The 67,471-nt window shown below is 43.0% G+C and overlaps 1 long non-coding RNA gene across 2 annotated transcripts; it reads right to left on the bottom strand.

Annotated features, from left to right (window-relative positions):
* Nucleotides 1-1,055: 1,055 nt before the first annotated feature.
* On the bottom strand, nucleotides 1,056-34,638 carry LOC122465779. Of its 2 annotated transcripts, XR_006290823.1 has the most exons (5): nucleotides 34,517-34,627; nucleotides 33,880-34,019; nucleotides 8,020-8,131; nucleotides 2,957-3,010; nucleotides 1,056-1,616 (listed from the first exon to the last, which is right to left on the bottom strand). It is a non-coding gene; the product is annotated as an uncharacterized LOC122465779 (long non-coding RNA). The 2 variants fall into 2 exon arrangements; XR_006290824.1 differs by lacking the exon at nucleotides 33,880-34,019 and having other exon boundaries at nucleotides 34,517-34,638.
* Between the last annotated feature and the right edge of the window lie 32,833 nt (nucleotides 34,639-67,471).

Genomic DNA, 67,471 nt, shown 5'->3' on the forward strand with positions numbered 1-67,471 from the left:
TATTCAACATGGGGGCATACCATGGATTTATACAGAGGCAATATGATATTTTCTTTCTTATTATTTATCCCTTTCCTAATGATTCCCAACATTCTGTTTGCTTTTTTGACTACAGGTGCACACTGAATGAATGTTTTCAGAGAACTATCCAGAATGACTCCAAGATCTCTTTCTTGAGTGGTAACAGTTAATTTAGACCCCATCATTTTATATGTATAGTTGGGATCATGTTTTCCAATGTGCATTACTTTACATTTATCAACATTGAGTTTCATCTGCCATTTTGTTGCCGAGTCACCCAGTTTTGTGAGGTCACTTTGCAATGCTTCACCGTCTGCTTTGGACGTAACTATCTTGAGTAGTTTTGTATCATCTGCAAATTTTACCACCTCACTGTTTATCCACTTATCCAGATCATTTATGAATACGTTATGATTTCTCTAAACCCCCTAATCCTACGGTTACTAGTTTTTGATGCTTCTAAACAAAATTTAAGGTAAAACTGAATACACACCCTTTACATGTTAGTCACAAGAACATTTGGTTCCAATTTTGCCTGGGCTTTGTTTAGGTGCATGAGAGAAACAGAAGGTGAAGGGACTCTGGTAGTGGAAAAACTCTGCAGGGCTTGTGCCTGCATTCTGCTATCCAGGATTTTATATTGGCACCCATCACTGTACAGTAGTATCAGGGCCTGTGCAAATGAGGAAGGGCACAGGAGGTGAGCTAGGACAACCTTCTCCCCTGCATTAGACTGGGAAGTTGGCCGGGGCAGAGGGATGCATAGGTTGCACCATCTTTAAGAATGGTATGAAGGCTTTAGCCCCTTGGAGCTGAAAAACTGGGGCTTAATGTCAATGTCAACATTTCACCTTTGAGCTCTTTGTGTAATTCAGGTTCTGCAATGAAGCCCCTACTTAGTGCCTTCACTCAAACCTCCATGCTACAATTATGGGTCAAGTCTCCTAAGGCAATTAAGGGCGTATTATCCCAGACATTCCAACACAAGTGAGAGAAACAAAATCAAGGAAAGGAACTTTCATTTGTTTAACCATGTTCATTTATTTTAACACTTAATATCAAAAAGGATTGACTGAAACCAGGTGACTGGTCACATTTGTAAGTCAACACAATATGCATGAGAGAGAGAGAGAGAGCGAGCGTGCGCGAGAATACTCCCAGGGTCTCTAGTCATGCAAACTCATCTAACCTTACAGATAAAGTGGAGTCAATACTTATAGATGAAACCTCCAAGAAAAATCCATGCTGCAGGGCATAATTCAATTGAAGGCCAACCAAGTCAGTATTGAACCAATGCCTTCATGTGGTTGAAAACAGAGCTATGGTTCTCATTGCAATTTTTATGCAAACCTATTTTGATTATTAAATCATGCATTTCTAAAGTATCTATTCCTGTAGAGCCTGGCATAAATTCCAGCTCCAGTCCACCTTTGAGTTCTCTTCAGCTATGATATTCTTCACTTCCTCTCGACTCCTGTCATACGTTAGTGGCACAGGATGCCGTCATCTCTCTCTGTTGCAAAGTGGATTTCAGCGGTCGGTGATTGAGTGCTGGGTGAGCAACCCAGAGATGCAGAATATTGATGGATGGTCTGCTGTAAAGACAATATAATTTTGATTAGAGAGAGATCTTCAGCCCATTCACACATTGAAGTCAATGTAAGGTGATCAAGATTTGGCCCCTGGAGACAGATATATGGGGCCTGATTCGGATCACATATCACCATAATCAAGAGTTACACCAGCGTAAGACAAGCACTCAAACATCAGGCCCTTGCAATTTATCAAGGTTTTGGGGATGCTTCAATGGTCAAAAGCACTTGTGACAGGGGACACTTATCTCCTGTGAGCGCCTCCATTCGCTTAGGTGCAAACCTGCACTCTCTCTCTGCTCCTGGCTTCTCCTTTCAGCTATTAACCTCATCAGGTGGGTCTTCAGTAGCCCAGCCCTCCAGCTAAGTCACACAAAGTCTAACACATGAAGGGACCGCTTCCGGGGTAAAATATCCAACAGGGCCTATCTGTGTGCCCTTCTTAAAGTCTTTACCCCTGTCTCTGGGCTCAGTCCTCAGCCCCTTCTGGACTAGCTTTATGTCCATGCCTGCCCTGTTATAAAGGAGTGCCCCCAGGGCTTTCTCTAGGGAGACTCCTTGCCTAATCGGTTCTTATTGCCTCTGCTCTCCAGCCAGGTCACTCCAAGTTCAGAACCCTACCCGAGGTAACAAAGTTCAACCAATGCTTGGCCCTCTTCAGGGTCTTCAGCCCCATCCTAGAGCCCTTGAAACTCCAGTTCTATGCTTGGCTTCTACAAGAAACTTGTCCCCTTCTGGGGACTTTGGCAACTCTGCCTGTGGCTGGTGGGGGGAGCCAGGCCCATCCCCAACCCAGGGACCCTACAAATAGCAGCCACATGCTGCCTCCTTTAACTCCGCTGCTGCTGCTATTCCCTGAGCCACTTACCACATAGCACCTTCCTCTTCACCCTGGGTGAACCTCAGGGTTCTCGGTCTGTTCCCTGCTTAGGCCTGGGAGAGACCCTGCTCCTTTTCTCCATTGAAGTCAATGGCAAAGCTCCCACCAATGTCCCTGGGACCAGGATTTCACCCTGAGTTTATTGCACAAGTGGTTCACTCAAGCAACACAGCCTGTTTTTCAAAAAGCTGGTCGGGTCAGCATTTTGTGTTTATGGCGACGTTCTGTATAGATTTACTTTAGTTGCAAACTCCAACTGTTTCTTATAAACAAGCTCGGACTTCATGATAGCACTTCCGGCCAAGTGAGCATCTTCTGGGAACACGCAGCATTTAATAAACAGTAGGTAAACACTCACTTGGGTTTGTATCCAAAGTAAACACGAACAAATGCATGTGCAATAATGATCAGAAGGCTGCTGCAGCCATTCCTTGGCAGTTATATTTTCATGCTGCATATTTACCTGTGTAATCAGGCCTTGTCTTCCACCTTCCACATCATTATACTGATGAAGAACCTTTAATAAAATGGGGACACGGTCACAGTGCATGGTGTAGCTGCACAACTTTTTATACTGTGTATCTGGCAAGCCATACAGACGACAGGAGAGGAAAGAACAGGACTTCCCTGAAAGTCAGGCTACAGTGTACATTAATACCTTTCCCAAAGAGGAGGAAAAACATGTACTTTTGGGACTGACTGATCTGAGAACAGGGATGTATGTTACAGAATATGTAACTGTCCTGTCATTCTGTTTTCTGTGGACTGGACCTAGTAGAATCCCTGCTTAGGGGCATATTTGAGGTAGCTGCCATCCTGTGCACCATCTCTGGGACAGACTGTTACAAAGTGAGTCACCATGCACCCTCTCTTTTATGAAGCCTCTTTGTTCTTTGTTTTCCTTCATCTAGACTGAGAAATCACACTTTGCTCACTGAGCGGGACAGACTAGAGGCAAGTATTAGAAAACACAGCATTAGCCATTTAAAAATGACCAAAAGTCACTATGTCCAATAAATCAATATTATTCCTGAATAATTTACTCATCGGTAAATCTCCTCTTAAGAATCAGAGACCCGGATTGAGATTTTCAAAGCAAAATGTCTCAAAGCTGGACATTTAGGCATATATCTTCCATTAATTTTAACAGCAGATAAGTGTCTGAATCCCTTAGACTGCTTGGAAAATTTCAACCCTGGTTTCTTTCTCAGTTCTCTCTAGGCTACATCCTTTTTTTCAAGTCATTGTTGATATAGAGGCATTATGAACATTTCATTCAGGTTAATGTTAGCATGCTCTTCGGTCTAACTCACCTATTGTAGTTTACAGTGTTGTAGCTGTGCTGGTCTGGGATATTACAGAAATAAGGTGTGTGAGGTACAGTGTTCCCTTTAATTTTTCCCACCCATGTGCGGAATGAATTTTTTTATGTGCACCAATATGGGGGTGATGTATGACACATCACCTTCATTATGGTGCACATAACAAAATTCATGTGGTGGGGGTGGGGCCGAGGGGTTCTCAGTGTGGGAGAGGATTCAGGGCTAGGGCAGAGGGTGGGGGTGCAGGAGTGTGAGGGCTCTGGCTGGGGGTGCAGGCTCTGGGGTGGGGCCAGGGAGGAGGGGCTCAGGGCTGGGGCAGAGGGTTGGGGCCAGGGATGAGGGGTTTGGGGTACAGGAGGGTGCTCAGGGGCTGTGGCGGAGAAAGAACTCCCCTCAGCTCTCTCTCCCCGCAGCAGCACCTTGGCTGGGGGCGGGGCTGGGGATGCGGGAGAAGTGCCCCTTCCCTGGGCTGCTCCAGCCGTGCCTGGGGCTGGGCCGCGGCAGTTCCAGGCCGCAACAGAGAGGAAGCCGGTGGAGGGGCACCCTGTACGCAGCGGATCCGGGCCACTCTGGCTGTGCCAAGTTGGTGGTCAGGCTAGGTTGGGGCTGGACAAGGGGCGCCGCTTGTCCAGCCACTACCTGGCCACGACATGTCCCCAGACAGGTTCCCCGAGCGCCTGCGTGGCACTAAATAGGCTGCTGCGTGGCCGCACAGCTTCCAGGGAGCTTAGGAGAGATAATATCTTATATTGCACCAACTTCTGTTAGCAAAAGAGCTCTGTGAAAGCTTGAAAGCTTGTCTCTTTCACCAACAGAAGTTTGTCTCAAAAAAAATATTACCTCACCCACCTTGTCTCACTTATTGTAGCACACTTATTCTAGATAATGATGACGGCAATTATTCATTACTAGAGCTTTGCAAAGTTTTTGGTCCAAAAATGAAGATTTGGGGGGCACTGAAACGTTTAGTGAATTCACGTTGGTTTCACCAAATGTTTTGTTTAAAAACACAATTTAAAAAAAACTTTTGTTTCAACATTTTAAAACAAAAGGTTTCAATTTTTTGGTTTGAAAGAATTTTCATTTCAAAATATCCTTTCATTTTTTTAACAATTCAAAAATCTATAAAAATGTTTGAAATCAAAATGGAACATTTCAGTTTTGTCAATTTTTTTTTTTTTTTTTTTTTTACTTAAAACAATTTTTTTCTTCAACTTTTCAATTTGCTGAAAGTTTTGAAATTTTTCATTTTCTGTCTAGCCTGAAATCATTTTTACTTCAACTTTTCAAAATTGCCAGGGAACCAAAAAATCTCTTATTCTACTCGGCACATTGGCTTTTCCATTCTCCAGTCTGCTCATGGTTATGAATTGCTTGGTACATATTTACTTGGACTTAGTCACTGCATACTAATAGACAGGCTGCATTTCTGTAAAAACATTCATTCCTTCCATCTCCAGAGAAAATCACAAAATATAGACCTCAAACATAAGTCGACTTTTTTGGCTTGAAAGCTTGTATGCTGCAAATTAGCTTCTGATCTAATAAAGAGTGTCACATTCTATGCTGGCTTTATCCATAAAATTGTTAAGTCTTGTCAATTACTGAGCTGCCTTTCATTTATTGCACTGCTTCCCAGCCAGCATTGTTAAAGTACCATAAATTCACCGAAAAAATCCCAGTTCTACAGAGAGGTTATAATGGTCTCAACATGCATACAAAAAACTTGACAATCATTAAGGAGCTCCATCATGCTGACTACAATTACTTCCTTTTTGTTCTGTGTTTATACAGCACCTAGCACAATGGGGTCCAGGTCCAAGAATTTGGGCTCCTAGGTGTTACCAAAATACATGTAATTCAGAATATGTCTATATAAAAAGTATTGAAAGCCCTCATAGCCCCTTTTTATTGCTAACTGGTTTTCTTGTTACATTTTTGTACTTAAGCTGTACATCGTATTTTGGTGCTGGACTGCAGGGTATTTAGATAGGAGCCCCAAACAAAATTTTAGACCTGAATAGCCTGATTCTAAAAGACACAAAGATAGTTGTAAGAGAAATGGATGGCATTGTGGGTGGAGTGGAACTGATATGACAAGAGATTCACTAATCAAGATTTAAGTACCAGCAATAATTTTAAAGAGTGCTTCTTATGTGTGCACATCTGAAATATGCTACAGGAGTTAAAGAGTATTCTTAATAATAATTTTGGGGACTAGAAGTCAGAGGCTAAACAAAATCTGCTGAAAAATAAAGGGGCTGCTGTTTGTTAAACAAAAGAGGTACAAAACAGCCACTGGATTTACTACTGTTGCTTTCCCCTCCTGTGTTTTAACCTGTAGGGCCAGGGCCTCTAAGGAGAGCTTAATTCCATATGAAACAGACACAACTCTGTCCTGCCTTTATGAACCGAAAATCACGAGTACAGTATTATCTCTGCACAGGTCAGAAACAAAAAGGAGATATACAATAAGCCAGCAGGAGTCAAGCAACATGTGAAGTAAGGAAACATCTGAAGCAGGAAAAAAGGCTTCCCCTTCATAAAGACTGTGTACACTGTTTAATCTAATGGTGTTTACAAATGCTGGAAATATGCCCACGCTGAGCCCTGCAGTTCAAGTTGAAGCTTTCGTAATTTTCATGACAGGAGACTAAATTAAACCCCAGCAGACTTACCCTAATTCAGCATTGTCAACTCTCATCCTTGTATTGTGAGTGTCATGATATTTGGTGTTTTTCCTTAAAGCTTCTGGAACTGTGATTACATGAAAATCTCAGCTTTCATTTTTTAAAAAGTATGGTGAGAAAAGTGTGGAGACATAACCCATGTGCACCCTAAAGGCTCGAAAACCAAAAGGAAAATAAAAGAACCCAAAAAGTGTATTATTTAAAAAAAAAACCTCCTGATTTTTAAGCCAATCTCTTGCTTTTGGGGGGAGCCTGTCTCCTGAATCTTGAATACTTGAGGCTGATAATGTTGCTAGTTCTGAATTCTAACATTCCTACATGACAGAAAAGGGAGGGAATTTCTGGATCCAAACTTCCTGTAACTTCTGGAGGTGTTCAGATCCAGGGGTTTGGTTCATGCCCATATGTAAAAGCTGGCAACTGGTCTTAAAGGTTAGCTTTAACTTTGTCTTTGGACAAAGATGGAAATCTTGCCAGAATAGGCTCCCTTATTAAGCTGGAAAGACCATAAAAGAGCCTCTCTCTTGGCACTTCAGCATCTCCTCTCCCTGATCCAGCTAGAATGTGGAAATGCAGATGTGTGGGGAAAGTGAACAATATTTAAAAAATGCACAAACAAAAACCCTAGAATGTTGTGAACTTCAAAAGAGCGTTTAGGTCTAATTTAGGGCAAACATTTGGGGTGAATTGTTTTCTTTTATCAGAATTAATTTAGCTGTTCTTAGGTTCATGGGCATAGTAGTTGATTATAACAGAGGCAAACAGCAAGAAGAGCCTCTGTAGGAAATCTTTCTGAAAGGGCATTAACATTAGCTTGCAGCTGGAATAGAATTAGATGAGGAAGACCAAAGGCATAGTTAAAGCTAACCTTAAGGCTCCTTGCCAGTTTTGCAGCAGCTGAGCATGTCTGAAGAGGAGACAGAGAACAATGGAGAGTCATTACAGATAGGAAATGTTGTGACGAAAGAGAGACCTTGCGATAAGCATAAAATGTGTCCAATAGATACTTAGACCAAATAAAAATCTCACGCTCACAGAAAGTTCCTGGGCTTAAAAAGTTCTGTCTGTTCAGATATTAAAAGCTTAACTTGCTTCTTTCTAAGACGGGCCCAAGCCAAAAACCCGATCCAAAACAATTCTGAACTCTGAGATAATTTGGATCCACTGTCCACGATTTTTGAATATTTGGGGTTGGCAGTGCTGCAGCAGACCAATAATAATCTTTAATCAAAAGAACAAAACCCCATCCATGTTAGCTGATTTCTAAGAAATGTTTCTTGAACATGGTAGAGGCAAATTAAAGATTTTGTTTCACGTGCTAATATAGTGGCCTCCACAACCACCAGTCCAACCTAAACTTGTACCAAAATTGCAATCATCTAATCACTGGAGCAGGATTCAGCAGATGTTTCTGTTTCTGCTAGCAAAACGGTATGATGGGATTTTCCTCTACACAATGGCAGCACATCAAATTCCCTACACCAAGTGCTATTTAGGGGAATGAGAAAGCTCACCAGCTCATCCTGACTGTGCTGGTGTTACAGCTGATTTTCAAGAAATCCCCCTAAGTACAGTACTGTTTGTTAGTCAACTGTCTTCTCTTAAACTGCATGCAGAAGTTTATAGCTGAAAAACACACAACAAATGCTGATTAGCCGGAAATAATCCATCTACGCCAAGTTTACCAGAAGGAAGATTTCATAGTTGGCTATTTTTAAAGAATTAGACGCATATAACCTCTTGTTTTAAATCTGCTGCCTATTCATTTTGTTTGGTGACCCCTTGTTATGAGAAGGAGTACATAACACTTCCTTATTTACTTTCTCCACACCAGTCAGGATTTTATAGACTTCTATAATATCCCCCCTTAGACGTCTCTTTTCCCAACTGAAAAGTCCCAGTCTTATTAACCTCTTCTCACATGGAAGCTGTTCCATACCCCTAATCATTTTTGTTGCCATCTTTGGGCTTTTTTCAATTCTATATATCTTTTTTGAGATGGGATGACCATATCTTCATGCAGTATTCAACATGGGGGCATACCATGGATTTATACAGAGGCAATATGATATTTTCTTTCTTATTATTTATCCCTTTCCTAATGATTTCCAACATTCTGTTCGCTTTTTTTTGACTACAGGTGCACACTGAATGAATGTTTTCAGAGAACTATCCACAATGACTCCAAGATCTCTTTCTTGAGTGGTAACAGTTAATTTAGACCCCATCATTTTATATGTATGGTTGGGATCATGTTTTCCCATGTGCATTACTTTACATTTATCAACATTGAGTTTCATCTGCCATTTTGTTGCCGAGTCACCCAGTTTTGTGAGGTCCCTTTGTAATGCTTCACTGTCTGCTTTGGACGTAACTATTTTGAGTAGTTTTGTATCATGGGCAAATTTTACCACCTCACTGTTTATCCACTTATCCAGATCATTTATGAATACGTTGAATAGTACTGGTCCCAGCATAGACCCTTGAGGGACACCACTATTTACCTCTCTCCATTTTCTGTGGTGGCTGAGAAAAAGTCAAAGAGAAGGTTACAGGTTTGTTATTTCTCTGTTTACTTCCTGTTCCCGAAATAAGCAGGGACAGACAAAGCAGAAACATGAGTGAAAGTGATGCAGTTTCAAAGTTGGAGCTGTACAGACTGAGGCAGCAGAAAAAGAGAAAGATCACCATCAAATCTTGGAGCTAATAGAGTTGGAGATGAAGAAAAAAGAAAAGAAAATGTCAGAAGCAAGCTGATGAGTTAGCACATCAGCAGGCCCTCAACCTGAAAACCCAGGAAAGAAAGAGAGCGAAAGCACCAATTGGACTTGCTAGAAAAGCAGAACGAGAAACCTCCCACACCATTGATTCCCACTGCTCCAAAAATCTACAAATGGGAACAATTGTGTCCTGCATACTTGTAGGATCATATTAAAGAAGTTCTGTATTAAAATAAAAAATGAGTTTGATTCCCCATAGTTTAAATTCCAGGGTATTACTAATTAAGAGGTCTCTTGGTTTTTGGTACTGTTTCTCTCCCTCTGTGTGTGAAACTTGCAAGCTGCTAATTGTGTTAGTACATTCTAAGACAGAGTCTGTTCTCAAACCAATTCTTTGTAACAACAACTACTCACACAGAGAGAGACTCAAAGCAATACTCTGTAACAATAGAAACAGCACCCAGAGACTCCCCGCCCTTTCGTTGTATTCATCTCGCTTTGTTAACAATTGTGATTAAAATAGAGATAGAGGATGTATGTGGATGGATGCTTGGTGTGGATAATAACTGAATGATCAGGGAGGTGCCAGCCTAAGAATCCAGTGTCCATCGGCTGAAGAAGGCGTCAAGTGGAAATAACCAGAGGACCCCCCGGAGGGCAGACTGGAATCCACCCAACAGCCTCAAGAATGGGAGAACCAAAGAACAAGATAACATCTGGCAGCATGGAGCCGTCAGGAATGTGCCATCTGCTGATTGATTCAGCAACAGCATAATGAAGCAATTCCCATAGACTGGCATAGGAAGAAATTCCTATAAAAATGGACTCTAGAAAGTGAGAATTTTGGGGTCTGATTCTGCAAACCAACTTCCAGGAGCATCAGATGTGCATCTGACAAGGCCCTGCTCCCTCCTCATGTCCAGGCCACCTGGCCAGTGGCTTGGCATGAGCAACTCTAAGGCTGGTAACTATGATAACAACCTTGCAGAACCTGTGTGTGTGTATGAATGAATGTGTGAATAAATATGACATTGAATGGAATGTTATAGCTATAACTAACTGCTTACTATGATTCTTTCTGTATTCACAATAAATGTGGTATTTTGCCTTTTCCCCTTTAATAAGATCCTGCTGGTTTTTATTTTATTGGTATAACATACTAAGGACAGACTATGTGGCAGACTATTTCACTACTTTTGAGAGGCTGTGTGTGATTCAGATTCCTGATCACAAGAGAATTCCCACTTTGGTTGCAAATTTAACTGGTAAATTTCTGGATATATTCAATAAAATGCCAATTGGGGATGCTTTAGATTATTCTAAATTCAAAGAAACAGTTTTAAATGATTTCACATTATATGTTTCAGGGGTAGAGTAAAATTTAGGAATCTTACAAGGGGTATGAATAATGGGGAATATGTGAACAAAATGAAAGATTTGATGGGAAAAATGGGTAGGGGGAAAAGGGGTTTCAAGTTTTGAAGAAATGTTTGACCCTGTTGCTCAGGAGCATTTCCTAAGCATATGTAAAGATGACGTGAAACAGCTTCTATGGGACAAAAATGTGAAAACCATGGATGACATGGTGTCTCTGGCTGATGCCTTTGAGCAGACCCAGGCATCGACTGAGACTAAATCACAGAAAGAGGGTTTAAGCCTGGTTGGAAGCAGGGCTCCAGTTTTACCCCTTGGAAGAAAGAGGGTGACTGGGAGGCTGGACACTCACTTCCCCCAAACCATTCCTCTCATCCCATCCCAAATCTCCTGCGAAAACAGAAGAGCCCAAAAGGTGTTATCACTGTAATTCCACTGATCACCTGAGGAACAAATTCCCTGTGCTTGGAAGAAACAAGCAACAAATAGCCCATGTGAATTCTGCTGTCCTCAACACAGAAACCTCTCAGGTACCTGTCACTTATCACTTGGTTTTGTGAGATTAGCCTCTGCAGAACCAGATATGGAGCACAGTAAGGTTGTCAGGGTTAATGGCAGGGAATGCTTAGGATGGAAGGATACAGGAGCTCCAATTTCTCTGGTTAAGCAGAGTGTGGCCGCAGATGCCAACATATTACCTGATCAAATGGCAGAAATTGTAGATGTGGGCAGAACCACATTCCCTATGCCACTAGCTTGAATTCATGTGGTGTGGGAAGATTTGGAAAGTGTTTTGACTATGGGGGTGATAGAACACCTAGTTGACATGAAGAAAAGGAGTACTAGTGGCACCTTAGAGACTAACCAATTTATTTGAGCATAAGCTTTCGTGAGCTACAGCTCACTTCATCGGATGCATACTGTGGAAAGTGTAGAAGATCTTTTTATACACACAAAGCATGAAAAAATACCTCCCCCCACCCCACTCTCCTGCTGGTAATAGCTTATCTAAAGTGATCACTCTCCTTACAATGTGTGTGATAATCAAGGTGGGCCATTTCCAGCACAAATCCAGGGTTTAACAAGAACGTCTGAGGCATAAAAATGCCTCATAAAAATGTTGGCATACTGTGGGGCCATGCGGGTACCCATAGCAGTGCCGCTGATTTGAAGGTATACATTGTCCCCAAATGTAAAATAGTTATGGGTAAGGAAAAAGTCACAAAGTTCAGCCACCAGGTTAGCCGTGACATTATTGGGGATAGTGTTCTTGACGGCTTGTAGTCCATCTTTGTGTGGAATGTTGGTGTAGAGGGCTTCTACATCCATAGTGGCCAGGATGGTGTTATCAGGAAGATCACCGATGGATTGTAGTTTTCTCAGGAAGTCAGTGGTGTCTCGAAGGTAGCTGGGAGTGCTGGTAGCGTAGGGCCTGAGGAGGGAGTCTACATAGCCAGACAATCCTGCTGTCAGGGTGCCAATGCCTGAGATGATGGGGCGCCCAGGATTTCCAGATTTATGGATCTTGGGTAGTAGATAGAATATCCCAGGTCGGGGTTCCAGGGGTGTGTCTGTGCAGATTTGATCTTGTGCTTTTTCAGGGAGTTTCTTGAGCAAATGCTGTAGTTTCTTTTGGTAACTCTCAGTGGGATCAGAGGGTAATGGCTTGTAGAAAGTGGTGGCTGAACTTTGTGACTTTGTCCTTACCCATAACTATTTTACATTTGGGGACAATGTATACCTTCAAATCAGCGGCACTGCTATGGGTACCCGCATGGCCCCACAGTATGCCAAAATTTTTATGGCTGACTTAGAACAACGCTTCCTCAGCTCTCGTCCCTTAATGCCACTACTCTACTTGCGCTATATTGATGACATCTTCATCTGGACCCATGGAAAAGAAGCCCTTGAGGAATTCCACCATGATTTCAACAATTTCCATCCCACCATCAACCTCAGCCTGGACCAGTTCACATAAGAGATCCACTTCCTGGACACTACAGTGCTAATAAACGATGGTCACATAAACACCACCCTATACCGGAAACCTACTGACCGCTATTCCTACCTACATGCCTCCAGCTTTCACCCTGACCACACCACACGGATCCATTGTCTACAGCCAAGCTCTGCGATACAACCGCATTTGCTCCAACCCCTCAGACAGAGACAAACACCTACAAGATCTCTATCAAGCATTCTTACAACTACAATACCCACCTGCGGAAGTGAAGAAACAGATTGATAGAGCCAGAAGAGTTCCCAGAAGTCACCTACTACAGGACAGGCCTAACAAAGAAAATAACAGAACGCCACTAGCCGTCACCTTCAGCCCCCAACTAAAACCCCTCCAAAGCATTATTAAGGATCTACAACCTATCCTGAAGGATGACCCAACACTCTCACAAATCTTGGGAGACGGGCCAGTCCTTGCCTACAGACAGCCCCCCAACCTGAAGCAAATACTCACCAGCAACCACATACCACACAACAGAACCACTAACCCAGGAACCTATCCTTGCAACAAAGCCCGTTGCCAACTGTGCCCACATATCTATTCAGGGGACACCATCATAGGGCCTAATAACATCAGCCACACTATCAGAGGCTTGTTCACCTGCACATCCACCAATGTGATATATGCCATCATATGCCAGCAATGCCCCTCTGCCAAGTACATTGGTCAAACTGGACAGTCTCTACGTAAAAGAATAAATGGACACAAATCAGATGTCAAGAATTATAACATTCATAAACCAGTCGGAGAACACTTCAATCTCTCTGGTCACGCGATTACAGACATGAAAGTTGCGATATTACAACAAAAAAACTTCAAATCCAGACTCCAGCGAGAGATTGTTGAATTGGAATTCATTTGCAAATTGGATACAATTAACTTAGGCTTGAATAGAGACTGGGAGTGGCTAAGTCATTATGCAAGGTAACCTATTTCCCCTTGTTTTTTCCTACCCCCCCACCCCAGACGTTCTTGTTAAACCCTGGATTTGTGCTGGAAATGGCTCACCTTGATTATCATACACATTGTAAGGAGAGCGATCACTTTAGATAAGCTATTACCAGCAGGAGAGTGGGGTAGGGGGAGGTATTTTTTCATGCTTTGTGTGTATAAAAAGATCTTCTACACTTTCCACAATATGCATCCGATGAAGTGAGCTGTAGCTCACGAAAGCTTATGCTCAAATAAATTGGTTAGTCTCTAAGGTGCCACAAGTACTCCTTTTCTTTTTGCGAATACAGACTAACATGGCTTTTACTCTGAAACCTAGTTGACATGCTTCTTGGAAATGATTTTTTAGGTGTAGCTCAAGTTGTTAAGGTATTTGCCTGCAGCAATAAGGAGTATTATGCTGGGACCACTGAGGAAAAGGGTAAAGTCCCAGGAACTGCTGAAGAAAGAGGGAAAGTCTCTTTGATTCCTCTGCAGCAGGTGGAAGCAGCATGCTTCCAGGAATGGGGGAGGATGAGCCCAGCTCCCATACTGCAGCTGTAGGCAACAGCACATTAGGGTATTGAATAAACCAGACTGTCCAAGCAGAAGGTGTGGTATGATAAAAATACCTGGAAACGCCTCCCTATTGTGAAATATTTGGTGTTATTGTTAAATCTTATGATAAAAAGTTATATGCTAATGGTAAACTTTGCCAAATTCTTTGTCATACTGATGGTAAATCCTATGAGAAGATGTAACATGCATGATTTTTGGGAAAAGCTTTTGGACATGCTAGGAGTAGTAAATAAAAACCCACCCTGTGTTAAGAAGCCATGTTGTTACCCGTCAGTTCTGTGTTCTTGGGGAACCAGGGCACAGTACCAACCACCTGTCCAACTCATGAAGAACACCTCCCCGCCCCAGCCTCTGCTTGAATCAAAACCGATCAGAAGAAAGACTTACAAAAAGCAATGAAAAGGCAGTGGGGAACACACCTAAAGCCCTCCGGATAAAGGTGACAGGATTAAGGAAACTCCCATGGCCTCATTTGCATTGAAGATGGGACAGAGAGGCATCTCCATTAGCATACAGAAAGGAGAACAGAAATTCCAAGGCAAGAACCGCACAGAACTCTGGGACCAAAAAAAAGCAGGGAAGCACTGCATAGTGGGGAAATCTCTGCTCCAAATGTTAATGAACCCATGCCTGCACACACCCAGCTCAGTAGTTATCAGACCAATTCTAGTAATACATCCTTTATTGGTATCCAAAATACTGAAGCTGCCTAATTGCATTGTGAGCTCCCTCGAAGGAACACCGCCCATAGCCAGGAATGATCAGCTCCTATTGTCTAGCCTGAACAAAACGACTTTGGTATACTCCCTTGAGCCATCAGGTTACCCATAAACAAATCTCTTGTTCTCCCTTGAACCATTGTTCTGTCCCTACAAAAACTGCTACCCATGCTCAAATAAGTGCTTTGATTCCTGGATCCAAAATCTTCATCAGTTCCATTGGGACTTCATCTTCTCCTGACTGATCGTGCTGGGGGCTCTGCCTGTCTGCAGCACTCCAGACCCTTAGCTACCATCACCCTCAGCTACCTGGGACCCCCAATCGATTCAAGCTTCACGGAGCGGTGAGAACCCATCTCTCTCTCTCTCTCTCTCAGTGTAGCCTTCTGACCCTGACGTGTGTGATCAGTTATAGTTTTCTAAACTTGACTTTTATAATCAAAGTTAAGTTAGATTTAATATAACTGTTTTGTTTGTTTGGCTCCCCTTGTATGGTTATTACCTGGCAATAAAGAACTTTCATGGTTAAGCTGGTTGCTTCTCTCTCTCTCATATGATACAAAGAGATGCTTTCTAGCAACCCAAACATGATACATTTGCTAACTTTTGAAATTACCAGACTGATCCACAAAGTGTTAAAAGGTACACAGAAGTTTGCAAGAGCACATGGGAGTAACACAACAATGTTTAGCAACGCTTGGTAGTTGTATGGTCAAACCCTAAAGAGGACCTTGGGCACACTCCCTCCACATTAGTCAGTGACTAACAGTCCTGCAGTAAACCATCAACAGCGGATATAATAGAGCCTCCCCTGGCACTGCCACGGCTGCCGGACCCCCGGTTGCTGAGTTTGGGGGGCAAGTTTTTGCTTTATTATGCCCCATGCAGGTTCTGGGGCAGCTGAGGAGGTGGGATGTGCTATTCAGCTTCCCAGGTTCATCAGTAATCTCCCTGGACTCCAGAGAGATTACTGAGGAACCCAAGAAGCTGAGTAGCACATCCCACCTCCTCAGCCGCCCCAGAACCTGCCTGGGGCATACCAAAAGCTTCTTTCCCCAGAGCGGCTTGGGGTCTTGGGACGGGAGGGGAGGCGTGGTGCAGCTGCGACTGGCCCGGGGATCCTCCGGGCAGGTAGGGGGCGAGTCTTGGGGCTTTGGCTAGACTGGGAATCCTATGGGGGAGGGGGGGAGAGAGAGAGAGCATTCGGGCCTCCAGCCAGCCCGGGGTTCTTCTCGGGGCTCCAGCTACAGGGGGGTGGATGCAGGAGGCAGGGGCGGAGCTGGGGGCTAGCCTCCCTGAAGGGGGGGTCCACCCGCCACCAATGCCATAAACTAAGGCGGGAGGTGTGTCCTGGCTGTGGACGTCTGTCTATGTAAGTGCAGCACCTGCCAGAGGTTTGTGGCTTGGCACGGCATCACCGTGTGAGGGGGATACCGCAGGACAGAGACCTCAGCAGTCCCACGGTCCAGGTTGCACGCCAGAGACCCCGTCACAGGCTGGTAATGGGATATGGAACCTTTTTGTCTGTTGGATTCCAATCCAAATGGTAACTAAACGTTAGTATTATTAATACTGCACTCGTTCCCAAAGGTCACAGTCAGGACCCCATTATCAAAGGCACCATACAAATAAATAGGAATATATTAAATTCAGCCTCTGATACCTGCATTGAAGAGAATTCTGTGGTCTGCATTCTGAAAAAGGTCAATCTAGATGATCATAATGATCTTTTCTGGACTTGAGATCTATGGGCCTGAGTCTCATTTACAGTACTGCAACATAAAGAGGACTTAATGTAAATGGGAATCCTGTGTAAAACCGTGTTTTTGTTCTGTGTTTGTATTGCGCCTAGCACAATGGGGGTCATGATCCATAACTAGGGCTCCAAGGGCTACGGTAATACAAATAATAATAAATGAGAATCAGGTTCTATGAATCTACAGTTCTTGCCCTGGTGAATTTGCAATCAAATTTGAGACAAATGCAGAAAAGGAATTGTAACAAATAATAGGATGAGGGCAACGTTAGTAAGATTATGTGGTCACCGACATTTGCAATGTGAACAGCCTCTAACTAGTTATTTCCAACTGTCCTATGGTTAAGCTGCCACCATACTTTGGTGGCCAGGGTGAAGTAAGCCCTAATTCAGTTCCGCTGGACAGGATACAAAAACACATTGCGAAAACCAGTGCTGCAATGTAGACAGATGTTCCAGTGTCCAAAACTATAGATCTAGCCTAGACAACGATCCATCCCCCACCATGCACACATACTGCATCACAAACCACAATTTCTAACGGTTTTTATATATTCTTGTGACATGCAGGAGATGAGCTACGTCTTTGATGCAAGCCTGCAAAAGTGCTGCTGAACTAGTAAGCAGTTTTGCCTTATTCACAGAGGCAAAGGTTTGAACTTTTTACACAGCAGGGCAGAGCTATTGTTGTTCGTGAATTGTGCTCAATCTGAACACTTCTCAGATGTATTTTTATTCTGTCAGTGGGGCTGAAATGTTGGGGTTACTCATATAACTGATTATCTGGATTTTAACAGCATCTTATTACAGAGGATCTCAGGAAATAACTTTCTAGCCCTTTTCTATATGAAGAGCCTAGAAAATGCAACCAGTATAAACCAATGACTACCACTGAGAGCAGTTGGGCTCTGCTTCTGCAGGACTCAGAAGCAGGGAGGATCTGAACATCCTGGCTACACACACTCTTTATGTAAAATGGCTTGGCTAGGTTTGGATGCATGTCAGCCGGCCTCATGCAAGGTGTTATGATAATGGTGGACAGGAATCTGTACTGGGGAAAAGGAGGACGACCCCCCCCCCCACACACACACACCCCGTTTTGCAGTCCCCACCCCAAAACACTAAAGCAATGTTTATCTGAGGAAATAGTCAGTCCTCTATGGGACTGGGTCACCTACGTCTCATTAAAATTGCAGCAGGATTATGTAGGTAGAATATAATTACCCCAGTTGGAATTTGGCCAGGACACCAGGATTGTTAACACACCCGCTTTAGTGGGGCTCACCATGGAACCTTTAATTCTCACAAGTGATCAGGGCCTCTGTTTTATGGATACCCTGAAAGGCAGTCTCTCCAGCAGCCTGAGTTTCCATGTTGGGGGCTGGCCATGAAGGGCCTGATCCAGTTCCCACTGAAGTCAATGGCATTCTTTCTATTGACTTTAATGGGAGTCAGCATCAGAGTCAGCACTAGTACTTGGACAGAGCTGGCCAAGAAACAAGTTTTTCCCTCTGGAGAAAATTTTTCTGTTCCGCATCGGGATGAAACAAACCAAAAAGTGCGGGGCTCAGAGCAGTCTCCCCGGTGTACCCTACCCAAGGGACAGCTCTGGCTGTGACAGATTCAGTCTGGGATGGTTCAAGGATATTCAAGATTCATGTGGAGCCACTCTGTTGGAAAACAAATGATTACATAGGAGAGGCCTCCTTCACCTTAGAGCACCCCTTTCCCAGGGGCATTTCCTCTTCTTCATTACCCATTTCTCTAACCTGTTGGCGGTCTTCTGTCTCAAGCGAGCAGCCAAGGGGTTTTTTTCAAAGCTATTTTTACTTCCCTTATCTCACTAATGATCCCTACCAAAAGCCCTTTCATGCAGGCACAATATTCCTCTAAAATCTTTACTTTTAAGGCACAACTCTAACTCCTTATTTCACGGTCCTACAGTTATTCTAAGCATGATTCTTAACTTAAAAGTTACAGGACATTACCAAATATTCTATGAGAGAGGGACCTCACTAAAGGAGCTTAGTCTGAAAAAGGAAGAGACCGTTTGCTCAGGTCTGTGCCTCAGTTTCCCCACTCTGCAGCAACTACTCAACAAGTACCACATGATTAGGGTCACATGCTGCCCGCATTCCTCCACCAATTTGTTACCAGATTTGCCATTACTTTGGGGTTCACTCATTTGTTAGGGTTACTCTTCTGTAATTCTATCAGCCTACTGATTGTTTCACTTGTGTTCTCATACAGAGCTCTACTTCTCCCATCTGCAAGTTCCCTCCCAATGGAGCTATTCTGCAGAATCTAGGTTCCCCAGGGCTGGGTTCTTCCAGCCCCAGAATCAGATGAACACACACACACACTCACACATGTTAACAGAACACCTCTGAGAGGACCAGGTTAATCAGCACTCCCAAGCTGACCCCTTATATGTTCCTGGACTCAGCAGGCTGGGTCGAGCAGCATTTCCAAGCTGACACCCTCATATGTCCCAGGTTCAGCACATCCCTATCCCCACTTTCACGTTACAATTGTTCTGGTAGTAACCCACTTGATGAGCAAACCCCCCAGGATTTTTGTGTGCTGCAGGGATCTTTAGCTTAGGTACAAACAGTGTTGCTGCAAAGCGAATAGGGAAGCCAAAACACACCCTCAAAAGGAGAGAGAGAAAGAAACAACCAGCTTAACCATGAGAGTTATTTACTGCCAGGTAATAACCATACAAGGGGAGCCAAACAAACAAAACAGTTATATTAAATCTAACTTAACTTTGATTTTAAAAGTCAGGTTTAGAAAACTATAACTGATCACACAGGGTCAGGGTCAGAAGGCTACACACAGAGAGAGAGAGAGCGCGAGCGAACGAGAGATGGGTTCTCACCACTCCATGAAGCTTGAATTGATTGGGGGTCCCAGGTGGTGATGGTAGCTGAGGGTCCGGAGTGCTGCAGACAGGCAGAGCCCCCAGCATGATCAGTCAGGAGAAGATGAAGTCCCAATGGAACTGATGAAGATTTTGGATCCAGGAATCAAAGCATTTACTTGAGCATGGGTAGCAGTTTTTGTAGGGACAGAACAATGGTTCAAGGGAGAAAACAAGATTTGTTTATGGGTAACCTGATGGCTCAAGGGAGTATACCAAAGTCGTTTTGTTCAGGCTAGACAATAGGAGCTGATCATTCCTGGCTATGGGCGGTGTTCCTTTGAGGGAGCTCACAATGCAATTAGGCAGCTTCAGTATTTTGGATACCAATAAAGGATGTATTACTAGAATTGGTCTGATAACTACTGAGCTGGGTGTGTGCAGGCGTGGGTTCATTAACATTTGGAGCAGAGATTTCCCCATCATGCAGTGCTTCCCTGCTTTTTTTTGGTCCCAGAGTTCTGAGCGGTTCTTGCCTTGGAATTTCTGTTCTCCATTCTGTATGCTAATGGAGATGCCTCTCTGTCCCATCTTTGCTGCAAATGAGGCTGTGGGAGTTTCCTTAATCCCGTCACCCTTGTCTGAGGAGTTTAGGTGCATCTCCCACTGCCTTTTCATTGCTTTTTGTAAGTCTTTCTTCTGATTGGCTTTGGTACAAGCAGAGGCGGGGGGGGGGCGGTCCTTCATGAGTCAGACAAGTTGGATTCTGTGACCTGGTTCCCCAAGAACACAGAGCTGACTGGTGTTAGGGGCTTATTCCTTCACCCACTTACTTCCCTCGTCCTTCTCGCATGAACATAGAGCAACAATACCCTAAGTCCAAAGGTGCAAACAATTTGATGTTTATTGGGGTGAACTTCCAGCAAGCATGATTCCAGTTTCCTTCCTTAGTGTCTCCCTTCCCAGCTCTGACACCACAGAGCCTTACCTGTGTCACTGTTCCCATTCCCCCACTTAGCAAAACAGGATTCCAATTTCCCCACCCCCATTTCCCCCACCCGCACACGTCCTGATTGACTGCAGACTATATAATAAAACTTGAGTTCTGCTTAGCTATACCTTAACCAATCATTTTACTGAAATTTAACAAATCAATCCTAACATATTGTAACATGGATTATTTAACCAATTATATCCCACCACCTTAATTAGTTTAGACCCAGCAAAAATTAATTATACAGCAGACAAACAATCACAGAACCAGACAGAGACCATGCCAATAAACAATAGCAAAGTGGGAACTATAATGACAAAACAATACAGAAGTGAGGATTTCACATCCCAGCTCTTGATAAGTGAGTTCTTGCCAGACAGGATGCTATCAAATTAAGTTTCCTTTTACATTTTCTAGGCACTTCCCTTTCTCTGGAGGCGACAGAAATATAATCCTGTCCTGATAATGCCTAACAGCCCAATAGCACCTTCTTTCAATGTGACTAGTTTGGAATGTGATGATGTGACCGGTCACTTCCCAGCTTATGGCTGCCTCTGCTGCTTAGCCAAAGGCTTTATACAGTCAGACAGTGATTTTGATTCTCTCTTTTATACCTCTAAAACTAGCTAAGTGATAAGAATACACCTAAATTAGAGTATAGGCCTTTACAGACAGGCCTGAATATCTATATCCTAACAACTGGTAACAAGTCCCCGCTGTTGATGGGGTGCTTGTGCCAAGCAAGTATCCCTATCACATCCTTACTCAGTGGTGCCAGGTTTGATCTTCAATCCACTGCAGCCGCCGCATCAGTCGCTGGATCCAGCAAACCAGCAGAACCAGACCAATTGCTAGTATAATTTGGAAACTGATCATCACCATAATGGGGTGAAGCCTGATATTTAAAAGACCTGTTGCACTGGGGCTTCACCCAAGCAAAGTCTCCCACCGAGAGTGATGGCCTGTGTTTTTAACTGCAGCTGCTAGCCTAGAGATCTCCTGGTTGTGGTGTTGAATCTCGAGTTTGCCATTCTCCCCCAAAGTTCAAAGCTTCTGCAGCTCGGTTTGTAAGGAGGGATGAGTTAATAGTTCCTTAATGGCAGTGAGACCCATTCCCAGTCAAATGGGGGAAATCTCCTTGTAGAGCTCAGGATACGCTTTCAAATGTTGTACAGTCCATATAGGCACAATAAACTTAATATTACAACTAACAATAGTGGTTACATTACAGAAACAGCGATTAACTAAGGCGCCATGGGTTGAATCCAATGTTCATTAATTAATACAATATTACATCTCATTTTTATACACACACACACACACACACACACGCTTTACCAACATAGATAAAAACAGACCCCTTTTCCTGGATAACATCAAAGGAACAGCGAGACTTATTCCCAGGTTGTGGGAAGAAGCATTCATCATGTTCCTCCAATGCTTGGTCTTCACAGATATAGCCCAAACCTTCTTTTCTCCTACACCCCTTTACATTTCTATGTTCCACACATTATCTGTCTGCCAGGCCCAAGTGTTAGGATCTCTGGAGTACATTATTGAGTTATTATTAATCTGTAATCCCAGTGGGACTACTGGGTAGATTACTCTAATTTCTTTGCCTGTTGCAGTTATGAGGAATAACTGCAAGCTTTGCTGGTGTTGATTGTACAAAGCGTTAACTAGTCTTCACCAAGGCCGGAGGACTAATTTTTTTTCTCCATTACATGGGGCTCAATCGAGTTGATTGCCTCCCTGGGAATTTGTCCTGCTATGGCTTGACAAATTATTTCCATGATTATATTCTGGGTGAGAGCCTGAGTTTGCTCACATGCTGAGGTCAATGAAACATTATTCTGGAGGGACTGTACGTCAGGCATTATTAACTATTTTTTTTAACGAGTCTTTCCCACCCAGGAAATACCTTACTTATTAACTGCTGTTCCGTACTTAACTGTTCCACAGATGATGTTAATGGGGTTTTCATCTTTTCTCTATTTTCAGTGGCATATGATAGTTTATTAGCCAGAACTTTTATGTTTGCAGCATTAACTAAAGAGATTCCTGTTCCTACAGGTGCAATCCAATCACTTATTTCCCTTTTTACTCTATTAACATTGTCGGCCCCCTGCCACATTCTTACCCATTCATCCCAACCCTTATGGCTAGTTCCAATCAAGGAAGTGCATACAGGTGCAATGTGAGAGATTTTCATGCCTTCTCAGTGAATTTGAACCTCCTTCAGAGAAGTATGAGGTTGAAGAATCAAATGTTCTTGTTGATCCAAATTCAACACATGGGGTCCTGAAATTGGGGCTCTTAAATGTCGGAGGGGAGCGAGGTTTGTGATCAGAGGGTCAAAATTTAAAACTGTTTTTTGTTGTTGGCCCGGTTCCATTCTGTACAATCTGGACTCATGGAATTCCTCCGAAATGGAAATGTGCCCACAGAATTTAAACCACATTGTTGGTATGAGTTTGCCACAATGTGTGCCCTTTAATGGAACTACCCAGTCTGGGGGACCTTGCTGAATCGGGTCATGTCCAGCTAAAGTCCAGTTCAGCAGTTCCCAGTTTACGGGATGCCCGAGCCCGGCTGCGCTCCTCCCACCCCACCCCGTCCTAGTACTTAGAATTAAAACTCAATATTGGATGCATTTTTATAAAATGAACCATAGCAACTTTGGGGGCAGGGACAAGCTGATGTGGAGAACAAGGACAGCAGGATCTGGGGAAGAGTGGAAAATGGCAGCATTGCACAGGTTAATAGGAGAGGAGGGTAGACTGAGTTAGTTCATAAGTTACAGAGACAAGGGAAAGAACAGGTTTAATTTACATGCTGAAAAAAATGCCAGAAACCACTGGAGACTTGTCTGCTCTAGGGATTCCATTGATACTAACAACGTTGCACTTGGAGAAGTGGAAGCATAACAGGGAATACTTTGGTAAAATCATGAATGGTGTAGTGAAAATGAATTAGGAAGTGTTATTTAATCCTTCACATAACACCAGAATCAGGGGTCACCTAATGAAATTAATAGGCAACAGGTTTAAAACAAATAAAAGGAAGTACAAAAGAACCCGATTTATCCAAGCCTCCATTATCTGGTTCTCTCTATTAATTGAGCCACCAGCGCACACACAGGAATATAGGAAATTGACACTTCAGCCTCTGGGCAGTGGGGCTCCAGCTGTCAGCCCCTGAGCCCCGCCGCCCAGGGGGCTGACAGTATCTTAAAATAATGGATAGAAAGCTCTTTGCCCAATCTCCTGATTATCCAGATTTTTGATTATCCAATCCAGCCTCGCTTCCAATTAGATTGGATGAACAGGGTTCCACTGTACTGCTCCACACAACACACAGTCAACCTGTGGAACTTGTTGCGAGGAGATGTTATGAAGGCCAAAACTACAACAGGGTTCAAAAAAGAATTAAATATCTTCCAGGAACTTAGGTCCATCAATGGTTATTAGCCAAGATGGTCAGAGCTGTAATCCCATGCTCTGATTGTTCCTAGCCTCTGAGTGCCAGAAGCTGGGCGTGCATGACAGAGGACGGATCACTCAATGTTTGCCCTCAGGGCTGTCCTTATCCATACACAAACTACACAGCTGCATAGGGCACCAGGAAATTTGGGGTACCAAATTGCCCCAAATGTCCTGGTGCCTATGTAGCTGCAGGCTGCTCCAGCGGTCAGCCCAATCCCCCGGCCAGCTGAGCCGGCCAGGAAAGCTGCCCTACCCCTGCCCCGGCCCACCCCTTCCCCAAAACCCCTGCCCCACCTCTTCTCAACCCTGCTCTGCCCCACCCTGGCTCTGCTCCGCCTCTTCCCAACCCTGCTCTACCCCAGGCCCTCCCCCGCTACACCCCTTCCCCTGAGCTACATCCTGGGGGACTGCAGCAAGGGTCGGGCCTGACCCCGCACTCGCCAGGTGGCAGGAAGTGAAGTGACCTGGCCCCAGCCTGCTCCGCCTCGCTGGCTCCCAGTGGTGCCACCAGTGGGGGGCAGGGGGAACCACTCCCCAGCCCTAAGTCCCAAGGCTGGGAGCCAGGGGAGCAGAGCTGAATGAGTTGGGGTCGGGTCACTCCACTTCCCACCACCCCTTGAACACCGGGCGGCAGGAAATGGAGCGACCCGGCCCCAACCCACTCTGCTCCACCGGCTCATGCTGGGGGGTGGTTCCCCCCCTGTCCCCCAAGCCTGCTCCTGCCCCCCACAGACCTTGGGTGTGCCCCCCCAGAGGAGGCCTGGGTCTAGCCTCCCCAACCCCCCGCGACGGGGCTGTGTAGGGCACCACAATGTCTAGGGACGGCCCTGATTGCCCTGTTCTGTTCATTCCCTCTAACGCACCTGGCATTGGCCGCTGTCGGAAGACAGGATACTGGGCTAGATGGACCGTTGGTCTGAGCCATTATGGCTGTTATGTTCTAAAATCCCTATTGTAGGCAAATCTCAGAGAGAAGCCTGTGGCTTTGGAACTGAAGAACTTTCTAGTCTCAGCTCCCTTGTATAACTGAATGTTCTCTCTACAGTTAGGAATTCTAAGGCCATTCGTGACTCACGACCTCTGCATTGTTACAGTATGAAGGGGAGGATGGTTATTGCAGGAATGCCTTCCACAAAGTAATTATTGATATACACCAGTAAAATCACATCTGAGAGGAAGTGCTTCAAGCAGCTTATTAAATGCACCGAAGGCCAGATCTACCCTCACTTAGAATCTCTAATACTTTCACTTGCCTACAAAGTTTCCATAAAGTTCTGCTGAGAAATAATCTAGACCAGGTGTTTCCCCAAGATATGAGGCTTCTAGATAAGCATTTCTCACACCTGTGATAATTGACTCCTTGAGCCAAACTACACCCTATTCTCTCTCTAAGAGTAGGCAGAAGAGTATCTTTCAGCTAGGACCAGAATCTATATTTTCAGGGGCTGCTTCTTCTGATCTCAAGGCTGTTTTCTTACCACAAGAGGCAAAATTTGTAGCTGCTTACATCCTACAGGGAGGTAAGCATGACATTCTGTTCATTATGAATTGCTAGTAATATCAAGGCATTATTGATCTTTTAGCCCATATGCCAGTAGCTTTTTAGCTTCCTATCTTACCTCCGAGGCCCTACGTTTTCAGTTTTTATTTTGTGTCAAATAAAAAAAAAATATTTAAAATGTGTGAAAATCAGTGCAAAAAACTAAACTTCACAGTTTTCTGGGTGAATATTGGGGTCAATGCTGGGGGATGGACAGATAGAAAATAGCAACAAAAGTAAAAGTATTGAAAGTAAAAGCAGTGTAATGCTTTGGTTTATTTCATGAACTGTACATTAACAGGACATACATATGCATGCATGTGTGTATCTTCCACTACTTTGCCTTACTTTAACAGACAGCTTCACATTTATAATTAGACTAACTTACTATAAACATGAACATATCTACCTAATGTAATGGACTGGATTTTCTTAACATAATCAGTATTTCCATGTACTTAAGTGGTCCAAACTTCAAGTGAAAAATCAGTAAAAACTAAATAATCGCTTTTGTAAAACCCAGGAATTTCTCAGTAAAAGCTAAAAATGAAAGGCCAAATGAAGGGCCTCACTTATTCCTTACACCATACCCGGGCAGTTACTGTTGATCCCTCAGCATATCTGCTGGGCTGAATATAAGATTGTGTGTCTGAAGGAACCTATCTGGTTCCTGAACTGTGATATGTGGTTCAGCCAGAATGCAGAGTCAGTTTACGAAAGCCTAGAGATTCAGGGCTAGAGAGATCTAAGAGCACTTAAACATTAGAACACAGTGTCCATTGTTTGATGGCATGTAAGATATGGTAAGACACTCGGGATCCCTACACCCAGCCTCAGTATTGCATCACATTGGTAGGGTGACCTGGGGAAGCCTGGACTGCCATTGTCTGTAGCGTACTGTGCCCTTCTTATGGCTAAAATGAAGACCTCATTCTCTAAGGCTGTGTGGTTCTGGTACATTTCATAGACACTACAAGAAACATGCACTGTAATGCAAAACAGAAATCAGTGTTTCACAGAAAATCAGGCAATTTTGCAGCAGATAATGAGAAACACATTTTCTTCATTGTAGAATACATGCCTCCAAAGACAGAAGAATTAGAGAACAAAGCAATAGGCTTAATATTAAAGCAGGATAAATAATTCAAAACCAATACATTTAATCTGGTAATATAGCTCCATTCCCTGTTTGTGAATTGGCCACAGATAATGTTTTTTTTGGACTTTAAAAACTTTGGCCTAGATGTCTTGTCCAAGATCATACAGAGACGCTGTCCAGGATGGGAATAGAATCCTGCTGACCTGAGTCAAGGTCATTTGCTGTGGACCAAGGGTTTTCCAATTAGGGGTCTCACCAGGGTGCCAAGGGGTTGAGATCGCCCCACCCTTTCTGTATTGCTAAACGGGAGAGAGGTGTCAGCTAGATGGGAGAGGGATTGTGTGTGCATGCATGGGGGCGTGTCCCAGCATGGAAAGGGGGGTTGCAGTACAGAAGAGGTTGAAAACCCCTGTTGCAGACCATACCCCCTCACTGAGAGGAAATGGAATGCAACCTGTTTCAATGAAATCGCAAGTAATGCCAGTTAAGAATCCTTCAGTCCGATCACTCCATAATTCATATAATCATATAGTTGCCTGTCTTTGTGCAAGATTGGAATTTTCTGCTAATAACTGGGTCACCCAGTAAGTACTGTGATAACATAATATATCCAGGTCAGCAATGACTTATGTTTCCAGCATGAGAGAATCAGTTTTCTCATAAATGATTCTTCCTCCGCCTATTTCCACACCCCTGCACTTTCATTTCTGTATGAACAAAAAAGGAGATTAAAACTGTGGACACAGTATTAATATTGTTCTTTCATGTGGCTTACACATCCCTTAGGATCCAGCTCGCCTTGCCAGACCACAAACTTGCAAATCTTTATGGTGTGACTCACTGTGTTTCTTGAATCTCATTGGTTAACTAACTCTCCTGATCCCACTCTGTTAAATTTGTCTGTTTTCTATTGGGGGAGAGGGCCTGAGCTGTTACCTGAAGAGTTACTAAAGTTCACTGACTTGGAATAACCTCGGATGTTGGTAAACTGTCTCTCATGATTTCACACTACTTCCTCTTATTCATTCATAGCTGAAATGTTAATGATCCTTCTAGTAAATACAAGTAAGGTATAAACTGTAGCAGAAATGCCTCAGAGTGTCATATTTGTGGCTAAGCTATTTCTGCAGGGTAAAAATATCTGCTAGGCTGACAAAAATCCTCTCTTTTCCTCTAAAGTATTAAACCTGCAGATCTGCTTGGGTACATTTTGAATGAAACAGACCTTTATGAAAAGTCTCAACTTTCTTTGAATTACCTTTAGGTATCAGATCTTACTCAGGAAGAACTCTAGTCTAATCAAGAGAGAGAAGGGCTGAAGATAAATTCAGTACAGGTGGCCTGCAGGCCAGTTCAGAGGTCCTGCTCGTGCTCTGAAAGACTTGAAAATGCTGGTGATTAAAATGCTGGAGGATAAGTGGGTGAAAGGCTGCAATTAAAGGGGAGAATTATAGAATATCAGGGTTGGAAGGGACCTCAGGAGGTCATCTAGTCCAACCCCCTGCTCAAAGCAGGACCAGTCCCCAACTAAATCATCCCAGCCAGGGCTTTGTCAAGCCTGACCTTAAAAACTTCTAAGGAAGGAGATTCCACCACCTCCCTAGGTAACGCATTCCAGTGTTTCACCACCCTCATAGTGAAAAAGTTTTTCCTAATATCCAACCTAAACCTCCCACACTGCAACTTGAGACCATTACTCCTTGTTCTGTCATCTGGGACCACGGAGAACAGTCTAGATCCATCCTCTTTGGAACTGCCTTTCAGGTAGTTGAAAGCAGCTATCAAATCCCCCCTCATTCTTCTCTTCTGCAGAGTAAATAATTCCAGTTCCCTCAGCCTCTCCTCATAAGTCATGTGCTCCAGTCCCCTAATCATTTTTGTTGCCCTCCGCTGGACTCTTTCCAATTTTTCCACAACCTTCTTGTAGTGTGGAGCCCAAAACTGGACACAGTACTCCAGATGAGGCCTCACCAATGCCAAATAGAGGGGAATGATCACATCCCTCGATCTGCTGACAATGCTCCTACTTATACAGCCCCAAATGTCGTTAGCCTTCTTGGCAACAAGGGCACACTGTTGACTCATATCTAGCTTCTCGTCAAGTGTGACCCCTAAGTCCTTTTCTGCAGAACTGCTGCCTAGCCATTCGGTCCCTAGTCTGTACCAGTACATGGGATTCTTCCATCCTAAGTGCAGGACTCTGCACTTGTCCTTGTTGAACCTTGTTGAATTGACCCACAAAATATATATGAGATGATCAGCTGGTTCAAAGGGGTGTGGAAGTCTGGGATGCAGAGAACCTGTCTGCCTGGTGACTGTTGTGCTAGTAAAACCTCAGTATGATGTGATGTTAAATTGTTAACGGCCTTGTCATCTAGTGGGTTGTGTGAACTGACAATAGGTTTAAGCTTGTGTCTAAAATAACTAGATTAAACTGACAATGCAGTTAAAGAAACCAAGGTCTTATGGAGCTAAGAAGCTCATAGACTTTTCTCTATTGCAGATGCTTGCTGGGACACCAGCACTCCATCGCAGGAGATTGAAGGCCTTTTCAAATTAGGAAGTGAGGCAAGAGAAATCCTTAATTTGTTGTGGAGTTTTAGATAAAGTACTTAACTTTAAAGGAGTTCTGCTTACATGAGATCACCAGAGTTCTGAAATGGGCCAATCCCTTTTGATATGCAAAAATATCAATTGGGAGGGAAAGGAAAACATTGTCTATCAAGACCCAAGAAATAATTAACTTAATCTAAGATCTTTTAATTTGGTAAACAGCCTTGTGACTGTAGTAAAATCACAGGATAAAATATCTGTATATACATTGTCAGGTGTCACCAGGTAGTGCTGATTCACATAGTTTTCCAAGTTCTTTTCCTTAGTGTGAGAGCAAATGTTCAGTCTTGGGCCTGTCATCAGTTTTTGTTATGCAAGGTTCTGCGACTCAGTGCAGTGGTCTTTAGAGAGGGAGCTCTGTGAGTGATCTGCAGCTGAGTTAGTGCTCTACCTTGATTCAGAGTCCCTGATTAGTGTCCAAGCTTGAGGCAGAGTTCTTCTCTGAGAACTGGCCATTGATGCTGATCTGAGGTTCCTGAAAGAAAGGACTGACCTGCTCTGTTCTGGGACTGACTGGTGGGTATATATACAAATAAAACAAGTTACATTTAGAATATATCCAGATTCTGTGTCACTGAGTTCTCTTCAACTGGGAAGATGTCCTGCAAGGCCCTGGACATCTGCTATTGCTCTGCACTGGTGTCAGAGTGCGACGCTGGTGGCGGAAAACGGGGCAACACTGTAATATGTATTCCATACAATGAACACATATGCACATAATGTAGAGAGGTTGTGTGTGTGTGTGGGCTCATGCACATGGTAAGTTTGGAGAATAGGTTACTAAGAAGATCTAATATATATACACACACACAGGTGTACTATATAGTCATCTGGTCTATAGGTAATTTTGTTTGGATAGTTTTAAAGTATGTATTTCTCTGTGTGTGTTTGTGTTTAATATAACATAAGATTATATAAAAATATAGAAATCAGTGGACAATTATTCAAGTCATGCATGGTGAACACCTACTAGATCAAAGAAACCACTCTCCTACCCTCTCTATTCGAGCTGAAGAATTTCACAGCTTTGATTAACAAAGTAATACAAAAAAACAACAAGCAGTGCCCTTCCTCCACCATCCTGACTTGCCGAATCTTGTACCTCTGATTAGCACATCTGAGAGGTGTGTGGAACAAGTCCAAAAGGGACTAGGAGAGGAAGGAACTGATTTTCAAATGTGCTATTCCTTGGCTAACAGGCAAAGTATGTATGTTAAATAAACACAGTGCTTTCTCTTTTATTTAAAAAAAAAAAAAACACACCACCCACAAACCTAAGAACAAAAACAATCAAGAAGCTTCATATGTTATCACTCTTGAGTTCTGTGTAACGGGAAATTTCTCATCTCCAGTAACACTATGGTAAGTGATGTAGGCTGCACCTTCTTTTAGATGAAATACAGTTGTTCATGGGCTCTTGTTTGTGCTGCATCTCTGGAAGAAGTTGTATTCAGTTTTAAATAATCAGTTTGTTAACCAAGCTCAGAATCCTTTATTTTTAGAATTAGGGATAATTACATGGGGTAGGAGATGGTGTAATATACAGCAGAAATATTTAGGAAACTAGCCACTTCCACCTCTTTCTTCTTTTGTCTCCTCCAAACTCAGCTTTACATATTCCTAGTCCTAGAACAGTCCCCTTTTCCTCATTTGCCATCTCTCCTACTTAATATCCTTTCTTCAAGCAGCCCCTCCTCCCTTTTCATTAGTAACCCTCACACTCTTTCTTCCCGGTCTTGTGTGCTCTTTGGGACAGGGAACATTACTTGGTGCTTTATAAACACACACAAGGTTATTTTGACTGTTACATACACGTTAACCTTTGGGGGGCCACAATTTTGTGGTTCTATAAAAAATAGGTTCTAATATTTCATGGAGTAAGGATCTCCTTAAACCCCCAGTGCTGACCACACAGTATCCATATGCATCAGTTTTTCTTTATAAATTGCCTGAGAAATCCACTCCCACCATCCTGATTTTAAAAATGTTTCAAAATTAATTGTAAATCACCTCTCTCTGTACTGAATTTATCTCCAGCCCTTCTCTCTCTTGATTAGACCAGAGTTCTTACCAAGTAAGATCTGATACCTAAAGGTAATTCAAACAAAGCTGAGACTTTTCATAAAGGTCTGTTTCATTCAGATGTGGGTGAAGATGGGCACCTTCCGAGCCTACATGCTGAGTGAAGGAGATGTACTTGGATACTTCTGCTTTCAGCCACCCAAGCACAGCCCCCACATCCTTGATCCCCTGGACCTTAAGTCAGCTTGTCCCAGACCAGCTGACCCCCTAACATGGCTGCAGCACAGCCTGCAATAAAGAAGGAAGCACTGTACTGAATAGCTACGGCAGCACTTTCTCCTTCTCGGTGGGTCACACAGACCTTGTGCGATGTTCTCCCTTCAGCGCAGTGATCCATAGAAGGAAGATTGGAACTAGAGGGTAAGGGGAAGTGGGAGGTCCAAAGAATGGATGGGGACGTGAAGGGGACACCCTCTTCCTAGTGGTTTCCTTTGAACACTATCTTCTTCTCACACTGATAGTATGATGGGTATGGCACACAGAGAAAGTGACTCTCATACCACTGATTCATCAAAACATGCTCTGAAGTGTTCCTAGCCTTTCTTTGCCAGAAGCTGGGAATGGGTAACAAGGGATGGATCACTTGATGATTACCTGTTCTGTTCATTCCCTCTGAAGCACCTGGCATTGGCCACAGTTCGAAGATAGGGTACTGGGCTAGATGGACCATTGGTCTGACCCAGTCTGGCCGTTCTTATCCATCAACCCTTCACATAGGTTATTTTCATAGACTCACAGAAGATTAGGGTTGGAAGAGACCTCAAGAGGTCATCTAGTCCAGCCCCCTGCTCAAAGCAGGACCAACCCCAATTAAATTGTAGGTGGCTAATTTCCCCATGATCTGTTATCAGGCTACAGTGGTTTACACCCTAAATCACTAGTTACAGATGAGTCTCTTTGAACTCTCAGTTCTCAGTAAGAAGTGGATAATTGCAGACTTGTTCCTCTTAGCACCTCTATACTCTCCAAATGCCACCTACAAACAAACAAACAAAAAAAACCCCCACCAAATCATCTTTGCTGAAACCCAGAGAAGCAGAGAGCGAAACAATCAGATGTTATTCCAGTCTGACTCGTATGCTGAGGAAAATACCTAATCACCCCATACATTCCGATTAGCAGGCATCATCTGACAAACAGCAGATAGGGTATGCAAAGGGTGGAGGTGCTTACTCATTTTGTAAAATGTCACATTACTGATAATATGCAATTTTTAATAGAAATGAAATGCCTTATTTGGTCACCTGCACTGATAGAGAACGCTATAGAATTGTCCCTCCAAGTATCTTCTCTACTGTTTTGTCCAGCCAATCTTTTATAACCCTGCATCATCTGCAAGCGTTTAATACTGAGGGAGATAGGGAAAGGGCCACCATTGTGTTCCAAGTCACATTCAGCTCTTTTCAGAGAGCATTTGATCCTTATTGATATCCACTGTGCCATTGACAGGCTGGGTCATTCTCGGAGTCTAGGGTGCTGCTTATGTGATTCTTACCCTGCGCAGTTTAACTGGCTTCCTAATCTGGCAGAAAGTGACCCAGAAAGAGGCAAAACAGAAAGCAAACAGAGCAGCAGGAAAACTAATGCTCAGGGAAAAGTTTTATGACCTGTTGGGGGCTGCACATAAAAGTCACGGGAAAGATACTCATCCTATTTCTTTACACATTAAGTTTAGTCATCTAGACAGCAATTGTCCTCCTCTATTTAAACAACTGATTTCACTGTGTAAGCAATTTAATTAATAAACTTAATACCCCAGTGAGGCAGGAAAGTATCATTATCGCCATTTTACAACTGGAGAAACTGAGGCATAGAGGTTTAGTGACATGCCCAGGATCACTTGGGAAGTCCATCTGATCCAGAATAGAATCCATCTCCTACCTCCTCAGCCCTGTACTTTAATCACAAGGCTATTCACTCACCAACACTGACTCTTATGGCGCTTAAGGCTTTTCCTGGAGGTCTGTTCTAGCAATTTTATTACCCATTCATCTGGAATTTGGGGTGTGGGTACCACAGACCGTGAGATGAAAGCAAGCGATGCTGTAAAGAGGCAGAATAATCTGGGAAAAATCCAGAATAATGAGTGTTTTAATTAACATGAGTCATGAAATATGGTTACAAACCTGAAAGCGTTCGCCCCTCCCCATATGCTGAATAACTTTGGGCAGCAGCGACACGCAAGGCATTACACATTGCAGGGAAAGGCATCAACTTCTTCATAATTTGGGATTGGCCCTGCTTTGAGCAGGGCGTTGGACTAGATGGCCTTCTGAGGTCCCTTCCAACCCTGATATTCTATGATTCTATGATAAAGGGAAGGTAACCTGGCAAACTTTCCATGCCAAGTGAAAGCAGCTAGCAGCACTGAGAATGAACATGACAGTGGATGATACACACTGGGCAATGTTTCCTTCCATGATCTGCCAACTAGCCTGTACAGGCCTGAGACTTTATTAGGTGACAATAATAATCCTCCCTGAGGATCAAAATCAAAAGTAATTATCAAACTACTAATGGGAGATGTAGTGGTGTATTCTTTATTACAGCACAGGGAAAATTTGACTACTTTGGTTTACAGGGGTTCTACCGAAAGGACCTACCTGGTCTGACTCCAGGCCTGTCTGCTGCCTCAGTTTCCCTCTCTCCCTCAGATGGTTGACTTTGTAAGGGATGGCTCAGTTCAACAAAAATAAACCTTTACTTTCAGGATTGCAGGCTGGGAACTTGTTACTTTATTCAGCTGCATAACAATGGGGTGGGGAAGAGAGGGGCACTCCTACTGACAAAACAGGAGGGGAAGGGTGGAGCATGGCTCCATACCATAAGTCTATTGGTAACCCTGTTAACCCTATCATGTTCACTTTAGTGCAGTCAACCACTAGCTTCCAGCACTTTTTAGATCTCTAAGGGTACTTGCCTTCCTGCTTAGTCGTAAAAAGAAAGTCCACCCCTCCCAGAGCTTAATCAGAAGTCCAAACAGAAAAACCCAGTTCTCCCACCTCAGCCTGGTGCTAGCCACAACCCTTCCAGCGAGGGTCTGTCCTGTTCCACAACCATCTGCAGCTGTTCTCCTGTATTCAGCTTCCCACCTTCCCAATCTACAATCAGGCACTTTGTCCCCATCTTGTTGGCAGGTAGCTGCACCACCTCACAAAGCGGCAGCATAGGAGGGAAACCCACCTGCACCCTCTACTATGTGTTCCCAACCCAGAGACCCATAACAATTAGGCTACCTACCTCATAAATCAAATGGTGCTTTCTATCTTCCTATTCATCCAAGCTAATCCTCCTCACAGCCTCTTTCCTGGCTGCTTTTTAATGAAGCACTCACTCCCAGGTCTACCCTCCTTATAGTCTTCCTCCTGACTGACCACAGGCTGCCTTTTTCATCTCTCAGCACACCTGGTTTAATCACATGCTTTCCCCTTGTTATGTGACCTGTATGCCCATTCCTTCCACCTAGGGAGGTGGTCTAACCATGGCACAGGTGCAGTGGAGCCCCCATCCCTTTGAAGGGCCAGCCAACCCTCTAACAGGTTCATGTGAACATTGTTTTCTAGTTTACTCACATGAGTTTTGCTTTGAAGTTTGAGCAAAACCCCTACTGCAAAGAGAAATCAAGCTGAAAGCAACTAGTTTCACTTCACTCCAGGCCAAACACTCCAGGCTCAGTCAGAATGCAGCCCAACAGAACTCAGCTCACTGAAAAGCATGAAAGCGCTCTGCAAACCTGGAGGAAGTTTTGGATTTGCTTTTGTAGTGTCTATGAAAGGCCCACTGAATGACACTGTGTGAAAAGCCAGCTGGGAAATTTTCAGTGCAACTGTTTTTTGTCAGAAAATGCCAATTTTTTGATATCTAAACCCTTTGCAGTAATGTACTGGCTTTGATGAGACTTCTGTTGGGAAGGAGTTCTCAGGTCCACAATAGAATTTCTGGACAAAGCCAGAGAGACCAGAATAACCAATAGCTTGGTTAGGACTCTGACCTGTGATGGGTGTGACTCAGGTTTAAGGCTGACCCGAATCAGGCAGAGCAGGGACTTGAATGTGGCTCTTTCACATCCCACATCAGTGCTCTAACCACCAGGCTACTGGTTGTTCAGGGGTGCTCTCTCCCATCCCTGAACAGGTCTCAGTTTTATCCCAGTGCAGGACAGGAAAACCATTTCCTACCCAGCTCTAACTGGGGCCTGTTTTTGAAAACTAAATGGTCATGTGGAGGCTTGAAATGAAACCTCTGCGGTCCAGATATCTAGCAGGTGAGCTGAACATTCCCTCCCTTAGCTACACCTGTAAGAACTGAGCAAAGCTCATCTCAGCCAGACATTGCTGTCACAGCACATCAAGCTGGGAGACATGCAGACCTGTTCTGTTTCATTACTAAGCAGCTCTACATGTGTCCATAGTGCTTCAGATTACAAATTAATTTATTCAGGTGAGTTTCGTTCAGGGACAGACATTTTAAAATATTTTTAAAAGGAACCTATAGGACGGAAACTAGATTGGATTGAGGTTTGTAGTCTATTGGACAGCACATGAGACTAGGGCTGAAATCCTGGCCCCACTGAAGTCAAGGGAAGTTTTGCCATTGACTTTAACAGGGGCAGTATTTCACCCTAGGTGTCACTGTAACCCAGTTAAGTGTATGTTATGCAGCGCCCCCTGTGGCTGAGCCACATGAATCTATTACAGCTGTGGGCAGAGGATTTAGTCCTGTAGCTCAAGCTGCACAGAGAGCCTGTCTATACAGCAGCAAGCTGGGGCGTAAATCTACACTGCAAAGCACACCATTGTGTGGACCCTGCTGCTGAGCACTGGGAGTTCCCCAGTGCCAGGGGTAATCTGAGGTGTTAAGAGTCATTATAACATCAGGAATTCCGAGTCATTTCCAGCTGTAGCACTGCTGTGTGACCTCAAGCAAGTCACTGAACCTTTCTGCCTCTGTTTCCTTATCTGTAAAATAAGTCTAGCCACACTTATGAGGCTTTGAGGGGTTTAACTGATGTTTGTAAAGTGAGTTGAGATCTTTGGGTGAAAAGAACTACATAGTGCATGTCAAGGTTCCTTCCCCACTCTGAACTCTAGGGTATAGATGTGGGGACCTGCATGAAAAACCCCCTAAGCTTATTTTTACCAGCTTAGGTTAAAACTTCCCCAAGGTACAAACTATTTTACCTTTTGTTTCTGGACTTTATTGCTATCACCATCAAGCGTCTAACAAATATAACAGGGAAAGAGCCCACTTGGAAACGTCTTGCCCCCCCCCCAAATCCCCCCAAGCCCTACATCCCCTTTCCTGGGGAAGGCTTGATAAAAATCCTCACCAATTTGCATAGGCGAACACAGACCCAAACCCTTGGATCTTAAGAACAATGAAAAAGCAATCAGGTTCTTAAAAGAAGAATTCTAATTAAACAAAAAGGAAAAGAATCACCTCTGTAAAATCAGGATGGTAAATACCTTATAGGGTAATCAGATTCAAAACATAGAGAATCCCTCTAGACTAAACCTTAAGTTACAAAAAGACACAAAAACAGGAATATACATTCCATTCAGCACAACTTATTTTATCAGCCATTTAAACCAAACAGAATCAAACGCCTATCTAACTAGATTGCTTACTGATTTTTTACAAAAAGAAAAGGAGTCCTAGTGGCACCTTAGAGACTAACAAATTTATTTGAGCATAAGCTTTATTTATGCTCAAATAAATTTGTTAGTCTCTAAAGTGCCACAAGTAATCTTTTTCTTTTTGCAAATACAGACTAACATGGCTGCTACTCTAAAACCTGACTCTTTACAGGAGTTCTGACCCGCATTCCTGCTTTGGTCCTGGCAAAAGCAACACACAGACAGAGAGAACCCTTTGTTTCCCGTCCCTCCAGCTTTGAAAGTATCTTGTCTCCTCATTGGTCATTTTGGTCAGGTGCCAGCGAGGTTGTCTTAGCTTCTTAACCCTTTACAGGTGAAAGGGTTTTTCCTCTGGCCAGGAGGGATTTAAAGGTGTTTACCCTTCCCTTTATATTTATGACAGTGCAAGATACATATTATCATGCAGTAATGGCTAATATTCCTCCTGTGCTGGGTGAGCATTGTCCCACTGACTATAGCTGCAGGTGGAATGCTCACTGTGCAGAACTGCTTTTCATCATCACTGCTGAGGCAAACCGTGTCATTGCAGCAGCCACTCACCCTCCTTTAGCGACTTCTTTCAGGATAGCAACAAATAAGGAGCGTGGGAAGCACGGAAAGACCAATGCATTGATCCTCCAGGACTCAAAAAATCCTGTTGTGCTTGCTTGTTCTTCTCACTAACCTTGGCCTCTTTGTAGTTGTGACCTCTCGACTACAAAGCTGACGTTTTCTTCAGTGGTGTTTCATCATCAATCAGGGGCCTGAACAGAGGAGCCAGAACACAGCTCTCTTTGTTCAAATAGTTGTTTTAATATATGTAAATGAAGGATATAAGGGAAAGGGAGTTAAATGTGTATGATTTGAGCCCTTATGGTACATCAGCAGGTATCTATCTTTCCTTTGATTGACAGAAGATTGTGTGTGTACTCTGCAATCAGGCACATGTGTTTCTGGATCAATGGATCATATTCTTTGATCTTCCATAACAGCCTCTCATCAGGGAGAAATTCAACTACCTGAAAATATAGCAGTTAAGTCTGACATTTTGGAGGCCGTGACTTACTTTCCTCTTTCCAGGAGTCTGAAGAATTTGGGGATATCATGAATCTTTGTAGTGTTTCCTGACCAAAACTAATTTCACAGTAATACTACTTTGCACTTTTACCTTTCACTTAGTGCTATACAGACATAGATCCTTAGATTCTAAATAGACTTCACTAGACAGACAAAGGATAGGAGGCCAAAAAGGGAGAGAGCAGGTCAGTTGCTTGTTCAGAGTCACACAGCAGGTAGGGAGAGCTTGGATTAGAACTCAAGTGATTTGAAATGCAGCCCAGTGTCCTATCTACTGGACAACGCTGCCTCCCCTTGCTGTTGTGTCTTGGAGTACCTGGGATGGTGCTGACATCAGAAAGACAGAGTTAGAAAAGAGTCCAGATAGCATGAAGGAAGGCAGGTTGCTAGTGAACACCATGTGAGTACTCAGACCTATGTGGTGTGTGTGTGTGTGTGAGGTAAAGGGTGAGAAGGCCTCCTTTACCTTCTTCTTCCCTTCTAGTGGTGGATCACCTGCTTCTGACATTGAGAGCCGGAATTACAAGCTATGATGTTCTTCAGGGTGGACTCATTTAGGGACTGGATTCTGCAAGATGCTCAGCATTCTGACCCTGATCCACGTAAGCATGTCCTTAACTTTAAGCACATGCATAGCTCCATTCATTTGGTCAACAAACAGCAAACTCAAGGTCTGATTGATGAACATGAAGAAGTTTCCGCACCCATGAGAAAGGGGCCTCTGAGGAAAAACTGTGGGCTTTCCCTGTCGTGCATTTGAGACTGAGGTTCATCAAAGTCTACTGTGATACACTACCATGACAAAAAACAGATGAGTGGGACCATGGAAAGAAAAGGCATGAAAGGCCTGGCGGAACTCAGAAGCGCTTTACGCCTGAGTGTCACATGCCCCACTTTATTTGGTGAGTTGTTTTGCATGTGGTAGCAAAGAATTCCAGGGCTAGTGGATTAGCAAAAAATAGCAAAACATGTTCTTAGGAAGGAGAGGAGCATGATCAAAAAACTGAGCACACGGAGCATTGTACAAAGCAATTCTCTTTTGATTTTTGATCTTGTTCCTTTTGATCACATTCTCCATCTCCTCCCCTAACTTCTTTGTTCAGTTATTAGGCATGTTATAACTTTCCCTCTTCTCTCTCCCCCCCTCCCCCCCAAAAAAGAAAGAAATGTGAGAGGATGTAACGCTAGAAATTTTCAAGGGAGCTCCGTTCCATGTAGACACGTAAACATGGGCCAAACTTTCAAAAGGGCTCAACACCTACTCTGAAGACCCAGCTCCCAGTGGCACCCAAGAGATCTGGGTCCTTTTCTTGGCTCCGCCATACACTTCCTAGATCAACTTGGGCAAGTCACTTAACGTTGGTTTCCTTGTATGTAAAATAGAGCTAATTATATTTCCCTGCCTCACAGAAAAACAGTTGGCAGTGTTTGTAAGGAAAGAAGTACTCATTGGGGGGAGGGATAGCTCAGTGGTTTGAGCATTAGCCTGCTAAACCCAGGGTTGTGAACTCAATCCTTGAGGGGGCCATTTAGGGATCTGGGGCAAAAACTGGGGACTGGTCTCCCTTTGAGCAGGGGGCTGGACTAGATGACCTCCTGAGGTTCCTTCCAACCCTGATATTCTATGATTAGTGTTTGTAAAGTGCTTTGAGATCTGCAGATGGAAGGTGTTATGAGCACAATGATTATTTAACAGTAATAGAATAGTCATGTAGTGATTAGAGCAGAGTCCTGGGAAGCAGACTTTCTTGTTTCTACTGCTGATTCTATAACTGACCTGCTGGGTGACCGTGAGCAACTGCTTCACCTCTCTGGGCCTATTTCTTCTCCCATCCTTAGTCTTTCTGTTTAGATTTTAAGCTCTTTGGGACAGGGACTGTCCATTATTATGTGTTTGTACAGCATAGCACAATGGGGCCCTGATCTCTTTTGGGGGCTTCTAGGTGCAACTGTAATATGAACAGGGTGACCAGACAGCAAATGTGAAAAATCAGAACAGGGGGTAAGGGGTAATAGGTGCCTATAAAAGGCAAAGCCCCAAATATCCAGACTGTCCCTATAAAATCTGGACATCTGGTCACCCTAAATATGAATAAACAATGATGTCTTTTCTCTTCTTGACAAGATATAGGAATTGGAAGCCTAGTTATAAAAAACCTACAACGTGGAGATGAGCAGACCTTCACTGAGCAGAGACCCAGGGCATAAGACTAATTATTAGGCTTGTCTAGCAACAATGCCTGTAAGTTGCAATACTTATGAGCAAAAATAGTTAGAGATTGCTTGTCAAACATAGAAATTGCTTAACTCCCTGCAGAGTTTGTGTCTCTTGTACAAATTTCAGGAGAGAAGGGTTAATAGGCTGGGTGGAGTACGAAATAAAGTCTGTCCTTGATTACTTTTTTTTTTAAGTATTGCTTCAAAGTAAGCAGTAATGAATGAGAAAATGTAGGGCAAACCCTGCTTCATAGCAGCTGCAGAAAAAATTTTGCTTACACTAAACAGCCACCCACTTCATGCAGTGATCTCAATCTCAACATTTATCTGGATGCCTGAGAAAGTATCTCACAAAGAAAATGTAATATCCATATTTTTAACTGCAGTGTAGAGTCCTATGGAGAGGGTGATTTACTCTGCTGGGGAAGATGATGACTGACATAACCTAGAGCTCTTCCAGTGGGATAACAACCCTCTTGAGATGCATGTTTGCATTGGGTGGGAATATGGCACTGCTTCCAATAATGTTACAGTTCTCTGATTGGCCCTCAGGGAGGAGTCGCCCATGAGCAGGTTAAACAGGGTCTACAGTATGATATATGCAAATCACCACCCCCACTATCTTTTAGTTCCCATGTTGCACAGTTGGGTAATACAGTCAATTTAAGGTTCCGAAACTGTCAGCAAGACCCAAAGACATAATTTTCAAAGGGCAGATATAACTTTTAGGTGCTGGTATTAGAGATGGGCAGGAGTTTCAAAGCTGAGATTTTGATCCAACATTTCCTGCAGCTGGGAGGTGTTTTGGATCCAGAGTTTTATTGTAACTAGCTTACAGGCCCTTATACAATACTCACTGAATTCAATGCAAAGACTCATGTGCTTCACCGAGTGTTAGATCAGGCCCCTCATCCTTAAAATGCAGATATGGTTTAAAAAAAATTGTCTGTGAAAGTGGCACCTTCTTATTCCACAGATCTGTCCCCTGTATCTGCTTGTACTATACTGACCAAGACAAGTCTTACTATTTCTTATTCCTGATATTACTGCAGAATCAAAGCAGCTTTGAGAGTGTGAGATTGACCACTTTCTGCTGATGCATCATTAACAGAGTTGTTAATGAAATCCCAGTTGCAGCACCTTTCTTGATGTTGTTGATGGATGAGCATGAAATAACCCAGCTTGGCTCTCAGATCCCAGGCTGAGTTTTCAGAGGCTAGCAGTTAGAAAAAACATCTTTTTACCTGTAAAGTGAGCTTGTTTGAAAGGGAGGCTTTGAGAAGCAAAGAACTTCATGATTCCCACAGTGTTATCCAAACATTTCTGAATTTTTAGGCTCCCCTTATATTTCATCCCTTAATACCTCAATTAAACTCTCCAGAATGCACTGTAGAAAACAATAAGGACTGGGTAGGCTGACGTTCTAGATGATCTAATAGGTCTTTCTGTCATTTTTCCATCACTGTAATTCTGTGGTCCTTTCCTTAGAGGTTCACAGAGTGACAATATTGTTATATCAACACTTATCTAATAACAAAAGAGTCTAGATAATTTTAAGTTTCTTTTTATGTATTCTGGCAATCCTTTCCATGCCGATCTTCTCTTAACTATTATGTTATACCATGAGAAAGCTGCTGCCACTCCACATTTCCTTTCTTTTGCACTTATTTGCTATGTCTTACCTTACTCTACAAGAGGTGCAATTCAGACTTTCACATTCAAATATCTTCCTGACTTGACTCCCCTTTAAGATGGAACTGATAGAACCTTCCTTCTTTGCAGTCCAGCAGTGGGTTCAGAGACTCCAGGAAGGTGTGTTGGTCTTTATTTGCTAACAGGGGTGCTGTGCTGGCTGCCGCCTATTTTATGACCTTTATGGAAGCATTTCCCCCCCCCCCTCTTCCTCCACTGTTTCCTCCTTCATCTTTGAGTGCTCAGATTTAGGACATGACAATGGGCCTTCTTGACACTATTCCTGTCCTGCTGTGTCATGTGCTGCATGTTCTTTGGATTTTGGTGTGTAGGGATTGGTTCTACTTTTCTCCAGGTTTTTTTTTTTTTAATGATTATTACTGTATGGTGCTTGAGTTACACTGGCGAGAGCTGGAGAAACAGCAGCAGAAGTTAGAGCAGCATGCTGCTTCAGCACAGCACTAGAACCATACAGACTTGCAAAGCTTGCCTGAGAGCATGGGTGGAAGGGAAGTCAATGTAACCATTAACTTTCGTTTCTCCTTCTTTTCCTTGATGTTTTACCCCACAGCTGTTGCTGAACATTCCAATTACTTTATGTTGAGAAAAGCCTACCTGCTGAGTATCCAAGGAGCCAGTAAGTCCTAAAATTCCATTGATGACCATGGAATACCAGTGAATAAGTCAGCACATCAGATGCAGGCCAAGAATAGCCAGCAACAAAAAGATTAATGGTGATGTCAACTCCCACGCTTTTACTACAAGTCTTCTTGTGTTTTGGGGGTGGGGGGAGGAGGGCATTCTTTTTTTCTTACAACCCCAATACCTCCATTCACGAGAATAGGAGAATCTCAGCTTTCATTTTAAAAAAACAACAGTTTTTAGCCTTATGGTAGCACAGAAAAGCTTAAGAATGAAGACCAAATGCAACCTGAAAGCTCAGAAAACAAAAGACAAATAAAATGAACCCAAAAAATGTACTTTTAAAATGATTTTAAAGCCAATCATATTTTCTTCTGGGGCCTGACTCATGATTTTTAAACATTTATCTAATTTACTCCTGTAATTACTGCCCCTAAATTCCAGCCCTTTAGATGCAAGGATGGAAAAGAAGCCAATCAAGCATCCAGCTCTTTTTATAGCTTCTTGATTAGTTTGAAAGGAGCACTGGGGCACGCAATACTGAGCCCCTTACCCACTTTGAAACTCAACACACCACCTCTTAGCCTAGCCTCATTGTGAAGTGCCATCTGGCTGGTCTGTGACCCAGATAACTTATTTTAATGGGTACTGGCACAACACCATCTCATCTTGCAATATATGAGGCATAACTTTTGCCCTCAAAACTCTGTAGTGTAGACAAGACCATAATCTGAATGTAGAAAGCAAATTTTAGGCACTCAATTTTGAAAATCTTGTGTGGTGTAAATGAATCCCAACACACCCCACCCACACAGGTTTGCGGTGTGATCACACTCCAGATATTTGATGGGATCACACATTAGCTCAGAAACACATTACAAAGCTAAAAATAATATCTAGGGGAGCTGCTGAGTGCTTTTGAAAAAAACAGGATACTTATTTAGATGCTTAAATAGGGAAGCAGAAGTCCAAATTTAGACACTTGTTTATGAACATCTTGGCCTGTGTATGAATATCTTGGGTAAACTTGCTAAAAAGGCTATTCAGCCGTTTCCAAGCAGAAGAGCTCAGAGCTTGAACAAACCTTTCATTTTTGTTAGGCTATGAAGGAAAAGAATTATACAATGGTAAACCTGTGACATCAACTTCACAGCACAATACTTGATGCAGTTCACAGCAGCCACTGATTTTTAAAGGTGGCAGAATTGTGTATATTTTAGATCTTTACTCTCTTTTCCCCGCTCCTTTCTTACTGCAAAATACATTTCCAAGAATCCTCTTCTGAAGAACCTGTGCCAAAGTGGCTTTCATTTCCTCTTGAAGTTAAAGAATAAAACGATTGTAACTAACACCTGCTAGTTCTTTGTAAACAATTCATAGTTCCATTTTACGGAACACAGCATGTCATGTAGTCTGCCAGCTGTGGCTTTTTCCTGTATAAAACTTACTCAGATATAAATGATCACTTTCTTCCTTGAACAAACCCTGTGGCCAGTTAGTACGTCACAGTTCATTCAGAAAAAAGTCACAGCTGCTGCTGGAATTTGAGCCTGGAGCCCAGTTACCATATTTGCCTCTGGTTTAACTTCGTTAACTTCAGTGGAGTTATATCCAGGATGTATTTAGCCCCAGACTTCCAATTTCCCAGGTGAGTAATAGAAAAGAACATTGGCTTATGAGTATAACCTAAATAGATCTATGTTGTGTCTTCCAAGAAGTTGTACAGACAGGTACTAGGTTTATTGCCAGGGCATTGTCTAGCAATAACTTTCTGTTGTGCAGAAGCTAGAGGACACAGAGGAGTCCTGCAATGAGAGCTAAGGAAGGATACATGAAGGCAAGTTGCAAAAATCAGGTGTGACTGACACTGATAAATACCAGTGTAACACAAAACACCTGCTCCAACTTAAAATGTGCTAACATGCATTATCTCTATCACTGCCTTCTATTAGATCAGATGTCAGACCTGCTCAAGCAGTCAACAGTTTCCACCAGTCCTGCTCTGTAGCAGCTGGCCTGGGAAAGGGAAGTTATGGTACAATAGCGATACTATAGTTTATTGTTGAAAAGGCTGCAATGTGTCAGACTTTTTTTTTTTTCCATTATACAAACCAAGGATATTAAATGGAAGAAGCTATATAATTGCATTGTTAGGATTCACAAAAAGAAAAGGAGGACTTGTGGCACCTTAGAGACTAACCAATTTATTTGAGCATGAGCTTTCGTGAGCTACAGCTCACTTCATCGGATGCATACTGTGGAAATCGCAGAAGACATTATATACACAGACACCATGAAACAATACCTCTTCCCACCCCGCTCTCCTGCTGGTAATAGCTTATCTAAAGTGATCATCAAGTTGGGCCATTTCCAGCACAAATCCAGGTTTTCTCACCCTCCACCCTCCCACAAACTCACTCTCTTGCTGGATTGAGATGTATGTACCAATGTCAGGAAAGAAAGTAAGAGTTCCCAGTAACTTGACCATAGTAGTACAGTACATATACAGAGAGAGCGAGATGGAAATAAGAGACATCAAGATTGCACCATATTCAGGAAATAGAGTTAAGGTAACTGCTAGAACCTTCACTGTAAATTGGTAGAATTTCATGTCTTCCAAAGACCAGTCATAATTTTATATCAATGACTTAAAATAACTTAAACCCAGTGATTGCTAATGGAGAATCTAGTGTAGTTCAAGATACAGACCTATATTTTTGGAAGATAAAACTTTGAATTTTATTCTCTATTGTGAAAGACTGTGACTAGCTACTGCCCATAGTGTTTATGGCACAAATTGTTACGCTGAGTTCTACCAGGAATATTCTAGATCACCTTTCTTTCTGACATCTGACTTTGAGGATGTGCTACCTTCTCAGGAATAAGAGACAAAGAAAACCAGAGTAAAATGGAAATGAAGCTTTTTACTAGATAGCAGTATGTTCACTCTTCAGCAGGGAATGCAAAATGTCTTAAAAGCGCAGCTGCCTCCCTCTGCCAGACTTAAAGGGCTGACTACCAGAACAGCATGCTGGGAAGTGATTCTATAAAAGGGTGAAACCATAATGGAGCCTAGCTAATCTCCTACCTTTTGGGGGTTAGATGGGCTGGGAGGAAAAAGACATCAAGAGGTTATCAGTCTGTCACCTGGTGTATCTGAGATACTTGAGTCCTTTTGTTTTATTATTAGGTCTGTCAAGCGATTAAAAAAATTAATCATGCGATTAATCGTGCTGTTAAACAATAATAGAATATCATTTAACTATTTTTGCATGTTTTCTACATTTTCAAATACTGATTTCAATTACAACACAGAATACAGTGTACAGTGCTCACTTTTTTAATTACAAATATTTGCACTGTAAAAAACAAAGTAAATAGTATTTTTCAATTCACAAATACAAGTACTGTAGTGCAATCTCTTTATCATTAAAGTTGAACTTACAAATGTAGAATTATGTACCAAAAAACCCTACATTCAAAAATAAAACAATGTAAAACTTTAGCGCCTACAAGTCCAATCAGTCCTACTTCTTCTTTAGGCAATTGCTCAGACAAACAAGTTTGTTTACATTTGCAGAAGATAATGCTGCCCCCTTTGATCATAATGGTCCCTTCTGACCTTAGTATCTATGAAAGTGAGAAAAGGTGTCTGCATGGCATTGCTGTAGCTAGTGTCGCAAGATATTTACGTGCCAGATGCACTAAAGATTCATATGTCCCTTCAGGCTTAACCACCATTCCAGGGGACATTCATCCATGCTGAAGACGGGTTCTGCTTGATAACCATCCAAAGCAGTGTAGACAAACACATGTTCATTTTCTTCATCATGAGCCAGATGCCACGAGCAGAAGGTTGATTTTCTTTTTTGGTGGTTTGAGTTCTGTAGTTTCTGCATCAGAGTGTTGCTCTTTTAAGACTTCTGAAAGCATGCTTCACACCTCATCACTTTCAGATTTTGGAAGGCACTTCAGATTCTTAAATCTTGGGTCAAGTGCTGTAACTCTCTTTAGAAATTTCATATTGGTATCTTCTTTGCATTTTGTCAAATTTGCAGTGAAAGTGTTCTAAAACGAACAACATGTGCTGGGTCATCATCCGACACTTCTATAACATGAAATATGTGGCAGAATGCTGGGAAAACAGAGCAGAAGACATACAATTAGCCCCCGAGGAGTTAGGTCACAAATTTAATTAAAGCATTATTTTTTTAACAAGCGTCATCAGCATGGAAGCATGTCCTCTGGAATGATGGCCAAAGCATGAAGAGGCTTATGAATCTTTAGTGCACCTGGCACATAAATATCTTGCGACGCCAGCTACAACAGTGCCATGTGAATGCCTGTTCTCACTTTCAGGTGACATTGTAATTAAGAAGTGGGCAGCATTATTTCCCATAAATGTAAACAAATTTATTTCTCTTAGCGATTGGCTGAACAAGAAGTAGGACTGAGTGGACTCGTAGGCACTAAAGTTTTACATTGTTTTTGTTTTTGAGTGCAGTTATGTAACAAAAAACCCCTACAATTGTGAGTTGCACTTTCATGATAAAGAGATTGCGCTACAGTACTTATATAAGGTGAACTGAAAAATATGATTTATCATTTTTACAGCACAAATATTTGTAATCAAAAATAATATAAAGTGAGCACTGTACACTTTGCATTCTGTGTTGTAATTGAAATAGATATATTTGAAAATGTAGAGAAACATCCAGACTATTTAATAAATTTCAGATGGTATTCTATTGTTTAATAGTACAATTAATCGCGATTAATTTTTTTAATCATGATTCATTTTTTGAGTTAATCGCATGAGTTAACTGCGATTCATCGACAGCCCTACTAATTATATCAAGTTTCTATAGCAAAGGTAGAGGTTTCTGTGGGCATCAGCTGTTTCTTATGCTTATAGTTTACTACTGCTATATCTCATTGACATATATGCACTTAATAGTTGAAACCCGAGCTGAGCATACTAGGATCAAAACTTGTGTTCTTACAATGTCTGTTGTACTATTAATAATGTTCATTAGCCTGACTCCTAACACAGTTATTTTAAAATCCATGCTGCATAGGTATCAGCTACATTATCTCCACTTTACACCTGGGTAAACAATTAAGTGACTCAGCCAGGGGGAGGAAGGAGGAAGCCAGAAAAGTCTGACAAAGAGAAGGTCTTAGAATGCAGCAATTCCTGGCTCCAACTCCTGTGGACAAGAGCTGTTACCTTCATATAACTAAAATGATCAGTAGGAGATGGAATAATAAGTGCTGCATTCAAAGAATCCAAATTTAAAACCATTTCACCAAGAAAGGCAGATTTTAGACCTTAATTCACCGAGGGAGGGAATGCTTGGCAGGATACTAGGATTATCTCCCTACAGCTTTTTTAAAAGTTCCATAGGATCTTCCAGTTATCCCTGGCTGGCATTCTCTATGATTTGGTTTAACGTTTCATGTAGAACACTCCTCCCACCTAAAGTGGATCAGAAGCAACCCCAACCTGCTAGTGGTACTGCAAAATCAGCATTGGATACTAGGTAAATTTTCACCTAAGGCCCAGATCCTCAAAGATCAGGTTGTTGCCCTGGGGTTTGGAACACTTGACACCTTGTAGTTACACACCTTGTTGCTTGCCAGGATCTCTACGGGTTGGGAAATCCTTAGCCCCTGGTACAGAAAAACATCACTTATATGTAACTTACTGTTACACAGCCTCAACAGTGAAGAACTTGTGGGAACCCTGTGTAACCAAGACTTCAGTGGGAAAAGACGTATATACAGTAGCATCAAGGTCCCATTCAGTGTTCAGCTAAGTCTGTTCTACAGGTTTCCCATACATTTTATGGGGATCAGGAAGCTTTGTAGGTGCTAATTCATTATGGCCTGAATCCAAAGTCAATGGAAAGGCTAACTATGCTTCTGAAAATACCCTTTTGTCCTTGGCAGTGGTTGCCAGGATGTTGAGTGAACGTCCTTGAAGTGTTGCTGCAGCTGATTGGAGCCCCCTACGGTAATATGTGCCACACAATATGGGGCACTGGGTCTTTAGCCTGGCAGGTGGAAGTGCTACACTATTAAATCAACAGCATCTGTAATTAAGATGAAAGTACATTAATGTTACTCTATTTCTATTTACCCTGCAGTATCACATTTTAATAGTAAAGGAAATCACCAAAGTGTTATACTCTGTGCCTCAGTTTCTCTATCAGTAAATTGAGATAACATTATTTTCCCTTCCCTGTGGATACTGTGAAGCTTAATTAATTAATTAAATATTATTGATTGTTCAATAAATAGACCACTCCATTCAGGGTATCAATCATCCCCAGAGTTTTAACCTACCTTTACTACCTACACAGTTCACCCTACCCTGCTATTTACATTGTGGGATGGTTGTAATCTTGTACTTCACTTATTTACTGTATAGTAGAGTACTGAAATCTCTTCCAGGGTTCCTCCCTTAGAATTTGATTTGACTCCAGTACACCTGGACGACAGCCACAGTAACCTGAGGATGACTAGCCAGGAAAGTGGGGCATCAAAAAGAGAGATAAGGTGGCCTACACCTCTAAGAATGACTTTTTTCTGTTCATAAAAGAGGAAGTGGGCCGAACAGTGGACAGAGACTACTGAGTTCTAGTCCTAGCTCTGCTACTGACTTGCTTTAGGACCCTGGGGAAAGCTATTTAACTTATCTGTGACCCAGTCTACTTCTATGTACAAGGGGTACAGTAATATAACCTCAGATGAGTGTTGTGAGGCTTAATTAATGGTATGCAAAGTACTCTGAAGTTGTTGTACCAATAAATTAAAAACCAGCAGGATCTTATTAAAGGGAAAAAGGCAAAATACCACATTTATTGTGAATACAGCAAGAATCATAGTAAGCAGTTAGTTATAGCTATAACATTCCATTCAATCTCATATTTATTCACACATTCATTCATACAAACACACACACACAGGTTCTGCAAGGTTGTTATCATAGTTACCAGCCTTAGAGTTGCTCATGCCAAGCCACTGCCCAGGTGGCCTGGACATGAGGAGGGAGCAGGGCCTTGTCAGATGCTCATCTGATGCTCCTGGAAGTTGGTTTGCAGAATCAGACCCCAAAGTTCTCACTTTTTAGAGTCTATTTTTATAGGAATTTCTTCCTGTGCCAGTCTGTGGGAATTGCTTCATCATGCTGTTGCTGAATCAATCAGCAGATGGCACATTCCTGACGGCTCCGTGCTGCTAGATGTTATCTTGTTCTTTGGTTCTCCCATTCTTGAGGCTGTTGGGTGGATTCCAGTCTGCCCTCTGGGGGTCCTCTGGTTATTTCCACTTGACACCTTCTTCAGCCGATGGACACTGGATTCTTAGGCTGGCACCTCCCTGGTCATTCAGTTATTATCCACACCAAGCATCCATCCACATACATCCTCTATCTCTATTTTAATCACAATTGTTAATACAACAAAAGGGCGGGGAGTCTCTGGGTGCTGGTTCTGTTGTTAGAGTATTGCTTTGAGTCTCTCTCTCTGTGAATTGCTTTGAGAACAGACTCTGTCTTAGAATGTACTAACACAATTAGCAGCTTGCAAGTTCCACACATAGAGGGAGAGAAACAGTACCAAAAACCAAGAGACCTCTTAATTAGTAATACCCTGGAATTTAAACTATGGGGAATCAAACTCATTTGTGATTTTAATACAGAACTTCTTTAATATGATCCAACATAATGCTCAAATATAAGATGCAATATAAGAGCAAAGTATTATTAGAAAAAAAACATAGGCTTCAAACAGTTGTCCCTTCCCACGCAAATTAAGATGCAACTAGATGACATTTAGAGATCGACAGAGACTGCAGGGTTAACACCTGGGAATGAGGAGTCCTGGAAACCAGCCCATGTTTCTATTGCTTGAGCCTTTTGCTGCAAAAATCAGTATTACACATGCCTTGTCCTTTCTCATCCTCTGTTATTTAGCATCCAGCTGTCAGAGAAAGGAACATCAAGAGGGGAGCAGAAAGGTTAGGCAAAGAGGGGGTGTGATGGCACTTACACTGTTCTATTGGGATACCGGCTTTTCCATGAACATTGCCAGCACAGACCAAATGAGCACATTATGTGCTTCATTAAGCCCCATCTTCCCAAGGATCCTGTGTAAGAGGAGTGCTTGAACAAAAAGTGAAATGCTGCTTCCGATGGAAACAGCAAAGAGCCAAGTTTGCTGTTAGTGACTGTTACTATTCATCCGGCTAAACAGCATCTGACATTTGGTCTTGGTGGATCTCAAGTTTCCATCTAGGAAGATGTGGGCTGACTCCTCAGCGGCCAATCTTGGTTGGAGTTTGCAGATTATGTTGCAGGAGGAGAGCTGAGGCATGCAGACATTGCAAATGACATGGCAAGCGCTTACATTGTGGGAGTGTAAGGAAATCCTCAACAGGAATGACCTCAGCTGCACTAGCTGTGTGGCACCACTTCTCATTCCTCCTGAATCTTTCTAGTATGTTGCTTTATTGTACAGCTGTGAATTGTCCTTCTGTGTTCACTTTGCTTCTTTTTTGGTTCCATTATGTAAGAGAGGGAACGGTCTGCTATTATGGGGATCTTTCCTGGCTTATACACTACCCCAGTGGAATTGGCTCGTGAAAGGAGCTGAGTCCTCACTCCCACTCCCTTCACCTAGGGGCCTGCCTGACCTCAAGGACTCCCCTTCTGCTGTCCTGTGTGGCAGAGTCATTGTCACCCCGACAAGGCTGGGACCAGGATTCCTGGGGGGCTTGACCCCCAATCTTGTCATGGTCACTTAAGGCAGGAGCTAGGGTGTCCCTACTCCGGGGTGCTCTCTCTCCACTGGACACCTCCCTGACCCACTGATTATTACATATAGTTCAAAGCAAATACAATTTATCAAACAGCAACTAATTAAAAAATAAGGACAAAATGGGAAAGGTTAAAGGAAAACACATAATCCTGCTCTGTGGGCACAGGGAAACCACAAACAGCGTCTCTGGAATGTAAGGGAAGTTCACTGTCTGTTCCTCACATGTCCCAGGCCTCCCTCTCAGGCGCTGGATGTGCCGCAGGGGGTTGGACACTTGCTCTGACGGTGACCACATGCCCACAGGCTCTAGGTGGCAGGACTCTTCTTCCCAGCGTCGCCCCCTTTCCCCCCCCGCCCCATCAGAGTTACGATCCCCCTCCAAGTCCAGCCTACAAGGCCTCTTGGCTGGGGTCGTCTCCCTGCACTGGGCCCTCTGCCCAGGGTCCCCCCCTCGCTCTTCCCAGCTGCTCACCGCACCCGGCTCCAGACTGCTCCAGCTCCAGCTCCAGCCCCAGCCCCAGCCCCAGCCTCCGCGCTGCTGCTGCTCTGCCTCCAGCTCAGCTCCCTAGGCTCCTTCTGTGGTTCGCTCTGGCTGGCGCAGCTCCGCTCCCAGCTCAGCTTGGGCTCCTGCTCTCTCCTTAGCTCAGCCTGCTCTGGCCCAGGCAGCGCCAGCTCACCCAGAGGGCAGGACCCCCAAGTTCCTGATTCCCTCATTGGCCTGCCTGTCCTGTCAATCAGGCTGACCTGGCATGTTGGCCTCTCCCCATTGGCCCTAAGTCAGTCTCAGGGTCTTGATTTCATATCGGCCCTTCCGCTTTCTTTTGGCACTGGGAGAGGGCCAACCAAAAAACGCCACTGAGTTTCAGTTAGAGGGCAATAGTCCCCTTACCCTTGTTTTATCTAGCTTTGAGAACTGCTTTTTCCCTGTTGCAACAAAGAGAACAGGAAGATGTTTTATGAGAGAACAGTGTCAGATTTCCCCTCCCCAAACCTCTAAAATGGAGCTTGGTGCAATGCACCCAGCATTCTAATTTGCAGACTTGTTTGTAAACATTCATCTAAAAAGGGTCCAGATGTCTGGGAATTAAAAGCCATACTAAAAGCAGCCGGTTTGCTGAGCTAGCAAAGAAGCATTGCAGGGAGTCTGGGTTCAAATCGTCAACATGGCCACTTATTCCCTGAGTTGATCAAGGCCTCACTTACTCAGAATGTCACAGTTAAATACAAGGTGGAACAGATTGTTTAGCATAAGTAGTTAACACATATTTCAAGGGACCATTAAATGTGAAGTGGCCTGTTAACACCTCTCCAGTTATAGGGTGCAAAGGAGCAGGGAAGGAGCAGCTGGGGGAGTGGGGAGAAAGCGGGTTATAGATTGTTGTTATAAGCCTTATTACAACAAGTAAATTGAGTAAGGGCTAATCTTCACATACAGCGCTATAGCAGTGCAGATGCACCACTGTAGCACTTTCGTGAAGATGCTCCTACACGGACAGAAGAGCTTCTCCTGTCAGCATAGTTAATCCACCTCCCCAAGAGGTGGTAGCTATGTCAGTGGGAGAAGCTCTCCCATCGACATAGTGCTGTCTACACAGGGGCTTAGGTCGGTATAACTATGTTGCTCAGGTGTGTGGATTTTTCACACCTCTGAGCAATGTCGTTACACTGATATAGGTCTGTAGTGTACACCTGGTCTAATCTGCCCAGACCTGAAGAAGAGCTCTGTGTAAACTTAAAAGCTTGTCTCTCTCACCAAGAGAAGTTGGTCCAATAAAAGATATTACCTCACCCACCTTGTCTCTCTAATATCCTGGGACCAACACGGCTACAACAACACTGCAGTCGGTCAAAATAAGTCAGGTTCATTCTTTGTTACTAAAATAAATTGCTTAAATACCACGATCTGTACTGAGAACAGAGAACTAAAATACTTGCTGCCATGAGAATTATCAGGAGCAGCATAACATAGCATGAATTTTGACGATTTAAAAGTTCACCTGTTGAGTTTGCAGCCAAGTATTTGTGAACTGTGCCTGTAATCTTAATGATCAGTCTCTTTTAATTCATTACACTGCTGCCTCAAAAGTACCTGCTGTATCCCTTGCTAGAAACAGCTTACATTTCCTGGGACTATTACTGAGTGGAGTTTGAATATGTGGAATTGACTATGTAGCTCAGGGGTGGGCAAACTTTTTGCCTGAGGGCCACATCGGGGTTCCGAAACTGGAGGGCCGGGTAGTGAGGGCCGGGTAGGGAAGGCTGTGCCTCCCCAAACACACCGCCCCCTATCCACCCCCTCCCACTTCCAGCCCCCTGACTGCCCCCCTCAGAACCCCCGACCCATTCAACATCCCCTGCTCTGTTTCCCCTGACCCCTATCCACACCCAGCCCCCTGTTCCCCATACCCTGACCGTCTCCTGGGACCCCGTGCCCCTTATCTAACCCCCGCGCTCCCTGCCCCCCTACCATGCTGCTCAGAGCACCAGGACTGGCAGCCATACCGGCCCGCCGTCTAGAGCACCAGGGCAGGCCAGTGGCTCTTGCAGCCACGCTGCCCGCCAGGGGCTTGCAGCCCCATCGCCCAGAGCACTGGTGGCACGGCAAGCTGAGGCTGTGGGGGAGGGGAAATAGCAGGGGAGGGACAGGGAGCTAGCCTCCCCGGCTGGGAGCTCAAGGGCCGGGCAGAAGGGTCCCACAGAAGTTTGCCCACCTCTGGTGTAGCTTATTTGAAAACTGATCCTAGAGCCTCAAGCCCACTCAGTAAAATGACCCATTGGATGACCCTTCAGCATTGACCAACTCCTTCAGAAATCTATACTTGAGGCCCAGTCCAGAGCTCACTGAAACTCCCTTTGACTTCAGTAGGATTTGAATAAGGCCTTCAGACTGTTTTTACAGATAAAGGGCAGTCTATATTCTAATGATTCCATGGCCCCATCTACAGACCATTTTCCAAACAGCACAATATGGGCACTCAGAACATCTCAATCCTAACTGGGGAGAGAACTCAGGTCTCTTCTCCAAATTTTATTGAAGAAGAATCTTGTACTTTTTTACATCTTTCCTGCACCCGTGTCTTCTTAAGGGGTCTTCTTAAGGTTTCTCTTGAGTGCCCTCATTTGCTCATACCAATTGGTTTCCAATTGACAAATGCGAGCATTTGTATGTTGGCAACCTGAGTATATGCCCCAAATACATCCAGCGCTTCCTTCTGATTCTGGTGGAAATGAGCTGTTGGTTGGTGGTCTCTTGGGTCTCTCGTTGGTGATGATGTCTTTCTAGTCAATTCCCAGAACCTTTCACAGGGTCTTATTTTTGAAGGCGTCTAGTTTTCTGCCTAGCATTTTGGTAGATCTCCAACTCCCACCGTCATAAATTAGCACCGAGATTACATTTGAATTGAAAAATCTCAGTTTTGTTCTGGTGCTGATTTCCATACGTTGCTGAGTTTAGTAAAAGCTGTGGATACCTTGCCTATCCTTGATGTTGCTTCCTTCTTGAGGTCTCCATTGGCTAATATGCTGCAGCTCAGGTAGAGGAACTGCTCTACTTTCTTGATATATTTGCCTTCTAACGTGATATTACTGCTTGACGTCTGAGTTTCAAGGATGTTTGTTTTCACACAACTGACTTTGAGCTCTGGTTGGCCTGCTACTTTTGCCAAGGTGTCTGTCTTCATAACTTTTTTGGGGGGGGGGTGTCATTCAGTAACACAATATCATCAGCAAAGTTTAGGCTTTCTAGGCATTTGCCATCTACCCAAGCTCTACTGGTCTTTGTGTTGCTAATACGTTTCTTCATTATCCAGTCAATGGCTATGCCAAACAACAGTGGAGATAAAATGCAGCCCTGTTTGACACCAGTGTCCACAGTGAACTGCTCTGTGGTCTGATTGTTCACACTTATACAGCATTTTGCATCTCTGTACATGGCCCAGGTGATGTTGACAACTTTAGCTGGAATTCCTTAGGACTGAAGACTATTCCACAATGTATGTCTGTGCAGGCTGTCAAGTGCCTTTTGAAAAAAATCAATGAAACTGATGATTGGGGAGCTTGCCATTCTATACATTCTCCTATGATGGTCCTTAGTGTGAATATCTCAACTACATACGATCTCTTGGCCCTGAATCGAGCCTGTTCATCCCTAAGCTTTGCAGGGACTGCTTCTGACGACCTGTGTAGTATCACGCTGCAGAAGGCTTCCCTGCAACAGAAAGTAATGTAACTCCTCTCCAGTTGTTACAGTCAGTGAGGTCACCCCTTTTGGGGTATTCTGACAATGAATCCATGGTTCCATTGGTCAGGAGGGATCTCTTTTTCCCAAACTTCATTGAACAGCTCTGTCAATGTTATTAGGATGGTGGTATCTATCAAGTACTTTTAGCATTTCTGCTGTAATTTGATCACCTCCCACCACTTTTCAGAGTAGCAGCCGTATTAGTCTGTATTTGCAAAAAGAAAAGGAGTACTTGTGGCACCTTAGAGAGATCCGATGAAGTGAGCTGTAGCTCACGAAAGCTTATGCTCAAATAAATTTGTTCGTCTCTAAAGTGCCACAAGTACTCCTTTTCTTTTTCCCACCACTTTGTTATTTTTCAGCTTTCTGACTGACATTCTGTACTGCTGACATCTCTATTGGACGAAGGTTAATGTCCGGTTGATCAGGTTCACGTTTCGTCAAAATCTGGTGCTGAGGTAGTACTTATTTGAAATGCTCTGCCCAACTGCTTTCCTGTTCTACCTCCGTTGTAAACATCTTTCTAGCTTTGCTTTTTATTGGCCCATGCCCTGTTCTGAAATTTCCACATAGGATTTTAGTCACTTTGTAAATGGCTCTATGGTCTTTTATCATAGCAGACTTCAAATTACTGACAGTCCTCTGTGATACAGAAGCCCATTTGTGGTTCATTACTCTGTGTCAGACACTCTTTTCAGGCCTGACATACTCACTACACCTAACACACTGTTGTCATAATCTGTATCTAGAAGGCGGCAGAGATCTCACTGGAAAACTAATAACTCACTGACCATTAATAGTCTTATATGATGTGTGCACAGGGTATGTACAAAAAGTTATGAATATGTATTAGAATTATGTTCTTAAAATGTGTTTGACAAGCAATGCATAAGTCCAGTCTGCTGTAGACAAAGACATACATATTTTTCTCTGTCCAGCCTGGTCATCAGGCAGAGACAATTAAGGCCCATTTACATATAAGATAAACAAAGCTTACCAAGCAGGGGAGAAGACAGCATGGCATCTACACCCCAGCAGGAGAGAGAAACTTTAGCTGGGCTATAAAGACAGGGGGTCTGAAACTCCAATGATAAGTAACTGAATCAATCAATATTGCTGTATTATAAAAGTGAATCAAGTAAGGTCTTTTCTGAACTCTAATGACACCCTGGTGATTAATATCATTGTGAAATATATGTATTAGCACTATATGAGGAAGTATGGATACTTAATGATAATATGCTTTAAAATCTGTGACCAAACAAAGGCAGAAACAAGTTCCTTCTAAGACAGGAGGGAAGTCAGCCATCTACCTGTCTCCAATGAAATTAAGCAAGATGTGACCAAAAACAATGAAGCCCTATTTACATACAAATCAGCAGGGGGATGGGAAGTGCACAGGAAGGGAAGAACAGCATGAGGTCATCCCGAGTCTTGGAAAAGAAAACAATAAATTTGGGAAGATACAGGGAGAGGTAAGAGGCCATCTTGGCTCCCTCACTGGATAGACATAAGGGGCCAGAGCTTTTGCAAGCTGAGAAAAGCTGAGTCTTTTAACCCAGGGGGTTGAAGTCTCTTGGAAGGGAAGATTGGTAAGGACTTTGACCAAAGACTATAGCATTAGGTCGTAGGCATTACAAAGCATATTTTTGCTTGTTTATAACCCTTTCTAACTTTAATCCTTGTACATGGCATCACTTAACCTATGTTCTTTTGTTAATAAACTTGTTTTATATTTATAATAAACCAACTCAGTGCTGTGCTTGAAGGGAAGGGTATATTTACCACAGTTAAGTTAATAAGCTGTGATGTGCTTTTGTCTCTTTAAAAAAGCAAATAAATCTTATTATTTCTCTGAATGTTCCAGGAGAGGACTGGACATTTCAGGGCACGTGTTTTTTGGGTAAATTCAGGGCTGAGGAGTGTTTGGAGTCACCTTACCAGTTGTTAACCAAGGTGGTGGAGACCAGTGGAAATCTGTGATATTGCAGGCAGGCTCCTGGACCAAAGGCATCAGACCAGAGTTGCTTAATACAGAGACATAGCATGAGTACTTGTTGCTGACTTTGAGCATTGCAGGCAGAGAGCTACAGTATCAAAAGCTTTTAAAGCCCTTAAAGGTTATAGCATAAGAGGTGACACAACTCTTCACCCATCTGGATTGCACCCCAGAATGTGACATTGTCCTTTGCCTTTTCCAGGAGTTTGTTGGTCTGCATTCAGGAGTTTTCCTTTCAGCATGTTTCTTTCTTCAATGAGTATCTTGGATTACCCAGTTCTTGCTCTGTCTATGCTGATGTCCAGCTGGGACTGCTGCATCTTGAATCATGTGGTCTCTGAGCACTACCCGGAGTCCTTCAGGTCCAGTCTGTGTCTCACATTCCCATGCCTCTGGCAGTGCCTCAAATGCATTCCTGAAATCAGGTTGGAATTTCTCACATTTCTGTATTGTTTTCAGTTTTATACTGTTGATTTTCTTTCTCTCTTTTAGTTTAAAGTTGAGCTTTCTCAGTTTTAATTTAATAGATTCATAGATTCTAGGGCCAGAAGGGATGATTGTCATCATCTAGTTTGACCTCCTGTATTGTCTACTGGCCACAGACCTTCCCCAAAATAATTCCTAGACCATATCTTTAAAAAATAATCCAATCTTGATTTAAAAATGGTCAGTGAAGGAGAATCCACCACAACCCTTGGTAAATCGTTCCAATGCTTAATACGCTCACTGTTAAAATGTATGCCTTATTTCCAGTTTGAATTTGTCTAGCGTTGGCTCCCAACCATTGGATGGTGCTATTCCTTTCTCTGCTAGACTGAAGAGCCCATTATTAAATAATTGTTCCCCAGGTAGGCATTTATAGATTGTAATCAATTCACTCCTTAACCTTCTCTTTGTTAAACTAAACATATTAAGCTTTATGAGCTAATCACTACAAGACATGTTTTCTAATCCTTTAATTATTCCCTGAACACACTCCAATTTATCAGCATCCATCTTGAATTGTGGTCACCTGAACTAGACAAGATATTCCAACAGCGGTCGCACCAGTGACAAATACAGAGGGAAAATAACACTTCTACTCCTACGCAAGAGTCCCCTGTTTATGCATCCCAGGATCGCATTAGCTCTTTTGGCCACAGAGTCACTCTAGGAGCTCATGTTCAGAGGTTTATCCACCACAACCCCCAAATCTTACTCAGAGTCACTGCTTCCCATGACAGAGTCCCCTATCCTGTAAGTACGGCCTACATTTTTGTTCCCAAATGTATAAATTTACATTTAATCTTATTAAAATGCATATTGTATGCTTGTGTCCAATTTACCAAGCGATCCAGATAGCTCTGAATCAGTGACTGGTCGTCTTCTTTATTTACCACTATCCCAATTTTTGTGTCATCTGCAAACTTTATCAGCGATGATTTTATGTCTTCTTCAAGGTCATTGATAAAGATGTTAAATAGAGTAGAGACAAGAACCAACCTCTGAGGGACCTCACTGCTCAATGACTATTCCCCATTTGAGATCTATCAGTTAGCCAGTTTTTAATCCATTTAGTGTGTTCCATGTTAATTTTATATCATTCTGATTTTTTAAATGAAATGTTGTGCAGACCAGTATCAAGTTAGCTTGACAGGATGTATTTTCCAAAAACCCATGTTGATTTGCATTAATTACATTATCCTACTTTAGCTCTTTCCTAATCAAGTCCCATCTCAGCTGCTACATTATCTTGCTCAGGACTGATATCAGGCTGACAGGCCTATAATTACCTGGACATCCTGTTTACCCTTTTTAAAAATTGGCATAACATTAGCTTTCTTCCAGTCCTCTGGAACTTCTCCAGTGCTCCAATACTTACTGAAAATCAACATTAACACTCCAGAGAGCTATTCAGCCAGTTCTTTTAAAACTCTTGGATGCAAGTAATTTGCATCTGCTGATTTTAAAAAAGTCTAACTTTAGTAACTTCTGTTTAACATCCTCCAGAGATACTAGTGAAATGGAAAGAGTGTTACCATAACTATATGATGAGACTGCATCATCTGTTTTTTCCCCAAATACAGAACAGAAATATTTATTGAACACTTCTGCCTTTTTTGCATTATTACTGATAATTCTACCATTTCAGTTTAGCTATACAAAGATTGTGGTTGCTCTTAACATCTACTGCTTGATGTTAATGCAGCTTTGGTCAATCTGATTTTTTGTTTTGCCATCTGATGAATTCCATGTTTCTTTGTGTATGTTTTTGTGAGGGAACAGGGTACTTGCAAGAAATAGGTCAGTCACCGCATACAATTCAATCAGTCTCTTGCCATTTTGATTGGTGGCTTCCAACCCATGCTTCCTCACTGGTTTGCTCCATTCCTTGTTTAATGCTAAAGTAGGATGTGAGAAAGTCGCTTATTACCCAGAATGAATCATGTGTAAGTATTCTGTCAATTGCATTTTGGAGACAACTGTAGAACTCATCTTTATCCTCATCACTTTGTTCCTCTGTCAGAGAGTAGCACTGTATGACTGACAACTGTAGGAATCTGGATTGGATTCTGGCCTATGTAATGCATCGGTTAATAGGCTCCCAGTTGATGAGTCATTTTTCTGCACAAGCTTTCATAATGAGAGCTACTCCTTCTAAGAATTTGTTGGCACTATAACCTGAGTAAATGAGATTTTTTTTTCTCTTGCTTGAAGTACTTCTCTGCACCCAGAAAGAAAAGGAGTACTTGTGGCACCTTAGAGACTAACCAATTTATTTGAGCATAAGCTTTCGTGAGCTACAGCTCACTTCATCCGAAGTGAGCTGTAGCTCACGAAAGCTTATGCTCAAATAAATTGGTTAGTCTCTAAGGTGCCACAAGTATTCCTTTTCTTTTTGCGAATACAGACTAACACGGCTGTTACTCTGAAACTTCTCTGCACTTCTCTGATCTCACTTATGCCCAGGATTTCAAGTCCATAATAGTCCTCCAGGCATGTTACATCTTTGAAGTCAGAAACATTGTTCTCATGTTCTAATAACCAACTCTGAAGTGTATTCTCACCAAAATAAAATATAATGGGGCAATATGCCCATGCCCGTGCATCCCAGAGCAGGAACAATGGCTAAAACCAGATGGGAGGAGGGTATAGAGAAAAATACATATTGGGCCTAATTTGGCATTCACTTCTCATCCAAAATTCTCTGACTTTACTGAACTAGGCAACTTTTGTTATCTTCAGTGAGTGTTTCGGTACAAAGAAAAAGGAAAGAAAGTTTTGAATCTAGCTTGGAATGTGCCACATTGTGTCTTTCAGAGGAAGGAGAACTCCATTGTTGAGGGAAACGCTCTGACATCTGTCTTCTAAAGGTTGTCCATAGGATGGTTAACAGTTCTAACCCTACCAATCTCAAAGACCATAATGGGATGTAAGGCAAAGGATGGCCCCTTTCATATGTACGTGAACAAAAAAACTTCTTCAATCTAAAATTACGAGGAGTGTCACATGCAGCATGACCCTTAGAGGAGCTAGGAGGAAGACACATTGCTGAAGCATTGACTGATTGTCATTTTAATTTTCCGTTAAACCTTGCATACTGTATTAACCTGGCAATAAATTCCACTGCTGATGTGGGACTCATTTCCTTAGAGCTGAGATGTGGTGCATCAGCTTGTGTTTAGAAATCTCCCTCTCTCACACACACACACATTGCTTCCCCTCTTCTCCAGCACAGTGGCCAAGAACTGAATGGGTATAGAAGAGTCTTCTCTCTCCGCCCCAGAAGGACACTAATGAAGCAGCCTGTGAGAAGCTAGCAATGTCTTTGCCCACGTCCCTGTGGCCCGTGCCACTTCCCGCAGCTCCCATTGGTCGGGAATGGCGAACTGCGGTCACTGGCAGCTCCGGGCAGCCGTGCAAATGTAAACAAACTGTCTGGCGGCCCATGGGCCGCAGGTTGTCCACCACTGGGTTAGAGAGAGCAGTCTTCAGAGCAGTCAATCAGATACTTTCCACCTCCACTGCACCTTTTGGGCCATTTCAGCTGGAGGTCAAATAGATCATCACCTTTGGCAGCCCTAAATTCACTTAGAAAATGTAAAAATAGTAAAGAAAACAGCAAGTAGATAACACAGCATTATTTAGGAAGAGCTGGTAGTCTGCAAATAACAAAATTCAGTGATTATCACTAATTATCACTAACACGTCATTTGATCTCTGAGGAATCCAGCCCAGATTTTCCATTCCAAAACTACAGTGAAGAGAAGAGGGGAAGGCTTAGTTGCAAATTCTCTAGGTTTTTTTCAGCTGGTAGTTTAGGCAAGATTAATTTCAGGTGCAGGATCCTAGCAGTGGCTATTAAAATTCAGACTTTAATTAACACTAAATCAATATTATATAGAGCCAGTGATCACTTAAAAAGCAGTTACTGCCAGACTAATGGAGTCTCACACTGAGCTGACCTGAGCTGGCTGCTCATGTGGTCTAGATTGAAGAGAAGGAATAAAAATTCCCTATTGGCTAAACAATGGGCTGCCCAAATACATTCGTCAGAGACCACTTAAAAGGCTTACTGCCTCGCTGGCAAATGCAAGTAGGGCACAGGCATCGTGCAACATAACCTCCTGTTACCTCATACTGGATTCAGATTGCAAGTTTCTGCAGCAATTTTGTTGCGTGGAAGAGTCTTGTGGGTCTCAGCTGCCTGCTGTTGTCAAGGTGAATGAAACAGCTGTGCCAAACAGTTAGAGATTGGAATAATAAATGTGCACAGAGCCCTTTCCTTGAGCACATACTGTATCCCAGCCCAGGGCATGTGCTATGATTCTCTTTGATCAATGAGCTACATGGCCATTAAATGCCTGCGCTAGCTTTGCTGAAGCTTGACCTTGTTGCAGAGTTGCTGGCAGTATTTCCATGTGTGACACTGTACATGACAGGTTTGAATGTCAGGTGCTGGGTCATGCCACAGAGTCTCCTGACTGCCCGTCTATTATTGGCCGCTGTTGACAATAGACTCCTATCCGCTAGCATTCACTGAAATCTAATTGCTTAAGACTGACAGGGGGAGTGGGCATTGTATGTGTCCTGACCGATTGCCTGACAAATCTGATGCTTTGAATTGATGATATCCAGATCATGCAAATGAAAGACAAGATTGGGAGGGGGTTGGAAATGCCATTTAGATTTTGATTATGAACAATTATTTTGTGGATAAGGACACTGACAAGATTTCAGATTTTGGGCAAATTTGAATTCAGGCCCAAGTGTCTCAATTGCAGATTATGAGCCAGCCTGCTGGATTGTTCTGGAATGACTACTGGCTTTATCACGGCCAAAAATGCAAAAGTCACATTTTAGTTTTGAAAAGCAGCATGTGCTACTTTAATGTGTTATTTTCATGGGAATTATTTAAAATATCTAATATTTACTTGACAACAAAATTGTTTCGTACCATTAAGCAATATTTAACTAATTGTTTAAAACCATTTAAAAACCCCTGTTCTGTTCATGACTGTGGGCCTGATGCAAAGGCCATTGAACTAATTGGCCGTATATTAATTTCTATGGGGTTTGGATCAGGCCCAGGAAAAGGTATTTGGTCTAGGCATTAGAGCAGAGGATTGGGACTCCAGCCTCTGGAATTCTTTGACTGGCTCTGCACTGCCTTGCTCTGAGAAGTTGGACAAAGCACTTAACACAGGCTCTGCTTCAGTTTTGTCGGGGTGTGCATGTGGGGCGGGGTGGGGAGGGTTAAGCAGAGATTCATTTCTGTGGAGCTGAAGATCAAGATTTATTAACCAACATCAATATCTTCCTCTCAGCCCAATACACCGTAACAATCAGGTCAACACAATTCAATATCTGTGTATAATACCCATTTACAGCATAAGTGCAAAGTAGTATTAAAATGAGAGGGTTTTTTTCCATGAGTGAGACTGAATACGGTGCTGTAGCAGGAATTCATCTGCCCTCCATCCAGTTACCAAAGGAGTCCAGAATGGCAGCGACCAAAAAAATCACTTCTGAGTCATCTGCAGACGCTGTCCCTTTCTAATACATCTTACTTTCCCCCTGCAAACTTCAAACCACATCACAGCCTCCACAGGATTGTGGACTCTACACCCCCTTTCAGCTTTGCTTCCACTGAGCGTCCCTGAGAATTGGGGATGGGAGGGACTGTGCTCCCAGGGTCTGCAGCTAGCACTGATGGATCATTCCAGCAGTGACGCATAGACAGTTGTGACCTACCGACCAGGCTTATGGATGTCTGAGGAGCAGTTTGCTCACAAGCCAGGAGGGCAGAGTGAGGGGATGGGTGGGGAGAACATTCCTAGTAGTTTCACAGAAAGAGCCCTCGGGACTACAAACCCTAATGCTAATCCCCATCTATCTCATGTGCCATGCTGGAATCAGGAACGCTCCCTCTCACTCTTCCAGGACACTGAGTCACTATCACATTCCCCACAACTAAGTAGCAGGTTATTTACCCTGGAATGACACAGCTGGTAGCACATGCTGCAAGTCCTGTGCCTTTGATTAGCACTAAAATCACTGTGAGGCTTCTATTTTTAAGACTGATTATTTCAGCACTGCTTGTTAGTGTAGCAGAATGGGCCGGACAGCGGAAATAATCTCATTGGTTGAGGCACAGACCAGCCCCCTGCAATTATGGGACAACAACCACCACTGAAGGGCTGGATGTAGCACTAACATGGTTCTTTAACTGAAGTGGTGATGGATGCTAGTTTGCTGCAGAAACTTGCAATCTCAATCCAGTATAGGATTTAACTTCCACTTTTTAAAGGTGCCTTTTTGCCTCTCACTGCTTCTTTTACTTTGTTGTTTAGCTATGGTGGCTTTTTTATGGTTCTCTTACTATGCTTTTTTAAATTTGCGGTATACATTTAAGTTGAGCCTCTATTATGGTGTCTTTAAAAAGTTTCCATGCAGCTTTGAGCAGGGGGTTGGACTAGATGACTTCCTGAGGTCTCTTCCAACCCTAATATTCTATGATTCTATGATATTCTATGCAGGGATTTCACTCTAGTCACTGTACCTTTTAATTTCTGTTTAACTAACCTCCTCATTTTTGTGTAGTTTCCCTTTCTGAAATAAAATGCTACAGTGTTGGGACGCTGTGGTGTTTTCCCCACCACAGGGATGTTAAATTTAATTATATTATGGTCACTATTACCAAGTGGTCCAGCTATATTTACCTCTTGGACCTGATCCTGTGCTCCATTTAGGATTAAATCAAGAATTGCCTCTCCTTTTGTGGGTTCCAGGACTAGCTGCTCCAAGGAGGAGTCATTTAAGGTGTCAAGAAACTTTCTCTCTGCATCCCGTCCTGAGGTGATATGTACCTAGTCAATATGGGGATAGTTGAAATCCCCCATTATTACTGAGTTTTTTATTTTAATAGCCTCTCTAGTCTCCCTGAGCATTACACAGTCACTATCATCATCCTGGTCAGGGGGTCTTTAATATAGCCCTACTGCTATATTCTTGTTATTCAAGCATGGAATTACTATCCATAGAGATTCTATGGTACAGTTTGGTTCATTTAAGATTTTTACGTCATTTAATTCTATGCTTTCTTTCACATATAGGGCCACTCCCGCACCAACATGACCTGTTCTGTCCTTCCAATATATTTTGTACCCTGGTATTATTGTGTCCCATTGATTATCCTCATTCCACCAAGTTTCTGTGATGCCTATTATATCAATATCCTCATTTCATATGAGGCACTCTAGTTCACCCTTCTTATTATTTAGACTTCTATCATTTGTATATATGCATTTAAAAAACTTGTCACTTTTTAGCTCTCTGCCATTACATGATGTAATTGAATGGGACTTTTTTCCTTTTGACTGTTTCTCATCAGATCCTACCTGTTTTTTATCATCTTCCATCCTCTCCTCCTTATTAGGACATAGGGAATCTCCATTTATAGATCCTCCCCTAAGGGATGTCCGAACCATGTGCTCCTCTGCACCTGTCGGCTTTCCTCCCCACCTTAGTTTAAAAACTGCTCTAAGACCTTTTTCATTTTAAGCGCCAGAAATCTGGTTCCATTTTGGTTTAGGTGGAGCCCATCCTTCCTGTATAGGCTCCCCCTTTCCCAAAAGTTTCCCTAGTTCCTAATAAATCTCAACCCCTCCTACCTACACCATTGTCTCATCCACACATTGAGACCTTGCAATTCTGCCTGTCTATCTGGCCGTGCACGTGGAACTGGAAGCATTTCAGAGAATGCTACCATGGAGGTCCTGGACTTCACTCTCTTCAATCTAATAGGGAAAGAACAAGTTAAAAATTACTTAGACAAGTTAGATGTCTTCAAGTCACCAGGGCCTGATGAAATGCATCCTAGAATCCTCAAGGAACTGACTGAGGAGATATCTGAGCCATTAGCAATTAGCTTTGAAAAGTCATGGAAGACGGGAGAGATTCCAGAAGACTGGAATAGCGCAAATATAGTGCCAATCTATAAAAAGGGTAATAAGGACAACCTGGGGAATTACAGACCAGTCATCTTAACTTCTGTACCCGGGACTGATAATGGAGCAAATAATTAAGCAATCAATTTTCAAACATCTAGAAGATAATAAGGTGATAAGTAGTGTTCACTGGATTTAGAATGACCGGAGACCATTCGAGAGATTTGTCTCCCTGCCTGCCTCTATCATCGGGGTTTAAGATTGCCCAAAATAAAAACTAACAAGGAAGTGCAGGAGTAACACTCAGGTACATTTATTAGACTAACAACAATTCAACAAAGTAAGTAAACTGGGTATAATCTAAGGGACTCCCAATACAGGTAAGTAAAGCAAACAGGTAAACATGACATTATAACTGTACTGCCTGTGACCGAAAAGGTTTACTCCCTCCCCAAGACGGGTCCCAGGTAAGGGGTATGGAGGACTTAAAAGGTGTCTACCATTTCTTGCAGCTTGTCTGGAGCCTCCTGACCTCATGGCGCGAATTGGGTCCGGAACCAACCAGGAGACTCGGCAGAGTGAGAAGTGGACCTCAGACGACAGGTGGGTGGTAACTCTGTGGTTTTTCTTCCTTCTTCCCTGCAGCGTCGTGGGTGCAAGTAAGATCCGGATGAGAGAGTGGCAGCTAGCAGCTCACCCTTGTGTGCAAGTATGTTAAACCCTCCCACAACCCTAAGGCGTGGTGCTCTGGCATACACACCTGCGTACAGCACTCTGCCACTCAGATGGGCAGCACCCGCCCTCTGACATGCTAGCCCTTATATGCCCTGCTGTTACTGGGCAGATTGCATGTCACATGGTTGTCCAGTTTCCCGCCTTTCGGCAAAAAGGGCAAGAAACTATCTCTAAGGAGGGGGAAGAAAGGCAGCCAAGATAGATTCCTAGTTGTTTTTGTCAGGGATTCAAAATGGTGTGTGGGTATTAACAGCCAGAACAGAAATACAGAAATTCTCCTCCTACAGTAGCCGTCAGCATGGATTTGTCAAGAACAAATCCTGTCAAATCATGATAGCTTTCTTTGACAGAGTAACAAGCCTTGTGGATGGGGGGGGGGAAGTGGTACATGTGGTATATCTTGACTTTACTAAAGCTTTTGATACTGTCTCGCATGACCTTCTCATAAACAAACTAGGGAAATGCAAGCTAGATGGAGCTACTATAAGGTGGGTGCATAACTGGTTGGAAAACCGTTCCCAGAGAGTAGTTATCAGTAGTTCACAGTCATGCTGGAAGGGCATAATGAATGGGGTCCTGCAGGGATCAGTTCTGGGTCTGGTTCTGTTCAATATCTTCATCAACGATTTAGATAATGGCATAGAGAGTACACTTATAAAGTTTGCGAATGATACCAAGTTGGGAGGGGTTGCAAGTGCTTTGGAGG

The sequence above is a fragment of the Chelonia mydas genome, chromosome 5, assembly GCF_015237465.2.
Source record: "Chelonia mydas isolate rCheMyd1 chromosome 5, rCheMyd1.pri.v2, whole genome shotgun sequence".
NCBI lineage: Eukaryota > Metazoa > Chordata > Testudines > Cheloniidae > Chelonia > Chelonia mydas.